Source organism: Cryptomeria japonica, chromosome 3 (assembly GCF_030272615.1).
Source record: "Cryptomeria japonica chromosome 3, Sugi_1.0, whole genome shotgun sequence".
Classification (NCBI taxonomy): Eukaryota; Viridiplantae; Streptophyta; class Pinopsida; order Cupressales; family Cupressaceae; genus Cryptomeria; species Cryptomeria japonica.
Window position 1 is genome coordinate 443,282 of NC_081407.1, and position 72,089 is coordinate 515,370.

General features: G+C 37.7%; 1 protein-coding gene across 1 annotated transcript; it reads left to right on the forward strand.

The window, feature by feature from the left end:
• Nucleotides 1-14,850: 14,850 nt before the first annotated feature.
• On the forward strand, nt 14,851-47,076 carry LOC131042966 (protein BOBBER 1). Its single transcript, XM_057976314.2, has 6 exons — nt 14,851-15,423; nt 43,639-43,811; nt 43,962-44,010; nt 44,121-44,287; nt 46,558-46,641; nt 46,759-47,076. The coding sequence occupies exons 1-6, from the start codon at nt 14,991-14,993 to the stop codon at nt 46,795-46,797; spliced, it is 945 nt and encodes a 314-aa protein (XP_057832297.1). The 5' UTR covers nt 14,851-14,990; the 3' UTR covers nt 46,798-47,076.
• Nucleotides 47,077-72,089: the final 25,013 nt, after the last annotated feature.

Below are 72,089 nucleotides of genomic sequence, written 5' to 3' on the forward strand. Positions count from 1 at the left end.
TTCATAGTAAAGCAAACAAGTGTTCTTTTTAACTCTTCAAAGCAATGATTTGTTAAAATCTATATGGAGATGTTGCTCCACAAGAACATGGTGTTTATTTTAATTCCTTCAAAGCAATAATTTTCTAATCTAGGAAAAGAACTTGGTCAACAAAGCAGAACTTCGATCTTGGTGGTCAACAAAAGAAATCGATAAAAGGGGAAGGTCTTCCCTCTTTAGTTGCAAAAAAAGACTTTTGAGACTTGGTGTGATTCTTTACTTTGCTAAAACCTAAAATGGATCCTTTTATACACCAAAGGATGGCGAAGTTCTTTTTTTAATCCATTTGTTTTTTTGCAAAACTTTGAAAAACAAAATTGATTTGTTCCTTTTAAAACCCAAATTGAAAAATTTTCTCTCCTAGAAAAGCAAGGAAAAATTCGTTTTGTGGTTCTTTTTAAAGCCCAAACAAAAATGAGTTTAGTTTTAAGAGGAATTAAAAGAAGTTCAAATTTTAACTAACTTAACTAAGTTAGTAAAAACTTTAAACTATCTTAATGGCCCTAAAATGGAGCTCCTGTCTACAAGAAATTTGTTAGAACCCTGCAAAATAACAAGGAAAATTGTTAGACAATCTGTGGACTTCAACAAGTCTAAATTTTTACATTCGGTTACAGTTTTTGGTTTTTCCTCTATTTGCGAAGCGCTATAGAACAAACTGTATGCACTACTATATAGTCAAAATGTGCTAAATGATCCACAAAATGTGCTAAGATTTTTTTTTCCAATGCGCTAACCTATTTTCCAGATGCGCTAAGCTATTATTCTTCCATGCCAAGACCTATAGGAAAAGCTTAAATAGGATGATGTGCTAAAGGGTGATCTTCATGCACTGGGAAATGAGTCCCATGCGCCAAACAGTGAGCTCGATGCGCTAAAAGGTCAACCAGATGCGCTAAGGGATGTGCCCCACACGTTGATTCCTATTTCTCGTGTACCTGCAAAAGTGTTTATTTTTGAAAACCGATTTGATTAATGGGGTAGTGCCCCATAGTGGGTGCTAGAAATGTATGCGGGAAAAGCGGGGCTATGAAACTCAAAATGTGAAAAATGAAGCTCCAAGAGGCTTATCCACACACCCACAAGACTTCTTGGTGCAAGTTATGGAGTCATGAAGAATGACTCAACTTCCCAAGGATGGTTCCATGGTTCTCTATCTCACAAAGTCCCTCAAGCCAATGTCTTTTCTCTTAGATCACTGAGCAAAGTGGCTTAGGGATGACAAATGCAAGAACGAGGGATGCTTTTGATTGATTTTAACATGTGAATGCATCCTATCTATGCATGATCCTACAAATGCAATAAATTAGATTATAAGATGACAAGATTAGTAGTAATACTATCCTAACATGATATACTAGTTATATGATTTAAGCTAATGATAAAAGGAAGTAGTCCAAAATGTTTAAAAGAGAGACTAGATGTGCTAAAATTGAGCATAAATGAGATACTAAAGCTTGCATGGATTTTAGATAATAGATTTCTTAGATTCATGGATCCTCAAAATGGAGGAAAGAGAGCTCTATTTATAGCAAAAATAGGGCAATGGATGGTCAGGATTGAAAGAGTTAATCAAGGGCCAAGATTGAAAGTTGTCAATCCATGTTTACCATTCTCACCAATGAAATGGTGACAATTGTCAACATAAGGTTGGTTGAGAAGAGATGTAAGAAGCATTAAATGCTTGAGAAGACCTCATGGTTACCCTAGGGGGTAAAGGTTAAGGTTAGGTTAAGGTTATCCATTGGATAAAGCTTTTACCCAAAGGATAAACTCTTGTGCAAGGGTTAAAGGAATAACCATGGTCAAAGCAATAAATGCTTGATGAAACCCTTGGGTTAGATAGAGGTTAAGTTAGGCAAAAAGTCTCTAACCATGCCACTAAGGGTTAGTTAACCATTAATGGTTTGAAGACTTTGGGGACAAATTTGTAAGAGTCCTTCCAAATTTGGGGGCATTCAACAAGTTATCTTGTTGAATAGATAAAGGCTTTAATGCATTTTGAAGACTTTACTCCAAATTTGAGAAGTGACCTCCTCAATTTTAGGGAAAGAGGATAATTGATGGGTTAGGGTTAATTGATTAGGATTAGATGGATTCTAGAAGAATTTAGGAATAGGGTTTAGGATGCAAGTGGGAGATGTAGGAAAATGCAAGTGGGTGAGGGAAAATATAATTAATTAAAATAAATTGCTTTATTTCAATTTGGTTGCAAGTTGGGGATTTTAAATAAATTAGATTTATTTAATTGGGGTAAACTATTTAATTAAATGTGAATTTAATTAAAAAGTAGAGAGAAGGGTTTTAATTAAATAAAATGATTTATTCAATTAATGATGCAAAAAGGGCTTAAGTGAATTTAACTAAATAAATTGAATATTTTACTTAATTAAATAGAGGAATGTGGGCGATTTAATTAAATTGGATTTAATTAAGTAGAGGAACGAACATAAAATATTCATTTAGGAATATGGTCATTTTTATACGTCTACAATTGGTACACGACATTGAGGGTTTCATTTCAATGATCTTTCTCTGTTTATAATGCCCCTGTATTATAGTGTGAACTTGACTCATTATAATGCCCATGTTCTCTTTGTTTTCTTTAAAACCCCTTCATTATTTATCATTTCATTAATATGTATGCATAATAGTATTATTTACTGTGAGTATACACAGGCTACACACACACACACACACACACACACACACACACACACACACACACACACACACAGATATATATATATATATATATATATATGTATGTATATATATATATGTATGTATATATATGTATGTATATATATATATATGTATGTATGTATATATATATATATATATATGTATGTATGTATATATATATATATGTATGTATGTATGTATATATATATATATATATATATATATATATATATATATATATATATGTATGTATGTATGTATGTATGTATGTATGTATGTATGTATGTGTGTACATACATATGTGTGTGTGTGTATGTATGTATGGCATTGAGGGTTTCATTTCAATGACCTCTCTCTCTCTCTATTTATCGTATGTTTGTAGGTTAGGTGAACAACATGACATGAGGTAGAAAGGGAAACAAATTCGTTAGTGTGTTGCCCCTATTTTCAGTTACCCAAATTTTGAACTTTTCTTTTAAATCCAATAACTGGCTAATCAACTATGTGCATCTTGTAAGAACGTTTTCAACATTCATAACCATGAAGTTTCAATCAATAGCCTCATTTTGAGTCTTGTGATGAGTTTGTTTAAATTACCTATCTCTTATCTTTGAAAGCTACTACAGTTCTTAGTCATAAGATACTCACATGATTGAAACATCAAAAGGAAAAAGGAGAAAAAGGTTTTGATGAGTTTAGGTACACATGGATAAATGGAAGAACTGCAATTAGAAGTCGAATGTTATCATTAAATTTTCAAATCCAAAACATCATATGCCAAGATAAAAAGGAAAGAATCAACAACATGGGAGTCTAATAAAGTTTTCGGCAATAAGGACTTTATCGGTATGTTGTGGCATTTTCATAAATCACAGATGAAGTGAAGATGCACTTTGATTCATTATCCATTCAAATTTTGGCAACTTGTGGCACTTTCAAAAGTTGTCGATGAGATAAAGATTAGATTGAGAAGCTAGGTCACTCCATCATCCACAATTATTGCGCAATTCGACTTGTTCTTTCTCATTGACGAGTTGTGGCATTTGGCCAAGTCACAAAAATATATCGAATGTCTCTTATCGCCAAGTTGTGGCACTTTAGAAAAACACCGATGGGATAAAGATGCAAAGGATACATAAAGTGGTATCGACAAGCTCACCAACTTTGCAAAGTAGAACAAAATTCGGATGCATTCTCATTCATCAAACAATTAGTTATTATAACTTATATGTTGGGGGACTTTCTCAAGTTTCAAAAGTTGCAAAAAGTTCAATTCATTTACATCATAGGCAAGTTGGTTTATTTTCCAAAGAAGCCAATATACTTACATGCGACATGTTCTCAAAGTTTCACGTATCCATCGGTGAATTTTGTCTAGTTTCCAAAGTTACCAAAATTTCAATTCATTAACACCATCGGGAAGTTGTTTCAGTTTCAAAAGATGTCGATAACATCAAAGAGGAAAGAAAGAAAGTTTTTATAACTAACATAAAATTAGTTATAAATTTTGGCAAAATAGACTTCCTTAAGCCGACATTTAAAACTATCAAGCAAATGCAATTAACGAGTGAAAAGTCGATTCCATGACCTTTGCTAACATCTTCCTTGGTTGGGAATTTCATCAAGTTGTGTAAATGGTTCAAGTGGCCAAAAGTTAAAATGAGCAAGTTAGTTATTGTAACCACCTAGGAAGTTACTACATTGGTGGCCTGTTTTATCAAGATTGAATCGCAAGATCTACACATAATAGATTTGTTGAAAAAGCTTTGGAAGCTTTCTTCAAGCAAAATGCACTTGGCAGGTGTAACGGTTCTACAACTGTTTCCATCAATATCCCTTCTTGCGCAACAATAGAATCAAACGGACATTCATCAAAGCATAACAGCTAGAGGGATGAGAGAAGAGGCTGCAACCACCATGCAGTAGATACCTCTAATGTTGATGTTAATTATTGCAATTTTGAAAAGGTAATGGACGTCCATCAAAGAACAATAGAAGAGATTTTTGTTGGATTTTATAGCTGGAAATGTTGAAAAAGGCATGCACACAAAATGTGGAATTGTAAAGACAATACACATGAATTGTTTGATGAGTGCCTTTAGAGATGTCATCTCACAAAATTTAATGATTGTAACTCATGCTCAAAACAATACCATCGAAGATGCCTTGGAGACCATCAGACCATGCAATTGACAGATCAAAGAACCAAACAGTTTTGTTTCATCCTAGTTTGGTAGATATGAATGCAATATATGGAAGCATCGACAAGGCACAAACTATTTGACAAAATGCCCAATGTGATGTCATCTCATGGCATGTCATGACGACAAGATTCACAGAAAATGAATTTGTTGACAAGTATTTAGAAACTCTCGAGGAAATGTAATTGGCAACGATAAAAATAAATTCACCATGTTTGCCAACATCCTCGTTGCCACTCACGTAAGGAGAGTTTTGTGAGTTTTCATAGTTGGAGATGCTTTTGTCAACATGCTTATAAAATATGTAATCATAAACAAGGCATGAATAGTATTTGACATATTCCTTCAAATAGACACCAACTCGTGAATAGATGATTGCAGGAGATGTTCAAATTAAGATGTAATTGGATGCGGTGTATGTGTGGATGTGCCCTCTTAGTGCATTTAGATTTTACATGAATATGAACGGATGATGTTGAAAAAGCCTTAAAGACCTTCATGGAAGCAAATTTGTTAAGCGTAAAAGCTCATTCTACAACCTATGTCAACATCCTTGGAGCTCATGCTAAAGTGGAGTATTGATATCCATCAAAACATGAAAGCATGCCTACAAGATAGATTTGATGAAAGAAGATCCAAAATATTTCATACAAATGTGCAGATAATGAGTTTAAAGCTATGTTGTCTAACATTTTCCAGCATGTAGCTACACTCCGCGGTGTAAGCAGAGAGTTGATGATGAAATAGTTACAAAGACAAAAGATGTAGATGAAGACATGGAGGCCACCTCGACAAAATCAAGATCGAGTTCTTTCTTCAATGTGATGGGTTTCAAATTGCCTTTTGAAAAGGTGACTTATGTCACTTTTTGTAATTAAAGTTAGAATTTGGGATTTTCTTTTGTGAAAGTTAGGTTAATCCTAACTTGTCTTTGTAAAGGGTAGTTATTCTAAGTGTTTATTTAGGTAGTTATCCTAAGTGGTTAGACTAAGTAGTTGTGAGGTAGTTATTTTAAGTGCTAAAGTTGGGTAGTTACTCTAAGTAACTATTTTCCTAAAAAGAAAGTTAGTTGTTTCAAGTTGGTGCACTTAAAGAGTCAGATATTCTAAGTAGTTATAAAAGTGGTTACTATCATCACTTATATATACTTCTTTATAATTCAATCAGGGATACGATGACAGAGGGGAAGACTATGGAGAAATTATCAAAGAAATAGATTGATGACTTTTGTGTTTACACTTTGTACAAAAGAGTTCTTGAAATTGTATAATTTCATGGAAATAACATAGGATGTGCATTTAGTTCGTATGTTCTATATGTTCTTCATGAGTTATTGTTAATAATTTTTCATATATCAAATTAGTGATATCTTTGTCTATGTGCAAATCATTTGTCATCTTTCAGAATGCTTATAATTCATGTAATTGATGTAATGGAACACAATCAAGCTTTGGTACCTTGGTTTGGATGTGCTAGAGTTACCCATCTCTTCTTATGTTGAGATATGTCACCCTTATTTCATCATCATTGGAAGTTAAAACTTGTTTTGTGCTTAAACCCCTTTGTAATGGTAATTAATTGTGGAATCTTAGTGTGTATTCGTGTGTCTGCCATTGGGGATTATGTTATCTACTTTCTTTAGTTTTGTGTTTTCCTTCCTTTTGTACCTTCAGGACAAAAGTACACAAAAATCCCCCAAAAACCCCATCATACAAGGGAGTTGCCCCTCTCAAATGCAAAGGAAGATTGCAGTTTGATTGCTATCTCTCCAAATGTTGGAATGATTATCATTGCTCTTCGGGTGAACATGGTCAATTTTGAAGGAGAATTCACAATGACAAATTTGTTTACCAACAACGTGGAATAATCAAAGTCACTCGTGGGGTGTACTTCACTCACAAAGATAGTATGACCAAAAATGAAGACACAGTGACTCCTGATTTGCCCAATGCAACAAACAATGCAACTGATGTCAAACCTACTATTGTAGATGAGCCTTCAAGTGCAGGTTGCAATCCTATTCCTGAAACACCGAATGTGCTACCCTCAAAGGTGCCAATAAAAAAGGAGCATATCTGACATGAAAACAACAATAGCATGTATAGAAGACAAACATATGTCTTTTAGAAAAACATCAATGAAGTATGGTATCCCCATTACCTTTGTGAGGGCATGTCTGATGGGAGTTACAAGAACGGCTGTGAGGGGTCCACACACCATTTTATCAAAAGAGGAGGAGGTTGAAGTTGTCCAATGGTGCAAGGAAATGGCTGAAATTGGCCACGGTCTACAAATCATTCAACTACAATCAACCATTGCCCAAATTAGTGGGAATAAGTCTAATCCATTCATAAATGGGATGCCAGGGAGGTCATGGTGGATGATTTTAGACAGAGGCACCCAAATTTGACAATGAGAACAACAAAAGGAGTGGATTTCGATAGAGCCATTATGATTCGACCTTGTATTGTTGCTTCTTTCTATGACAAATTGGAGAAGATGTACAACTTGAATCATTATGGATCTAGTCAAATTTGGAATTGTGATGAGACTGGTGTGCAAGCTGGGAGGAATTGTGGAATGAGAGTGACCACGCCTTATTTCAAAAAGTAGAGAGTGGAATACTGTTTTGGCATTTGTTAGTGCATGTGGGTTTAGTATTCCCAGTTTTTACTTGTTCAAATCCAAGAGGCATATGCGAAACTACATTGCAAACTGTGAGTTAGGAGCATGCATGACAGTCTAAGAACATGCATGGATGACAAAGGAGTTATTCCTCAATTGGTTGGAACATTTTGCATGTTCAATCCCTAGTGGGGTTTCACCCTCTAATAGGGCCCTTCTGATCTTTGACTATCATGACAACCATGTGGCATTCAATACAATTGAGGAAGCAAGGCAGATAAGTATAGACTTGGTAACCCTGCCTACTCATACGAGCCACAAACTGCAACCACTTGATGTCTCTGTATTTTCTCCATTCAAGAATTATTTAAAACAATAAAGGACTATATGGATGTCAAAGCATCCACAAATTAAAACTGGAAGGGAAGAGTTGGCAACTCTTGCGATCAAGGCCTTTACCCAAGCATTAACACCAACTAATATAATGAGTGGCTTCCGTAGGACTGGAATTTGGCCACTTAATTGGGCTGCATTGCAGAATGATATGAGGCGAAGTGAGGCATTTGATGTTGAAGGGGATATACAACAAACTGGTGGAACAAAACATGCTACCACTACAATGGAAGAAGAACTAGAGCACATTGGAACAGAGGCTTGCTTGCAGTTGTATGGTTATAGTGAGCAACATATTGAAGAATTTGTGTAACAATATTATGGAACACAAACAACAATTGATGGTATAAGTTTTCCACCACAAACCAACGAACCAAGTCTACCCCCACAAACCAATTAGCCAAATGAGGGTGTGGAAACATCAACATGCATGTCTTTGCCAACACAAGCTATCATACCATAGTGGATTGTAGAAGCAACCAACTTTGATGATGTAACCCTTTCCATGCCAACTTCGCCAAAAATTGATCCAACAGATGTGATCCATTACCTCACTAATGCAGCCAACTAGGAGCAACAAGATGGTGTTGATTGTGAAGAAGAACCTAAATTTGTGCCATGCACCCAAGAGGATGGGCAAAAAATGCTAAGGCAAATCACCAAATTCTTGAGACTTCCAATGTAGAGAATGAATCATTCTACATGGGGAGGTGGGAGAGGGGTGCTACGTCTTAGTAGGTAGTCACATATTTTGACATCTGATGAGTATATTCAAAAGGAAAAAGACAAAGAGACAGAAAGGAAAAGAGATGAGGAATTGGTAGAACGAAAAAAAGAACAGATGAAGCAAAGGAAGGTAGAACGTGAAGCAGATGCACTAGAAAGGGAGGCTATTAGGGTGACAAAAGCAACAAGAAAATTGCAGGAATCCCAAGAAAGGTTCACTTGAATACAAGAGAAGGCAAATAAAGATGAGGAAGCGAAGCTTGAGAAGGCGGGGAAGGTAGCTGAAAGAAAGATAAACAAGCAAAAAAAAGAAAAAATGTGGCCACAGTTGTAGATCCTCTACTCCCCAACACCCAATTCTAATTGATATGATGAACCTCTTGTCCCCAACCTTAGCAACTATTAGTAATATGCAAGTTGGGACTGCACCTGGATGCTCATACATCATGCAAAACCAGGGGTTGCTTGCTCGTATAGCAAGTTGCTTACAAGCCCCTCCAAACCAAGAAAACACCTCTGTTGGGCCACAACCTACTAGGATTGGATATGTGACACCTCCTCCATTTAATACCCATATGGATAATTGATCTAGTTTTCGATCAATTATATTTTTTGAGCACTCCGAAGAGAAAATTTTGAGTTTAGATATAACTGTGATATGATTATAAAATGACATACTGCCATATTTTGTAATGTTTTCAGAACTTCGTTGTTGTTTTTCAGATATCTCATATTCTCATATGATTATAACAATGAATTCATGATGTTTTTATAAATCTCATATGATTTTTTTCTGTCTTCAACTAAGTGTGTTGCTTGCAGTTATATACATATACATATACATATGTATATATATTTCAGATATATACATATATGCATTGATGGTGTTGTTATAAAATTTCAACTATAAATCATATATTATTTTTGTCTAATGTTAACTAACTGTGTTGTTCCGTTGTTTTTTTGAAATCTCATATGATTGTACCAATAAATTGATGTTGTTGTTATAAATCTCATTTGATTTATTTCTAATGTCAACTAAGTGTGTTGCTTGTAACCATATGATTTTTATCTAATGATTATACCAATGAATCTCATATGATATTTTTGTAATGTCAACTAAGTGCATTCCTCGCTATCAATAGGCCACAAAAGTGTTGAAATTAACAAGACATGACATAATAAGAACATAAGAATATAAGAAGAACAAAAAAACAAGTTCTGTATAAAAGTGTTGAAATTGCTCACTATAAAAAAGGCCACATCAGTGGCATCTGATTATCTGATATGCCCTCTTTTGTAAATGTTGAAATTGCATGCATTATATATAAACAATCCACAAAGATAAGATTGAAACATAAAAAATAAAAGAAGACATGTTCAATTCACAAATTATAGTGTCTACTAGGTTTGCTAGGTCATTGCATCAAAATGATAAAAGGAAATGCCCTATTTGTAAAAAGGAAACATACAAAGAACTATTTCCTAGTGCCTTACAAGATATTTTGTTAGCTGCCAAATTTTGGTTGTTGGCAGTATCTAACAAAATGTCTAGTAAGACACTAGAAATAATGTATGTAAGTGTTGAAATTGTAGGCATTATAAATATTCAATCCAAAAAGAGAAGATTCAAACATAAACATATCACAAATTACAATGTCTACTAGGTCATTGTCAAAGTAAAGTCATAAAGACTTTACCTGAGAGGAAGGCTTGTTGTCTTCTATACAACACCTTATCGCATCTCTAGATGCCTGCCAAAACAATCACAACAAAATGCAATACATATTAAAGTGTGTTAAGAAACACATTTAAGCAAAAATGCATAATCATCTGAGATATCTACACAAATTAATAAAAAAAGTAAGCCTATAAGGCATAATCTCCCACATAATTAAAGTGATATAATGATCTTCGACGAGCACGGTTCTTTCCTCGATGCTTTAGCATGCCTACAAAAAATTGTAAAAATTGGGGGTAGTAACCCTGTCACAACAAATCATCCATACAAATGTTATTGCATGTACAACAACTATTTGACTGTCTTCAATATTTCACAACATGCATACAATCCTTACACACATTCATACATACATATTCAAACGCATAAGTACATACATATACATATCCATCTACATACATATGCACATATACATAGAATTGCACATATGCACATATACATACATATGCATGTGCATATATATAAAATACATACAAAATGCATATAAATAGTTACATAAGGAATGTGTAGAGGGAATTTGCAGAGCTCAAGAATATGCAGTGAATTGGATTGTAATGAAAGTGACATGAGAAATTTCGTCTTATAAAATAATTCGAATGTAGAATATGAATGAATTCATTTGTTGTATTTGATTTTCAAATTTGAATTGTTGTGAAAACAATCGGTCATCTCATATTTAATATGCATTCCTTCAATGCAAGCAAGGTCTGTTTTCTATGTTGCCTTCAATGAAGCAAAGAAACTTGAGTGAACATCACAGTATAATGAGTCAAGTTCACACTATAATATACAATAATTATAAACAGAGAAAAATAATTGAAATGAAACCCTCAATGCCATTGAGAGAACTGATGAAAAAACAAATGAATTTCTTTAGGTACTAATGAGTACAAATTCATCATTGAAAACCTTTGAACAAAATAAAATGCTATCGTGTGTGTGTGTGTGTGTGTGGACAATAACCATATATCCACATTAAACTGTAAGAGGGCATTCATTTCTCATATGATTAACTACTGAATTATGTTGTTGTATTTGTCATATGAAATTTATTGAAAGTAATAAATATAAAATATTAAAGTTATCTGAAAACAATATAATATGTATGCCTGATAATATTATTAAGTTGTCTGAAATCAGTATAATATGTATGCCTGATAATATTTTAAAGTTGTATGAAATTAGTATAATATGCATGCTTGATAATATTATTTACAGTGAGTATATATAGTCACTGTAACTAATATTATCAATCATACATAAACTTGAAATAAAAATATTAACAAACTATAACTAATTTCCCAAATTTTTTAGGGCAAAGTAGTTGGCAGTAATTCGTGCCAAGCAAGCCCATAACATGTATGCGGGAAGGCAGTAATATCATAACCATAAAATGAAATGATAAATAATGAACCAAAGAAACTGGAGTCAAGTTCACACTATAATGAATCAAGTTCACACTATTATAATATAGGATCATTATAAACAGAGAAGAATTATTGAAATGAAACCCTCAATGCCATTGAGAGAACTGATGAAAAACAAATGAATTTATGTAAGTACCAATGAGTACAAATCCATCATTGAAAACCTTTGAACAAAATAAAATACTATCGTGTGTGTGTGTGTGTGGACAATAACCATATAGCCACATTAAACTATAACATATTGAAATGAAATCGTAAACCACATACAAAGAAATCATCAATATACAAAACATAATGCAACTATGAAGGATCATAAACCATCATATGACATCCAATATGCTTGTTAATATTGTTTACAGTGACTATATTGAATGAAAAACTTGGAATGAAATACAATTTTGAGATATTGAAAGAAATATATGCAAGAAATGCTGGTTTACAGAAAATAGTATAATTTAAATTGAAAGATTTATAACATCAAACATTGACTACAGAGGGAATTTAGTTATTTTGTATGTACCAACCTGAATGAGCACCCTTCAATAAGGAATTTCGTATTTCTGTTGTTGACTGCAACAAGTATATACTCACAATAAATAATATTATCAGACATACATTATATTGAAATAAAAAATATTAATAATTTGTTAAGTTATGTGGCTATATGGTTATTGTCCATATACATATACATATATATTCTATTAGATAATAACCATATAGCCACAAAAATTGAAACATCCATCATTGAACATCTTTGAACAAAATAAAATGCTATTGTGCGTGTAACTGTGATGTGATTAAAAACTGGATATTGTTGATATTCTATTAGATGCAGATTCATTTATCATATGATTAATTACTGAATGAAGTTATTGTATTTGCCATATGAAATTTATTGGAAGTAATAAATAGAAAAGATTAAAGTTCTATGAAAACAGTATAATATGTATGCTTGATAATATTATTAAGTTGTTTGAAATCGGTACAATATGTACTTCAGGAGAACAAGGTTTTTTTTGTAGAGAAAACAATGAAAATGCCCCCAAAAAATCTTCATTTCCCAAAGTTTTTAGGGCAATGTAGTTGGCGGTAATTCGTGCCAAGTGGGCCCATAACATGTACGCGAGAAGGCTGTTATAACCATATAGCCAGTATATACTCACTATAAATAATACTATCAAGCATACATATTAATGAAATGATAAATAATGAAGGGCTTTCGAATAATTATGAACAATAGTCAATTTTTTTTGCATTCACTGTAATGATTTTGACATTATAAACAGAGAGACACTATTTAACAGTGCACCCATAAAATGAAACGATAAATAATTAAGGGGTTTCAATTTTTTTTGCATTCACTATAATGATTTTGACATTATAAACATAGAGACACCATTTAACAATGCACCCATGAAATGATAAATAATGAAGGGGTTTTGAATATCAATTTTTTTTGCATCCACTGTAATGATTTTGGAATTATAAACAATGAGACACCATTTAACAATGCACCCATAAAATGAAATGATAAATAATGAAGGGGTTTCGAATAATTATGAACAATAATAATTTTTTTTTGCACTCACTGTAATGATTTTGACATTATAAACAGAGAGACACCATTTAACAACACACCCATAAAATGAAATGATAAATACGGAAGGGGTTTCGAATAATTATGAACAATAATAATTTTTTTTTGCACTCACTCCAATGATTTTGACATAATAAACAGAGAGACACCATTTAACAACGCACCCATAAAATGAAATGATAAATAATGAAGGGGTTTCAAACAATTATGAACAATAGTCAATTTTTTTTGCATTCAGTGTAATGATTTTGACATTATAAACAGAGAGACCATTTAACAGTGCAACCATAAAATGAAATGATAAATAATGAAGGGGTTTCGAACAATTATGAACAATAATCAATTTTTTTTGCATTCACTGTAATGATTTTGACATTATAAACATAGAGAGACCATTTAACAGTGCAACCATAAAATGAAATGATAATTAATGAAGGGGTTTCGAACAATTATGAACAATAATCAATTTTTTTTGCATTCACTGTAATGATTTTGACATTATAAACATAGAGACACCATTTAGCTCCGCACGCATAAAATGAAATGATAAATAATGAAGGGGTTTCGAACAATTATGAGCAATAATCAATTTTTTTTGTATTCACTGTAATGATTTTGACATTATAAACAGAGAGACCATTTAACAATGTACCCATAAAATGAAATGAAAAATAATGAAGGGGTTTCGAAGAAAACAAAGAGATAATCAGTTGTTTTGCCATTCTATGTGAGGATTTCAACATTATAAACAAAGAAACACCATTTAACAACACACCCATAAAATGAAATGAAAAATAATGAAAGGGTTTCAAAGAAAACAAAGAGATAATCATTTGTTTTGCCATTCTCTGTGAGGATTTTGACATTATTAAACTGTAACAGAGCAGTGAAATAAAACCCTAAACCGCATACAAAAAAATCATCAATAGACAAAGCATAATGCAACTACGAATGAAGTAAACCATCATTGGACATCCAAAATGCAAGGAGGAAGAGTGCGACCGTTACCTGGGAGTGCCCCTGAGCTTGGTCGAGTGAAAGAGAAATGACAAAGGCTGAAGTTTTTTGCAGACCAAACAACGAAAATGCCCCAAAAAATCTTCATTTCCCTAAGTTTTTAGAGCAACATAGATGACGGTTTTTCAGACCACATGAGCCCATAACGTGGGAAGGCGGTTATGCGCTGTCAATGTTTTTTTTGGACCACCCATTTTAACTTTATAACATGAAATATGTATCTAATAATATTTGTAATATAAAATATTTAAGTTAATTTTAATTTATAAAAAATGGAAAACATATTACCTTTAAATGCATAACATCCGTAGAAATCAGAAATACCGTTTAGAATCTATAGATACGCGAAATTAACTATGACGGCTATACAAGTTACGCCGGATATAACAGAACAGATAACTACATAAATAAAACGGAAACAAATGGGAAGTTGGAGAAAGTAGAAGACCCTAGAATACAAATTGTTCACGCATAAATAAATTGACTGTAGTGTGGTACATCGCGGCAACTGCAAATCTGTCTGCTCACAATTTTTATTGATGGCGATCATTTCAGATTACGTCGAAGAAGAAGAAAAATCTACCCTAAACGCGGAAGCAGATTCGTCAGCAGCAAATGGGCCTTACGATGATGTTCTGGAGAAACTTGTACAGCAGAAAGCACCTCTTGATCTTGTTGAAAATGTGATAGATTTCTTGCGGAGGAAGCACGATTTGTTCAAAGACGATGCAGCCGAGCGAAAAATTTCAGAGATGGTCTCCCTGGCCAAGAGGAAGGATACCGAAGAAAAGAAGCGCAAATCAGACCGTCAAAAGGTTGAAAAGACTGAACAGAACAAACGCATGAAGGAAGAACAAGTCCTGAATCCGAGCCAAAACCCTAGCCCTAGCTCTAGCTCCAACCTGAGCCCGAGCCCGAGCCCGAGCCCCGAGCCTAAACCCAGCGCATCAAATACCAAAGAGAATGAACTCGGTTAGTATATTTTCACATTACTTCGTGTGCAATGTTAACTTATGTTTTCCAGGCTTTGTTTGAATTTGATGATTAGGCAATGGGACCGGGGAATCATGCTTTGTTTGAATTTGATCCATTTTGCTTTGGAATTGAGAAAAATCAAACGATACATTAGTTGCTATTTGTCCAACTTCTAGCTCTCCTCTTGACCATTCGATTAAGGGTTTCTGTTAGAAAGGTTACCGCTCCTCATTTGTTAGCAATCTTCTTGTTTCTATCTGTTCTTGTTAAACATTTCAAAACTTTGCATCTTAACGCTATTGAGGACTGTAAGCTCCCCTCTGTGGGACGACATTTTAAAGGTTTGATATATTAGCTAACGATCACAATTTTTTCTAAATTTTTTTGCCTCATATCGGTATCTAGTCATAATGTAGCTGGGAGCTTAAGAGAAAATGAGTGTATCTTCTATGTTAGTGGACATATGGAGGGGGCATCCACTATTTATACAGTAGCTGTTACTGAGAGATTTTGAAAGTATTGCAGGAAAAGGTCACGTGTTAATTTAAGTTTACTGCCTTTCTATGGAAGATATCTGGAAAGTAATTCAGGGGAAATGGTCGCATGGCAATTTAAGATTACTGTCTTTCTATAGATGCTTTAGAATACATGTGGAAGTGTCAAAACTAAAGGTGAATAACTTTTGAGATAGTAGACAAAATCTTAAAATTTTTTGAGTTGCCTTTTTTCATTAGATCTCCTTATGCTGTCTAGGTAAGGGAGTCTAACACACACATAGCCAATGGAAGCAAAACAATATACTTGCATTAATCTAAGAGAATGTGGTTGTTTAATGCTTACAGCATTCTTGAAGAACCTCTTGAATACACTACTAAATGCTGAGCTATATGACTGTTTTGTTCTCGATGCCTTTTCCCTCATGTCTAGTCGGCCTCAAAACTTGACTTCACTTTCCTTCGTCCTGTCTGTTCTTCTCCTTTCTCCTCTTTGCTCGCTCTTCCAAGAATGGCAAATCACATTTTTTACCAAGGTGATCACCCTGCCATATCTTGATGAATGTTGGTTGGTTTTCTTCCAAAGACAATGGCTGCTCTAAAAATGAACTGCCAATATTCTGACCGCCAATTTAAATGATATGCTTGGCCTGTGCAACAAATAAAGAAGTCCAAAAGACCAAGATAACACCTTGCCATGCGGAGGAATAGGAAATAACCACCAAATGCAAAAAATGAATAACGCACAGCCATTATGGAATTGAAATCAACCACCAAGAAGGAAACATAGTGACTCTGCCAAAGAATAGAATGACTATTGGCACATCAGCAAATGCGCAAACTCAGCCAAGGAAAGATTATTAAACCAAACCATAAAAAGTAAGCTGCTACCATTCAAACTTCAGTTCCAAATTACTTGTGATTATTCAAAGCAAAGATAATCATTTGAACATAACGCTTCCGGTATAATGCTTATCACCAAAGGCCTGTGTCATGTTATCCTTTAGCAGTTTCTAATAGCCCTTGTAGGGGCGACCAGTAGGCTTGCAGCGACATCCTATATGCTTGTTTCGACCTGGAGATGACCTGTAGCACAGCTATTGGTAGGTCTGTGTCCCAAGGTAAACTTGGAGATGACCTGTAGCACAAGTATAGGTAAAGTTGTGGCTGTAGAGAATACTCATACACAACTTGTAACCGATTTGAAGCAATCTTCTGAGAATGCATGCTTGGCAAAATCTTTAAAATAACAACTGAAACAAATGAAAGTTGGCAAATTATTTAAAACAAAATCCTATTAGTGTTTTTGGTGACATAGGATTGCTCATGTTCTCAGATGCTCTTGCATCATGCATGCTGGGTAACTTTAAATGTACCATGAGCTTCTGCCCGTGAACACTGTGAAATTTGGGACTGATTTTTCAGCCGAGTTGTTTCTACAGCTGCTTTATTCCTCGAATTCACCAAATATTCATTGTTATCTACCTCATTCTTACTCTTCTCAGGCAATCGGTGCACTTAATCATTCACTGGCAAACTTGCATTTATAGTTTTGTTTGCATTTAGTTGACCATCATAATAAAGATACAACTTTGCAATATTGAACAATGGCAAGATGGTTCTTTAGGGAGCTCTATCTCAGGCATTTGCTGCAAATTTCCTTAAGGTGCTACATTGTCCGATCATTTTTTAGTATAAGTTGTTATAAGTTCCCCTTGGGAACTCTCCTTACATGGACACTGAGAAATCAGCATTTGCTTTTAGCCTAAGTTGCCAATTTTGGTATGGATTCTGTTTCGGATTTGTGGATCCAGTTGGTGGATTCAGCTAAATTTTTTTTTGGGGTTGGGTTTGTAGTTTGTACATACAAAAGACATGTAAAAATCATGTGTGTGCATGCGTGTGTGTGCAGCCTAGCATGAATTAAGATTAGAATATCACACAGAATCATATAAACACAAAACCATCATAAACTTGAATGTCATTTAAACTTGCACGATAAATATTCATTGTACAAACCTCAAGTTCAATATTAAAATAATAATATCAAGTTCAACAATTATTTTTTACTTTTAAACTGTTAATCATAAAATGGATTTCCTAAATCATCAATTACATCATCATCATTGACATTAGATGTAGGAACATTAGATGAGCCACAAGCAGTGCTAGTGCCACTTGCACTAAAAGCGTGCTAGCTTTCAGACATCTCAAATGCAATATGTTGGGAAGTGGAAGCATCCAAGTCAATATGTTTTAGCACTATATCCCACAACTTTGTCTTCCCTTCCTTGTAGTGTTGTTTGTGTGAACGGAGATACAAGTTGGAATGCACATATATTAAGTTCTCCGCTCTTTTTGGGTGCAATTTGTTGCACGCTATTCCGTGGATGAAAGAATATGTGCTCCAATTCCTCTCAGATGCAGATGAACTAGCAACTAGCAACCTACGAAAACAAAGTAAATAGTTAACATTATACATTATAAAAATAATTAAAAAAAAAAAACTCTAAATGAAACTTTAAAAACTAAAAACTAAAAATCCATTAAACTCACTTATGATAAAATTTGATTGCAAGGGTTTGCAAATGTTTGAAGAATTGGCCATGGAATTACCACCAACAATGAGCATATATTAAGAACCTATTACGAAGAGCTTCAATACTTTGACCATTTGAGTACGCAAAATTAATGAACTCACTTGAGAGTTGAGACTATATCTCACAATTTTAGAGAAGAGTCCCTGGAATGTTGCCTTGTACCCTTCACCCACTTCGAAATCTTTATATGGGGGAAGCCTTCCTAGCAGACAAAATTTGAGTACTGTAGTATTTTGGAGACAATACAAAGGCAAGAAGATGTAATAAGGTGGTCATTTTGTTCAATCATTGAGTCGATGTTGTCATATATCTCTCCAATGCAATGCTTGTCCATGTAAGTATAACAAATCATGCTTAAAATGAGCTCGGTAAAACTAAGGAGATAATCAACACCATCCTACCATGAGTTAGTTTTGTTTTGTCTCAATATAGACCAATTTTCATTAATGACCTTGTTAGAAAGCGACTTTTTAAATTTCAGAAGTTGTCTCAACGCAGTTGTGTTATAAGGCAAAATAGGTCTCTGCAACTTATTAAAAAGTAAAAATAAAATAAAATTTAAAAACAAATTTTAAAGAAAAATAAAAATGCAAAATCAAATTATGAAAATGTAAAACATTACACTATTTCACTTACCTTCAATAACTCCGATTTTGAAAATGATCTAAAAATGCCCTAAGACATGTGATGGTTGGTGATGAACATTTGGATATCCTCACTCATTGCATACAACTCTTTGATCCAGTCAATTTTATTCCTATTCTTTTGTAGCATAAGATTGGGTCAGTGGACTATACAAGGTGTCCAAAAGATATGTGAATCTTTGTGATGTCCCTTCTCGCCTAGCCTAGCAATAAATGAAAATAAATAATTATGCTAGCCTATTTTATCCCCATAGGCTAAAGCATAGAGTGAATAAAGGGATAAAGAAATAAATGTTCATGGTGGGACAACGAGCTTCCTAAAGTCGCAAGGAAAATAAGGGAAAATCAAATAGAGGAGAAAAAAGCTTAAGTGCCAATTCATTTTTATTTAATGGGGCCATAATGACTTAAATAATACCTAGTCCACTTTAATGATGCTTGGGGGTGCTTAAGTTACTTAGGCAAATTTAATTAATACGAGGCAAATAATATTCTAAGCCTAAGTTCACCAAAAATCAAAGGGAAAGCAAAAGCGTTGCTCGTCTTCTTGAAACATTTAAGAAGTTTGATAGGAAATATTTAGCATTCATGGCTATTCTCTTTGTTATGTTTTTCTCTCTCCAAACGTATCTTGGAGTTCAGGTCGAAACCCCTGAAGTCTCCTGCTTTGGACACAATTGTTAGTAGCAGCAAAGAAGGAAGACTGAGAGGGGGGGGGAGGAGGGGGGAGTGAATCAGTCTTCATCGGATTAACAAACTCAATCACAAAAACAGATTTGATAAACTACAGTAATAATAAAGATAAGCAAATTAACAACACAACACACAACACCAAGATTTGACGTGGAAAACCCGGTTAAGGGAAAAACCACAGTGGGAACCTACCCACAGTAAGATGATACTCTACAGTAGTATGTGAAAATATTACAATGGGAAATGCACAGGCATTCAAGCACACTGCCTACAGCTCACTGCTCAAATATAATGGCCCGAAAGGTTACAACCCTCAAGGAAGTGTCACTGACTTACAATAAGATTCCGATTACAATTTGGAAGGGATGAACTGAAAGAATAGCATCTCCAATGCCTTATTATAGTTCCGGTTAAGCATAGATGTCTGCCCTGCAACACCAATCTCTCTTCAACACAACACCGAAAGATAAATCTCTTGTTTGCACATACACACATACACCACTCTTTGATAATGCAAACACAACAACGACACCTAAATTACATGAAATATCACCTATATATACTATTCATCAACTTTGACAACAAGGTCAGCTAAACCCTCAACCCTCAATTACAAAATTATATCACACAATACAAAGATCAACCACCAAACCAATATAATGATTTACATGACATAACATGGACCTAATTCAAATTTCCAAACACACAACTCCACACTGGAAATCACGACAAGATCAACCGCAACACTGTTAATTTTGTGGATCAAAATTAAAATTTATCTTTTTCTATGTATTATCTATCACTGAATTGTTGTATAAATCTGATTGTCTTCTTTTATGTTGCAAGAGAGGAGGAGGATTTTTATTTCAATGTCCATTCTCACACATTTCATTTGGTATATGTTGTGGGCTGGGTACGGTCAAGCGATGCCTTGACCGGCCATGTCTTTTGGACATGGCCGATCAAGACATCACTTGATCGTGCCCCCTCACGATAATAAATGTTTGAATGAGAGACTTCATTTATCTCTCATTCAATCATTTATCTTACCGAGGCTATCATGCATTAACACTCCCTCTTAGCTAGGTAAGATAAATGTAAAAGGTATTGGGAGCAATATTCAATACGATGCTTATCTTGGGACCATAGTTTCAAGATGTGAATTGCCTCTGTCGTCGATTCTATTCACAAACTCTTGTGTGGATTGCCTCAGTCGACGATTCTATCCACAAGCTCTTGTGTGGATTGCCTCAGTCAGCGATTCTATCCATGAGCTCTCACATGGATTGCTTCAGTCAGCGATTCTATCCATGAGCTCTCACGTGGATTGCCTCAATCACCGATTCTATCCATGAGCTTTCACGTGAATTGCCTCATTCGGCGATTCTATCCACAAGCTCTTACTTGGATTGCCTCAGTCGACGATTCTATCCATGAGCTCTTACGTGGATTGCCTCAGTCGGCGATTCTATCCACAAGCTCTTACGTGGATTGCCTCAGTATACGATTCTATTCATGAGCTCTTACGTGGATTGCCTCAGTCGGCGATTCTATCCATGAGCTCTTGTGTGGATTGCCTTAGTTGGCGATTCTATCCATGAGCTCTTACGTGGATTGCCTCAGTCGGCGATTCTATCCATGAGCTCTTGTGTGGATTGCCTCTGTCGGCGATTCTATCCACAAGCTTTTACGTGGATTGCCTCAGTCGCCGATTCTATCCACAATCTTGAGTTATTGTAAGATCGTCACCTTCCAATAACCTCAAAAATACAAGTGGAAATCATTTGGAAGTTGTCACTTCCTTATGATTTACACAGGGCCCATAAAATAATTATTAGTATTAATAATAGTAATTAATATTTACAATTTTTACCTCAGAAGTGCTCAATCTTGATTAGTAAGCTCCCTCTCAATCACAAGGTATCTTGAGTTTCTTCTAGAGAACATATTTTTCTGAACATACGTCTGAATTTCTGACTTCAGCAAGGGACGCTTGTAGTTTAAGTTTGAGAGGACAAGTTCTTACAATGTGGCCATATTCGAGACTTTCAAGGAGATATCAATCTGATCTTAATCGGATCTTCCTTCAGGCGGTTAGGCTTTATAGAAGGAAACATGGCTCTGATACCATGTTAATTTTGTGGATCAGAATTAAAATTTATCTTCTTCTATGTATTATCTATCACTGAATTGTTGTATAAATCTGATTGTCTTATTTTATGTTGCAGGAGAAGAGGAGGATTTTTATTTCAATATCCATTCTCACACATTTCATTTGGTATATGTAGTGGGCTGTGTTATCGCTGTTTTTAAAATTGGGTTCTTTCCCCATATTTGGCTATGGTTTTTTGAAAAAAATTGTATAAGATGTGGCCCCAAATGCTTCAACTTTATTCTAAACCTAGAGGGTTTAAGGCTTTGCTAAGTTTTGCGCTTTATCTTTTGTTTTAAATCCCCTGGTTTCTATTCCGTCGTTACTTTATTTCACTTAAGTCATGGGTCGCGGGGTCGTAAGAAGTGTCCCCCCCTTGCTATTTACCTAGGCGGTCATGTTAATTATTTGAAAAATTTTCACCTTTTATTATTTCCTTCTAAAGTGCCGGGCCCAGTAAACATTGATCACCTTGGGGAAGGATCCGACGGTTGGCACTATTTCGCAAAGGCTAAGTGCTTGCCCTTTAAGGCTGCGAAATAGCGAGGATTAATATCAGCCGTCCATGTGTCATGCGGAGGAAGTGAAGGTTGCGGCTGTCAAGAAGGTGGGGCCCCCTCTACGTGGTCTTCTCTGGCGTATTAGAGGGCAGCACGTGGCACAGGCCGCCACAGTTAGCATGTTGAGATCAAGGTTCAAAAGTGGGCCCCAAAGATGAGTCAGCTCACAGGTGGAGGTGACCTGGCCGGGGCAGCTCTTACAATTCATTGAAACCCCGTGGCTCTCTTTGACAAATGAAAAGTCGACAGGTTAGCTTCGAAGGTGACAAGGTGCCAGGTGTCTATGGCGTGTCTGTGGACCCACCATCTCTGAGGGTTTCTAACAAGGTTTAAATGCTGCGCAAGTTGAGAAAGGATCCGACGGTCGGCGCTATTTCGCGAGGGTTAAGTGCTCACCTTTTAAGGCTGCGAAATAGCGAGAATGAATATCAGCCGTCCATGTGTCACGACCGGGTAAGTGGAAGGCATAGCTGTCAGAGATAGCTGGAGTCCCGTGGCTTTCTTCTGGCATATTATAAGGTAACACGTGGCACAGGCCGCCACAGTCAGCGTGACAAGGCGCCAGGTGTCCGTGGGCCCACCTCTTCTGAAAGCTCCTAACAGGGTTTAAATGCCGAGCAAGTTGAGATAAGATCTAACGGCTCGCGCTATTTCGCGAGAGTAAGATGCTCACCCTTTAAGGCTGCGAAATAGCGAAAGTTAACCTGGACCGTCCACGTGTCTTGATGACACGCGGTCTAAAAGGCAGCTGTGGGCCCCTATAGTGTATGCTTGACAAATGAAAAGTCGACAGTCAGCGTGACAAGGCGCCAGGTGTCCATGGCGTGTCCGTGGGCCCACCATTTCTGAGGTAGACCTGTCGAGACTGAAGTGGGGCCCCCATGGTTCTTCTTCCGGCAAGTGATAGAGCGACAAATCAGCACAGTGGATGACTAGATGCCAGATGTCACTGACGACACAGCGGGCCCACCATTCCTGAGGACTTTTTCGAAGGAGTAAAAGGTGACCAACTTGAAAGATGATCCAACGGTCCGCGCTATTTCGCAGGGGTAAGCTGCTCACTTTTTAAGGCCGCGAAATAGTGAGAGTTAATGAGAGCCGTCCATGTGTCATGATGATGACAAGGCAAAAAGGGAAAAACATGGGCCCGCCACAATATAAAGGGATACATTCGGCCAGTATCAAAATAGAATGTGAGGGGATTTTCTAAACCAATGATCAGATGCCGCGTGGTATTATGTAGCCAATAGAAGGATGGGACCCAGACTAAAGACAAAGCCGTCAAAATGCAATTCACAGTGAGACACTTGCAGGAAGGCTGTGACCCGTTGGAGTTAAGATATGAATTCTCGTATGAATTCGATTTTGAAGGGACGGCCGAAGCATGCGGAATCAATGTTACAGTTAAGGCCCAGAGTACAAGCATTTGATTTCCTAACAACCAAGTATAGAGACCTTTTAAAAGGATTTTTGTAGAGGAAGCAAACGCAGAGTTATCTTTTATAAAAACATAGAAGGCGAATTGGTTGCAGAGCGAATTTCTTCGAGCAAGCATCAGGTTTTTTCTTATTTTGCAGCCATTCTTGTGTTGTAATAAGTGAAATTGTTCTCGTATAACAGAAGTATTTTCAGAAGTAATATTTATCTGGTTGTATTGCAAATGGCTCCTAAAAGGGAATTTTCTGGTAAAGTTGATTATCTTGAAAGAAGTGTGTGTGATGACTTCTTAGAGCAGTTGACGCTATCAACCAACCAGGCCTCTAAGGCCAAAGAATTAGTACCCAGGGCTCCCCGACTGAGAATTGGAGAAGGATTATATGATAAGGGTAATTGGTTAAGAGACCCACAGGTTGGGCTGTCTGGGTTGGGGTTATTTAAAATCGGTTTTGGAATGAGGAATTCTCCTGCTCCTCAAAATAGCATTTGGGAATTAGATGTTGGGAGATTGGTAGTCCCAGGGGTGTTCATGGATACAGATTTGTTAACCCAAATGGCATTGAATTATGATTCAGTTACCAGGTGTATCCGGGATGTGAATGGAAAAACCCTCGTGGAGATAAATGCAGAAGAGCTGAGAAAAGCGTTTGGGCTTAGTGAGTTTACCAATTTCTTGGAGCCTATAAACTTCACACAATTAGCTCAGGTATACAGGGCACAGAGGACTCATCTCAGGAATGGGCCTCTCAAAGAACTTTTTCTGAAAGTAGGGGGGTTAGCAGTTGTAGGGCCCAATACACAAGAGCCTTTTTCATTAAGTATGTTTACCTTAAGGGCAAAAGGGATGTACTGGGCACTTTGCCAAGTTCTAGGAGAGGATGCTGAATCTAATATGCCAAATCATTATCTGTTAATGATTGTTCAAATTCTGAATCCTTCTCTTGCTATTACATTTGATTATGCCTCCTATATTGCTGATGCTATCCATGGAGGATTGATGGGGATAAAGAATGGGAAGGTGGATAGGCCATTTGGGTGGTATTCACTATTGATGCACCTCTTCCTCTTCAAAGGTGGAGATTATTTTGCCAGTGGAATGGACCTGGTAAAAGAAAAGGAGGGAGAAAAGATGCCGGTACAATTATGGAGTACCGTATTGTCATGGGATAGAGAGGATGCAAGTTTTCTAAAGTTTGATAAATACTTTGCATCCAAGATAAGGACTCTTCTTTGCTCTGACAATCCACGAGTCCCCAAGGTTCTTCTGGAATTCTTAAGACCAAAAGAATTCGCAGAGAATGTCAAGATTGTTCATAACTGGGGTGATATGTATTTGTATCCAGTGTCCACAGTGTTTAGGGTCTTTGGTTTCAGAGGCACCCCATTTTTGTTACCATACCAGGTCCCCCTCAAAGTGGGAATAGCTGAGATTCTCAGACAAATTGGTGACTTGCAAGAGGCAGAGTTAACAGGCCGAGGTAAAGGGACTATTTTCCCTACAGCTACAGTAGCCCACCAATTTGTGATCACCAAGGGAGGCTGGAAATGTTTTGAGGATTTCCTTAAACCCTACCATTTGTCCACTGCAGTGTCTAGATGTGCTGACCCGGAGGATTTCTACAATGGTGTATTCCGGAAGAAAGTAGCATGCAGAGGTAGGCCCCATCAATTCCACTTTCCTGAAGACCTCATCAGGAATGAATTTGATTTAGATGAACAGGAGTTGAGGAAGGAAAAATGGGTGGCTTACAGGAAGGCCTTGGATTTTGTGCATCAATTTGATGCTAGCTATGACCCATTGTCTAGCTTCTTCCCATTGGAAGAAAAGATAAAATTTTTGATTATTTGTTTTGAGGATGTGATGCAGACAATAAAGGAGAAAAGGGAAGCTGTAATTAAAAACAACCCTGAGAAAGCAAGAATAATTTTGGGGAAATCAGCTCCCACTAAAGCCATCCCTCCTGGTGATTACACCCTGCATAAGAAAGTAGGTTACAGTGTGTTGGTGTCCGCAAGAGGGGAACCCTCTTCATCCAAAGGGAAGAGGAAAACACATGAAGTCATTCACATACAAGACAGCCCTAAGAGGCAGAGGGTAGGGAAGGAAGTGCAATCAGATACACCCTTATATTCCCCATCCCAATCCCCTCTCCACATTGGAGATGAACAAGCAGCAACTGAATACCTCTCTCAGTTGGGCAGCTTGGGGGAGATTGCGTATACATATGATGAAGTGGAAGAAGGGATGCCAGAAGAACCCACTGAAGCACAAATGGACATCACCTTGACTGAACTCAAAGGCCAGGAGTGGGATCCTGAGATAAAGAAGGCCACTAGTGCTTTTCTAGCAGATGATAGTTTTGTAACATCTGAAGCATTCATGCAATTCATATGGAAACAACATATAGATAAATATAATGCTAGATGCGAAACAAGAAAGGCAGAACAACCAAATAAAGATCCAGCCTCGGTGGAGGAAGAAATAAAACAGGAGATGATGGAAGAATTCAAAACCATCAAAACCATTACTCCTGAACAGGGGAGAGATTTAGTAGCACAAGCTGGAGTGCTCATTTTGCCAGAATGGAATATTGCTGATGCTCTGGTGCTGGATGCAGTGAGGAAAGAAACCAAACCCATGGAAGGGGTTACATTCAGTAAAGACAATGCTGCTCTAGTCATGTGTTCCCTTGAGAGAAATGAGGACAAGAAGGGTAAAGACACCACAGGGACAAGTCACATTGGCGGATTGATGGTCAAGAGAGTAGAAAGTACAGGGGTAGTAGAGGCTGCTAGCACAGTGTTGGAGACTGCCAAATTTAGTGTTGCAGTAGCTGAGAAGGATGCTAAAGAAAAGGAGGCTCTCCAGCTCAAATTGGAAACAGTCTTGAAAGCTTATGACAGTGCCAAGGAGGAAATAAGAGGCAAGGAGAGTATCATTGCCAAATTGCAGAGCCAGTTAGCAGGACAACGTCAACAAGGTGAGTCTTCAACATTAATGATCACCTCTTCTCCTGCAAGACCTCCACCTACTAGCCCCATTATTGAGCTCCCACCATCCCCTGCACCCTCCAGCTCTCATATGATAGAAATAACTCCCCAAGAATTGGAGAGTCTTAAGCAAACTCAGGCCTATTATGCAGGGAAATATGAAGAAAAGATCAAGGCTACAGTCTCCAGTTTTGCAGACACTATAAATGCTTCACTCCTTCACAATAGTGTAGGAAAAGTCATGGAGATATGGACTGAGTTGAGAAGAGATAAGGCCATCTTGACACCCATTTTTAACCGATGGAGGCCTAGGGAGCAGGATTTGGAGTTCATGTGTGTTTCCTGTGATGAAGCAAGGGCCAATCCCATTATAAAGGCTACTTCTGATGTTGCTAAAGTTTTAATGCAATTAGCTGCAGATGTAGACAATATGGACAGGAAGGTCAATTTGTGCAAAAAGGAATACAATGATCAAGTTTTTGAGTTGCTTCCAGGAATTTTTGCTAATCCAGACCAGCTGAAAGACAAACAGGTATGGCTCAATGAGATAGATGCAAAGTTGTCAGCAAGGGTCAAAGGAATCATGGATCTCGATGACACCTCATTCTTTGTTCTAACCATACAGGAAATAGAAAGAATTAAATCACACTACAGTTTTCTTAACTCAGAAGTCAACAAACTAAGGAATTCTTGGAAAGGGTTGACTAAGGTTAAAAGTGATGTGATTAATTTTGTATGGCCGACCGAGGAGACGTATAGTGAGTGGGGAGTTAAATATTCCACTCGAGATCCGGAGCAGTTAGAGAACGTCCCTGAAGAGCCAGAGGAGGTTGCAACTGAACAACCCGTCCAACAGACTGCTGAAGAAGCTGAAAAGAGCGCTTAACTGAAATTGTAACTTCTTCAATTTTTGAAGTAATTGTAACAAACTTTCCTCGAGAAGTCCGAAGCTTTGTGCATCCATATTGTTATAAATGGATACCAGGACTAGAGAGAAAGGGGAATCACAAAATTTTTGTAAGAAAACGCTGCAGAAATATTATCTGCGCTTTTCCAAAGATTAATGGAGAATCAGACTTTTGTAGAATTTTTTTGTAAATGAATATCAATATACAGGCCATCAATTTTGAGTAAAGCTTTGTGTCGTCTTCAAACTTGTCCTTAAGTTTATTTACTTTGTTTCATTCAGAATAGTCTAGGATTTTTCTGTTTGAATGGAATTGTAAGGCAATCTCAGTATGGGTGTTTCTAGCTTTTCTCTTTAGGAGGGAAATTAAATATGCACAACCACTCTACCAGTAAATACTTTAGGAGAAATTTTGAATTTGAGGACCATAGTTTATTTTGAAGTGATTAGATCCTTGTTGATGTTAGGCATTTACAGGGATAAATGGAAGCCGAGTTGATGGGAGGTATAGAGATACCTCATTTCAGGAGTTTTATTTGAGTTTGAGTGACTCTGTAGCCTTGGATAAAGCACTGGTATTAATCTGAGGCCTTTATTGCATTCTTTGTCGATCAAATATGGTGAAATTGAGTATTGTTTCCCCCATTGTTTTCAATGGTTTTTCAAGGTGAATAAATCCACTGGTTTTCTGGACTGGTTTGCTGTGGATTTGTTGCTTAAGAGTGTGGAGTTAATTCACAGAAGGTATACCCACCTGGGCTCAAAGAAAGGTCCGAAGTGTAGAAGGTCTAACCAAACCTTGTCATATGTTGTCTCTAGAATCCCTTTCTCCATGATGTCTCTTCGGCAGTCATTTTAGGTTGTATTATTTTGAGGGCATTGAAGAGGAATCAGATTTTGAGAACAACAGGCTGGGTACAGTCAAGTGATGCCTTGACCGGCCATGTCTTTTGGACATGGCCGATCAAGACATCACTTGATCGTGCCCCCTCACGATAATAAATGTTTGAATGAGAGACTTCATTTATCTCTCATTCAATCATTTATCTTACCGAGGCTATCATGCATTAACACACTCTACATCACCAAGAAAACCGCACAACGCGAAAATCATCACCGGTTGATAGAAACCACCAAAAACTCGCACAACGATCAATGCGGATCACTAGAACAAATATGACACGACTAGGAAACACCAACAAGCACGTTAGAATCATCAATAACAGCTACGCCAACACCACTTATCAAATCTTCATCGATCAACATCTGAAACTCAGGAATACAACTAATCAGCAACTGTTACGAAGAAAGATAACTTGCGGAGCACTAAATCACGATCCATCTGAAATGAAGATACACAAGACCATCTCAAGCAATATCCCAAAATCTCAGCACAGGATCTAATCATTCCGGAATATTCCGGAGGAAATACTAAACTCTGTAAAACAGTGATTAGCAAAACAACACAGCAAACCGAATCATAAGATCTTCCCAATCTGCAATCACTGGAGCAAATCACAGGAATATGTTGACATAAATGACAACAACATATCCTAGCAGCAGCAATGGCTAACTATATCCAACAACAACCCTAGGCAAAGCAAAGGCAATTCCCATCACCAAATCTTGCTGAGTCAAGTCTTCAGTTCCAGCGCTCAAGAAGGTGGTTCAATTTGCACACAAAGACCAAATTTCAGCTGTTAGTAAGGGTTGGAGGAAGGTGTGGCCTGCTCCAGCCCAGTCTTTGGTTCTTTTCCCATATTCTGCACCAATATTGACATAGTGGCTAGCAATTGGGAAAGGCGGCTCACTAAGAGTTGAATTGCTGTTTGTTTGCTCATCATTTCAGCTTGCGTAGAGATCCAGGCAGTGCATTTTGACATTGCTGTTACTGATTTTGAGGAATCACTGTCAAAATTTTCAATAATCTTTCATTTACAGCATGGGTACGAGCTGTTTAACATTTTTTCGGAATTATCAATTCATGTTGGCTGAGTAGAATCTTCAATAAGGGTCAAATTCAATATACATATTTCTGCTAGCTATATACTGTTAGAAAAATACGGCTATCCTTCTAGCTTAGTATCGATTTGTGAATGGAATGAATTGTTTTCAAATCATTCATGTGTTGGTTTGAAAATTTGTTTTAACAACAATACCACAAAAACCCCATATTATTGCAAAAATTATCCAAACTAGAAAGAAAAATATTTCAATATCATTCCTCAACCAACAACCCAACAACTCTACAGTTTTTTGTGTTGTCCATTATGACTTGAACAATGTTACGTGGTACAACTTCCTCAATGACTGTGATGAGAATATTAGCAATAAATTCTCCATCTTTCCTCTGCCCCTCACAATCTACAACTTTCAAAAACATCGGCCCTTTAGGGGACACCGCTATGACATTGACAAGGGCTGATTTTTGCATCCTTCCACTTATCTGAAACAATGGACACACCTGTCTCAACCCATGAATCCTTTATGGGCTTCAATGAATCTTCAACCATCTTGACCTTTTGTTCCACTAAGGTGCCACACATCTTCTCATAACCTTGTACCCTCTTGGAGCTTTATTAATTTTTTTTAACATCTCTTTCCAATATAGTGAGTGAACAACATTGAAAGCCAACCCATTTGCATAAATACATCTTGCTATTGTTGGTTGGCAATGTCTCGATTCTCATTTTGAAATGCAGTTTCCAAAGACCCCTTTGGTTTTTTGTTTGAGTTGTTCACTTTGAAGATGAGGAGTGGCCCAAAATGGGTGGTTTCTACCACAATACTAAGATTAGATGGGGGTTGCATTGCCTTTGATTCCCCAATTAAGCCCACTGTGCTGTTAATCCAGTTCAGTAGTTCATTAATTAATAACTCAAGTTTATTTTACATATCACTGAAACAGTAACAGTAATAACAGATTCAAGTTGTATTGTATATCTATGTCTCATAGTCGTGTATCTAAATTAACTGAAAAATAGATATGTCACAGATTGTTATGGTAATTGCAATTTAAGGGCCTATAAACCCTGAAGAATTTACTAAAAAATAACTTAATCAAAGTAGAAGAGATAAAGAAATACCTGATATGCTGAGGTGGAATCCAACAGACAAGTTAGGATATATAGATTTATAAGATATGTGATTATGACACATTCTAAAATCCTATTATTTGTACGACATGAACCTATTCTCAAGAACCTAAACATAGGAACAGGTTGTGGAGTAGGATAGGTAAGTGTGGTGCCCAAGAAGCCCTCCACCCTAGGCTCAAGGGTGGTTTAACCCCCTTGACCTTAAGTGGCCCATGCCATCAATGAGGTGGCCTACCTAGTGTGGTGCCCTATCACCATTCTCCTCCACTTACCATACTATCCCACAATCCAGGTTACATATTTGTTCAACATGACAGAAGGTATGTGGACTGTTACAGCAAGGTGCCCAGGAAGCCTTTCCTTTATAGGCCCATATGCAGCACCCTCTGTGCCCCTTTGGCTTCATGGGACTCCCTGGTCTTAAACCATGAAGTGGTGTACCTAAAAGGTGACCCCAGCACCATTCTCCTCACTGTAACTATTATGACATATGAATTGAACGCATTAACTAACACAGAATTTCCAGATATCAATGATATTCACAGTACTGGATATGCAGAAACATATATGTATTTGAATGCAGTGATATTTTATATGTATTAATGTGCAGACATAGCTATGATATTGTTGTAGAATATACATGCATATGTACTGGATCTCATACCAATGTATTGTCTTTCAAACTGCCTGAAGTGCCTGTGTGTTTCTTTATTTTCTGATGTTTTTTCCTTTTCTTTATATCTCTCAATGTGAGGGATAGGTCACACCTCTTCATCATATATGCCCTTTGGCAAGAGACACACCCTTTCACCTTTAGCACCCTTTGGAATAGTGCAACTCTGCCCTTTGAAAGGGAGGCAACCTTTCACAATCAGATCTACACTTTTTAAATCAGATCTGCACTTCTGATTCCCAAATTCCCGCCCCCTTCAAATGAGTTCTCTTCTCCCTTTTATACTTCATATTTGAGGGAGTCACAACTTTTCATTCCATGTCTTTTGACGATTCATTAACTTTAATCAAATTTTAATCACAAATTATTGTATATTTTAATTTAATTTTAATTTTTGTTCTTTTGTATTTTAAATTTATTATTATTATTTATTTATTAAATCATATTTCAAAGTGGGGACTGCTGACATGTTTTTTAAGTCTACGTCTAACATAGAATAAAGTTTCCAATGGTCACTTCACTCTCTCGTTTAAAATCAGGCCGTATGCTAAGATTGCAAAGAAAGATCAAACGACTAATCTCAAGGTTCCTTTGGGTGTGGACGTGACTCAGTTAGTTGATGGGTTTTCTATTAACCCAAGGGGCCTTATGTATGCTCATAGAAGATTTTAACCAACTTGTGGGTTCAAGGATTTCTACACGAATGATTTGCAATGAAAGCTTTGTTTTTTGGATTTTTGGGTAAAGATATGCTAAAAAGTAAATAGGATAGGGTTGAGAGAACTACGCTAAGTCTAGTCTAGACCTAAGAACGAGGAGACGGGATCACTCATGCAAAGTCAAACCACGCTTTGTTTTGCCAGTAGAGCACAACTACGCGAAGGTGGTGCAATCTTCATAGGGCGTGTAGAGGTTTTTCAAATCACCAACAAAGACCATCAAGTCAACAATCTTCATTGATAATCAAAGTTAAGAGTACACATATAATAGGCTCAGGCTAACTTTGCAAAGTGTGCAACAATCAGCTGCACACAAAAAGTATGAGCTCGGACTTTGGAACAAATAATCTTATCAAATTGAGTTCTTCTAACAACATAAATAAAAATCTATTCTAACTGAAGAGAGTAAGACCATGCGGATTGCTAAAATAGAACAAGGATACACCATCAAAATTGAGCAATGTATTAAGCTGGCTACTTCAACAATCTTAAGCAACAATCTCTCCTCCCTTACAAATGAGGGGGGTCACCCCTTTATATAGGCCTTGGGCCATGAAAACATGCAAACCCTAATTAGGGTTTCAACCTAAAAGATTCTCCACTCTAGATGCAATAAGGTGGGAATCAATAATTAATGCCCACTAAGCCCATATACAATAAATTCAATAAGCCCAAAAATGGCATCCATTTATGCATTAAATGCACCCCATTACATCAAATTTGCAAAATACCATAAATATTCCTCATGCAGCCATAAATGCCCATCATTCTTCATGTGACGGCCGCTTGCAAAGGGAATCTGTCATAAAATCATTAATATGGTGGCTGCATGCAAAAAGATTCTTTATGCATTGACCAGGCCGCCACTAAGTCAAAATATTCCAGCAGTAAATCCGCCACCACTACTCAGTCAAAAGATTCTCGTCCAAGAATGAACGACCATTATCCCTCTCATTAATTGCATACACAACGAATTTACTGATGACGGCTTCTAGTTCTCCTACGGAGACACTTGGCACACTTTCAATGTCAAACTCCATCAAGGTGATTTCTTCCTCGCTCTTGGAAAAAAAGTTCTCCCACTCTATCATCATTTCCTATGTTTTCTTCATCGTGCTGGAGAATGAAGAAACATTTGCAAAATGTTCCTTGGAAAATGAACCTATGAAGAAGAATTTGTGCAGTGGGGATTTCAGGGAGTTCACCGTCACTCCATCATCACTCAGCCTCTTCGCGAACAGTGCTTCAATCCCGCTGACAATTTCTTCCTGCACCCTTCTTATTGAATCTTTTAAAGTTGAAGACTCCATGCTAAACTTTTCAAAGGTATTCTTTCCTGAGCAAATAGCGCAAAACCATTGGGAAAAGTCATAAATCTCATTCTCTTGAATTACTTTTCCATCAATCAGTGTTTGCTTCAGAATCTTCATTAGAGCCCTGAGTTGCAGAATAGTTAAGTCTTGATAAATGTGCACGTCTTCCCACAGACCTTTCGCTATCTCCAATCTGTTTAGAAAGGCCACAAATTGGTATAAAGCTGAGCCAAATCTTCAATAAATTTTCCAGCCGCAGTAAATATGTCTTCCACCAATTCCCTAGAACTCTGGGCCATCACTCTAATTACTTTTGTGTCATCAATGACTTCCTTAGGGAGAGAGTAAGGAGGAATGAATGAGGGATTTGCTTCTCTTAGCGGCCACTTGAGACTCCTAATGTATTCGCATAAGGCCCTATTTTCTTCCTTCAACATCTTACATTTTGCCTTAGTTTTCTGCATTTTTTCTTTTAGGGCCAAGAAAGATCCTTCAAAGTCTTCAATTACCTGCCTGGTAGAAGCGTGACCTAGATCAACTTGCCTGATTACATAATCTTCTGGCCTCATCTCATTCCTATCTTTATCTATCGTAGGCTCAACTATATGTAAGGTTCGGGATCCAGATTCATCCCTCACGACCTTGGAGAATTTCTTGGGAGTCTTCTTCTCTACCAGTTGATCCATTTTTTTTAACAACTCTTCTAATTCCTGTGCTGGATCAATTTCCTTTTTCGGCTCTTTCGTTAATCTATCCATCAACCAATCAGGAGTGGGGATGGAGTGACTATGAATTTCCATCTGCTCATGCTCCTGTGATATTTCTTCCATCTCCCCAAGGATGGCTTCCATGAAACTATCTTGGTGAGGTTCTTCCTGTTGAGGAGGATCTTTCTATCTCTGACCTCTTGGCTGATTGGGTCTATGTGAAACACAAACGTTGAGGATATCTTGTGCTGGAGCACTGTCTGGGATGTCGCTCGGAGGTGGATTTGTTGGATTTTCGTGTGAGAACATTTCTACCTCCCACACACTTGCATCCTTTCCACCCTTGCTCTTTTCTGTGGCGGTTCTTCCTGTTGAATCTCCTGCCGAACTTCTTGATGAACTTCCTATTGGGCTTCCAGCTGAGTATTCTTCTTTTTCTTCCTTCGTGGCCTTTTCGGAACATTTCTTTCTTTTCCAAGACCAACCTCCCTTTTTTGAACTTCTCCTTCTTCACCCTGGGCCTGTGAAGACCCTTTCCTAGCCTCACTATGGGAATCAAGGTTTCCCATCAATTGGAAAGTCATGCAGACATTTCCTTCTTTTAGTCTTTTTATATGCCCATCAATCCAATGTTTAGTAAATTTCAGATTTGGTCTAGCCAAAATATCTAGGTCATCAATTTTTGGCTCTGACCAATCTGGAAGCTGTATAGGTTGATCTTTCACTTTTTCGAATTCTGGTTGCACCAAGTTCGAATCTTCCTTCACCTGATTCGGCACTTGCATCACTTCACCTATTCTGATTGTTTGCAAGGGTAGCTTGGAAAACATCTTCCTTTTGACATCAAAATCGTCCCTTGCATCTTCCTAGTAGTCTTCTAGGTGAAACTTGTGTAAGAATTTCACTCCAACAACCTTCCTGATCTTGTGATATGGATCATAGTGAAACCTGGTGGTGTAATATGCTAAGCGATAAAATGCCAATTCTTCAGCTGCTGCCCAGTTCGGGCATACTTCCACAGTCTCTGAGGACGATTAGAAATTCAATAGACAACTTCTTTTTCTTCTTCCGAATTTGATCATAAGCTGTCAACTGCCTCATAAGTTCTAACATTATCGGCTTTTCAGATGGATATTGTGGCACTTTGTATCGCTGGAAAGCAAAGCCTTGTGTCTTGATATATGTGAATTGTGGAAATTGTAGGAATTTGGCTCTATATGAGTTGAGAAAATACAATAGCACAGGAGCCTGAAGATCTTCTGCAAGCCGAATAACCTGTTACAAGGAGAAGCAATGAAGCAAAATCTGAAGAACATACAAAACACAGAGAATATGCTCAAAAAGAGAGAGCTCAATATTCACAAAAATATGTAATGTGATTCTTACAATGAAAAGAAAGAACTCAACCTTTAATAGGTTAAGAAACCCTAAAAAGGGAAAACCTAGGTTTGCACATAATAATTAATTAAAATAATTAATTATATGCACCTAAAGTTAGCTTAAGTGTAAAAGAGATAAAGGGAACTTAAATAATTAAACAAAGAATGCTTAATTAATCAAGTAAATACCCGAATACTCTAACAACCCCCCTTAAGCTAGACTTAGGGAGAAGCTAAAACCTAGAACAACTACTGAAAGCATTAAAGATGGGTCCCGGCAACAAGGCCTGATCAGGTACCCAAAATACAATGAAATCTCTATGAACTGGAGAAATAGAGAAAACCTCATGGGAACAAAACTCTACTCCAAAAAGAGATGGAAAAAATATCACTGAAGCATGAAGACCCTGCAAACTCTGTCAAAGAATAAATGTTGATCTGAAGAACATCCACTGAACTAGAACATGACCAGGTAGAGAAGACTGTAATCTGCATGAGTGCCCTCAAATGACACTACTCGAATCAGGAGGCAAACAAGGCAAAAAACAACTGAAATCAAAGATGCAGATGGCATGAGAAACCAAAGCCTGAAGAGCTGATCAATCAAACCAGAGAAGCATTAGAACCAACAGGATAAACCTCCCCATAATGCGGAAGTGGGAGAGGGACAGGAACACTGAAAATGACAGCCAAAAACAATTGCATGACGAAGAACCAAGAACATCAAAGGTGCTGAGACACATCATCATGAGGCGAATGTCGTGGAAGGAAGACTCACTTGACAAAGGAAGATGGCAAACAAAGGCAAACATCAACCCCCTCATGGCACTTGATCAACAGTGCATGTACAACAAGACACAAGATATGCAAGATTCCAAGTAAACAATGCATGATGACACTTTATCTCAGTGCGTTTGCATAATTACAAGCTACAATGATAAGAAGACTGGAAATAGGAACGAGAATCAAAACAGAGACACCCTACTCAGAAAAGAGATCCCAGGACCTGAAACAACCACGATATCCACCAGAGTGTTGAAAAGCAAAAAACTGAATAAAATATGCATGGAGCAGAATCTGGAAATAAAACCCATTTTTCTGGAAAGTACATAGCACAAGCTTTTCAAAAATATAAAGTTTTTGAAAAACGGAGTTCGGATGCTCATTCTACGTCTCCCGGAGTGCAAAAAAGAGACCTCACTTTGACTGTAAAAAAAACACAGTCAAACAGCAAAATTGGAAAAAATTACCAACACCATGAGGTCGGTCTTGGAACCAGCTTTCCGACGCCTATTTGTTAGCGAAAAACGACTCCGTATGCCCAAGATAGGGCCAAAAAACCAAACCCCCCCCTAAAAAAGCCAAAAAAGGGGGTCTGGTAGCCTATGGGTGGTCCGGTGGCCAGGGAGCGGAGCTCTGGTGGCGGCCGGGTGGCAGAGCGGTGGCCGGCCAGAAAAAAAAAGAGGCGCCTAGGGAGCAGACTGTCGGCGGCCGGGAGCTGAGCGGCGGGGGCTAGGGTAGAGGGTCGTAGGCCGCGGCGGCGGGCACAGGGAGTAGCGGCGGTAGGGTGGCGGTGGGCTGCAGTTGACGGTCCAGGTTGGTGGCGGTGGGCGATCCACGGCAGAGCAGCAGGCAGTGCAGTCAGGCGGCGATCGGGGAGCATGCAGTGACCGGCGGGAGCGGAGACCGAGATCTACATGGCCGGCGGGGCCCGGAGACCGGGCCGACGGGGGCCGGAGAAGGACAGAGGGGCCGCCGGCGGGGGCCGCAGGGGCTGGACTGACAGGTCTGACAGGCTTGTCAGTCTTATTGTCATTGTAGCTTGTAATTATGCAAACGCTCTGCAGTGGGCGGAGCTCCGGTGGCTCACCGGTGGCGCCCGGGTGGTAGGGCGGCGGCTCGGTGGCGGAGCAGTGGTCGGCGGGCAGGCGGAGATTTCCCAGCGGCAAGGAGGCCGGGATGGGCGGAGCTTGGTCGGGGAGAGGAGCTGCAAGTGGCGGCTGTCGAGCGGAGCTGCAGGCGAAGGGACATGCAGTGGCCGACGGGGAGCTGGTGGAGGGCCAGGGCGGAGCACGATTGGGGAAAGGAGTTGCGGGCAGTGGCCAGAGGAGCGGACAGCGGCCGACGGGGAGAAGCTGGAGGGAACGACCGGCAGGGGCTGGAGTTTGTAGCCGGCGGGGGTTGGGAGACCAACGGCACAGGGCTCGAGGTGACAGCGACAACTTGCAACAACACAGGTCAACGTTCGTGGCCATACTGACAGTGGCAGGGGCCCCATGGTACGGAACCCCCTCGAAAAAAACTTTTTGCCCCAAAAATTTTTTTTTTCTTAAAAAGAAACAAAAACCTTTTTTTTTGAAAGAATTTTTTTTTTAAAAGCAAATTTCGGCCTGCATGCCATAAAAAGGCAATTTTTTTATTTTTTTGAATTTTTTTTCTCGATCTGTGTGCCAAGGCTGTACGACTTGGATTTGAGAAAAAAAATTGCTCCCAGAGGCTTAGGAACTAAAATAGGTCAAATTTTATATGACCATAGGGGTTTTCGGGCCTTTTGAGCACGATGGTGAGGTCCGTTTAGGCCCAAAGTGCTTAGAAAAAAAGCTCAAACCCTAGGTACATAAAAAAATTCCTGAAACCCCAAATCTGCTTCTAAAACCAAAAATTCTCAAAACAAGAACAGGCAGCTGCAGATCAAGCTCTAATACCATATAGGGGTTGAGAAAATACAACACCACAGGAGCCTGAAGATCTTTTGCAAGCCGAATAACCTGTTACAAGGAGAAGCAATGAAGCAAAATCTGAAGAACATACAAAACACAGAGAATATGCTCAAAAAGAGAACTCAATATTCACAAAAATATGTAATGTGATTCTTACAATGAAAAGAAAGAACTCAACCTTTAATAGGTCAAGAAACCCTAAAAAGGGAAAACCTAGGTTTGCACATAATAATTAATTAAAATAATTAATTATATGCACCTAAAGTTAGCTTAAGTGTAAAAGAGATAAAGGGAACTTAAATAATTAAACAAAGAATGTTTAATTAATCAAGTAAATGCCCGAATACTCTAAGAGGCTCTGAATAGCTGAACCAATGCCCTAGCCTGTGGTGACACTCTCGCATGGAGCTCATTCTGCATGAGTCTGGTCAAGTACATGGTGAAAGTGTCATTCGCCAGCTGGAAAGAATCGGTATTGTGGAGGTGCAGCTGAGGATAATTCTCATGAACTTTCAGTTGTACTGGTCCGCAGCCCATAACCCTTTTTCCAGGCAGACCATCAAAGCCTCCCATCCTTGCAAGCATGTAAATTACATAGGAGCTCATGTAGAAGGACTTGGACTTCTTTTCTTTCAAATTTTTTAGCTGTTCATGCATGTAGTTGCTGATTAGTCTGGCCCAATCTATTAACCCATTGGAATTCATAACCTCGTTGATGTAAAAGAACATCCATGGCTCAAAGTTCATGGTATGTGAACATCCCATTATCCTGCTTAGCATCATTATCAGGTCCACATATTCCTGTTTGAATTCGAAGATGGTGAGTGTCTTTGGCATTTTGGAGATGTGCAGTCTAGGCTTTAGCAACCAACGCTTGTTGATGGTCTCTGCACATCTGTCAGGACATGCATCATATATTGCCCTAGCTCCATTCATGGTCTGGTAAGTCATTGAATGATGTGAAGGAATTTTAAAGGCCTCATCAATTGATTTCGGAGTCAAAGTGGCTAACAACTTGCCACTTGATGTCGAAATTGTCCTCCGCTCCGGATTGTAGTGTTTTGCATATTCGAGAATCAAGTCGGGACACCAGATAGCAGGAGGAAAACCAGCTGCCGCAACAATTCCATTTCTGACGATCTTGGCAGTTGTAGGAGATGGATTGTGTCTTTCTGTTCCGAACATTCTACTCTTGAAAGTCACCAAGTTAAATGTTCCCAAATTTGTTCGTTGATCTCCTTCCATCTGGACACCATCTTCGATTTCGAAAGGAATCCCTTCAACTCTGCCTTTATTTGTGCTTGCTTGGTGACGGTAGTCGCCTTGCTTGCTTCTGCCATCCTGGAAAAGCTTCTTGAAAACGATGAAAATTTCTCTAAGTATGACACTCCTCTCCAATTCTTCCTTCTTAAATCTTGCACGTGAGAAATGAAATGCATCCTCACACTTATATAGAATTTCTCCAATCCTGCTGCTAAGTTGGGAGGAGTCTAATTTGGCAATTGCATTCATTATGCATCATACTTTCCCATTCATCATGCCATGCAAATGCAGTTTCCCTTGTTGAGTTCAAATTTGGAAATTCTTATTAAGTCATTAAGTCATGTGTCATACTTAGAATATTCCTTGCCAACTCACCAATTTCCATTTCAAATTTTGTAGGGAAATTGGAAGATTCTTTCAAGATTCTCCTTGTTTATCCGCTTGGCTTGACTTTTCTTGCCTAGATTCTTCCTTGGTTCCTTGTGTATGATTTTGACTTTTTTGAAGTTTTCCCTAGCTCTCTCAATTTGGCGCCCTTCCAAGACTTTGGGCGGATTTTTACCTTGGCCAAGGATTCATTGTATTTGTTATGAATTCCATGATGCATCAATTTTGGTGCTTCACTCCTCTATTGGGTGGAAATTTTATCAAGGCAAGGAAAGTTCATTTTTCATGTTCTCCATGACCTCTTAACTTTGGCACTCTTCCAACTCCTAGTGCGGAATTTTGCATTGAAGGAGGAATTTCAAACTTTGTTGGATTTTCCTTCATCCCCTGAATTTGGTGCCTATATTCTTCCTTGGGCATTGTTTGCACTTAGGGAGGGAATTTTGAAGGTTTCATGATTTCCAAGGCACCCTTATTTTGGTGCCTTCCTCCAACCTTGGGTGCATTTTGGCTTGTGTAATGTAATCTTGCACTTTCCACACTCTCCATGGAATGTCCCTTTTAGTGCCCTAGGCACATGTTGGGCGCAATTTCTTCATTAAGGAGGAATCTTGCAATTTTTTATTTTTCCAGGGCAATAGGGATTTGGTGCCCCATTCCAGGTATGGGTGCTATTTGCTTATTGATAAGGAATTCACACTTTTTTTTTTATTCTCCTTGTTGACCATGTTTTGGCATCTTGACTCCTCTATGGGCGCAATTTTGACTTGGAGAGGCAATTCAATGCCTTGCTCAGTTTCCAAGATGCTTTGGATTTGGTGCTAGTCCTCCATGTTGAGTGCTAGATTCATCCTGTGATGGAATTTCATTTTGCTTCTTCCGAACTTAGGTGAATTTTTTGAGCTTTCCATTCCAGGAATGGATGCCAACACTTCGCCATTTTCAATTGATCCTGTCTGCTAACCTTTTGGATTTGGACAAATTCTTCAGGAATGCTCAGTCTTCATTGCCTACTTGTGGGGACCTGTCACAAATAAACTTTCCAAAAATAGAAACTTTTCAAAATGTCAATGCTAGACCCCAAAATAGGACGTAGGATGGCTTACTATAAATAGAAACTTACTAAAAATAGAAATTACTAAAAATAGTAAGTTTGATTTTTGGCCAAATGAAGACATTCTTGGACAAAGTAAAAACCCTAAAAAATAGGAACTTTCTAAAATTAGAAAGTTGCTCCGATTTCGCTCAAATTTTATTGCGAGGTTGCTTGAAGGGTCTTAATTCTAGTTCTACACTTAGTTTTTCAAAAACCCTAACAAAACCCCCTAAAATTTAGGACTAAAGGCAAAAACCCTAAAATTGACAAAATGAACCCTAGACTTAACCAAATTCGCTCAAACGAAAAGTAGACTTGATCAATTTGACCCCAAACACTTGCAAAGCAGAGAGATTGACGAGATTGCCACCAAAAGACCTCGAAAACCAAAACCAAACGATTGAGATGGCCTAAAAAGTAGGGGGTCCCCATCTAGGATGGGGTGATGTGTGATTTAGGTCACAACAGGGACATTACACTCCATAATATATCCTATCACTGTCTCTGATGGCACAAGTACACCTTTCTATGTAGGGCAAGGTTTGATGCCTTTTCCAAGTACTCCACACAAATGGGCTTTCACACGACTATATGAACTAGAATATTGAACATCACATCCATTGCAATCCAAGTGTAACCCTCACCACCTGGAGTGGTTGTATCATTTGAACACATTTCCATAGAGAATAATTCAAATCTGTTTTGAATTTAGGTTGAGCTGTGGAGGTAGAACTAGTTGCCATTGTGATTCCTATGGCAAGAATTTTTGTAAACAACACATTTGAAACTAAAACAAAAACAAAAAATTCAACGCAAAAAATAGATATATAAAAGCTTTTGAATATTTGATACATGCATAAAAGAATGGAAAAAACATAGATAAACAAAGCAAAGAATTTGTTTCATGTTTGTAAAACAAAAATGGAGGAAAAACTATCCTCTTTGCAAAAATATCCTTTTATAATTTTCTCGGCAGCCAATGAATTCTTGCAAATACATAGGAATGACAATGCAATTGTTGTAGAATCTCAAAGATCAATCTTTAACTCCCTTTGTTGATCCAACAAGCAAAAATGAATGCTCAGCCTCGTAGAAAGATATTTGTTGTTTGCAAGAGAAATGAACTCAAATGTTTAAGTTGTTTTGGTGTTTCATGTGTTTTGTTTGATTTAATCTCAAATGGAATCTTTAAACCCAAACATGAACCAGAACTGGTAACTTATATACGATGTTATGTCATATTAGAAAGTTTCTATTTCCAGAGTCCATGCTATGCTGAAAATAGGACAGCAAGTATAGAGCATTTTGAATCACAATTATGGAGACCTTTGAACTCCCTCAGCTCAATCGAGCATGAATATTTTGAATTAAAGTTTCTTCAAGAAACTACAGTGGAAAGCATGCAAAACCCTCATCTCCATTTCTCCATTTTCATCTGGTTGCATTCTTTTCAAGAGAAAAAACCTGTCCGCCTCTCTAAGATTGAAAACCTGCAGAAATAAACTTTTCTATGATGCAACTATCTGCAAAGTTACTTGTCTTTTTAAGGAAAATTCAAAAACTTTGGATCTGTTTTATTCTCAACAGTATTCAACAAAACTGCCCCTAGAATTCAGTGGAGTGAGCTTGTACTCTAGTCAAGCTTTGTGGACCAGAAATGCTAATGCTTTGGGGATAAATTCTACATGAAATTTTCTAGTTGTCAGTTGAGCAACTCTATATTATTACTTCTCTCCGTTTTACATTGGTATCCTGATAGTAACTTGTAACTTCCAGCTACTTTTTGGTTTCCTTAAACTTGTTCTAGGAGGATTCACAGGTAAGGTAGTTGGTGATGGAAAAAATGGTTATAATTTATGATAACCAGGCAACTGTTAGCCTGGTCTAGGAACTTTCTTTAAATATGCTGGCCTACAATTTCTGAGAAGTTAATGATAGGAGATTTAAGATCATTTAAGATGTATGGTTTATCTAAATATTAAAATATATAGTCACATGGCTCTGATAGCATTGCTTCTTTATTCGGTTATGTCAAATTTCAAATTGTGAACATTATTATGAGTTCCTTTACAGTATCAGTTTGCTGCAACTACATGTATTCATTTTATATGGCCAGCTTATTCTTTCATTTAGAAGCTTGTGCATTATTCTATTTATATTAACTGCTTGTGGAGTATATAGAATTAGTAATGTTGAAGGGGCTGGTTAAAACTATGTACCTTGAGATGCATATGCTTCCATCTGAATATGACAATGCATTCAATCTTTTGATTTTCCTGGAAAATTTGGCTTATATATTTTTTCTGTATTTTCTATTGAACATATATGTTAAGGTGATATAGGCAGTGACCATGGTTTTGGATGCATCTGTTACATCAGATCCAAATAAAGGTAATGGAGCAGATCTTGAGAATTATTCCTGGACACAGACTTTATCTGAGGTCACAATTACCATACCTCTTACACCTGGCACTGTAAGAAGATTGATTATTTGTGAAATTAAAAAGAATAGTATAAAGGCAGGGCTGAAAGGGAAGCATCTTATCCTAAATGTAAGTCATGGCTCTCATTGTAACCCCTAATAGTTATATTGATATGTTTGTCACTCTTGACTGTTCTATATGATTGAATGGGCAGTTTATCCAGTTTGGGTTTTGTTTGGTTCACATTATGTTTGAGCTCATAATTGTATATATGGACAGGGTGAACTTTCTAAGCCGGTTAAAGCGGATGACTGCTTCTGGAGTATAGGTAATCATCAGATACTTTATACATATTTTACCCATGTCATTGTCATGCTTTTTTTTGGCTATATTTTGGGATAGTTACTCAACAAACAAAATTGTTTTTGTTGTGAGCAGAAGATGGAAAGGTACTCTCAATTTTATTGACAAAGCAGAATCAAATGGAGTGGTGGAACTGTGTTGTGAAGGGTGAACCTGCAATCAATACTCAGAAAGTAGAACCTGAGAATAGCAAGCTTTCTGACCTGGATGCAGAAACACGACAGACAGTGGAAAAAATGATGGTATTACAGATCCAACTTTTTACTAAATCTGTTTTTTGTGGTTTTTCTATTATTTCAAGTATAACCATATTATTTGAAAATAAGTCTAGATTTTCTGTTTGAGCATCCCTTGTTTTTCTTTCACATTTACACAAGTGCTGCTGCTGTCTTTTGGTAACCTGAACTTTGCATGGATTGGTTATGCTGTGATGAACATCACAAGTGGTTTTCATTTATGGCTTGATTTAAAGCCCTTGCACACAAACCTAAAATGCTTTTGATTTTGTGTGCCTCTTGCACACTGGCCTCCCCAAACATATTAGTATCTCATACAATTGTAGATTAGAGAGAGGGTTTACCCTAGGGGAAACAATGATTCCATTGATACAACCCAGTCTACCTTATATGCTTCCAAGAACCTTCTGGGTGCCTCAGTAATGAAGAGGTGGGGGGGAAAGGGATCCCCTTGATTAATTATTCTCAAGTTTTGAAAGGAGCCCATTGGTCTCCCTTTGAAATTTGATTAGAATTTGTTACAAAAAATATAACATAGAATGATTACCAAGACTTTCAACATAAAATTAGGAATGAAGTCTACTTAAATAAGATTACAAAACACTTTATCCAAATAGGATAAGAGTGACTAACAGGATAAGACTTACAACTAATAAAGCTAAAGAATATAGAATATTCTTGAAGACTGAAGTGTCCATTATATACTAAATATTACAATAATACTTTAATACCCTCCCTTGATGGTCAATCTATTAGCTACACCAAGCTTATCTTGAAATTTTACAAATTTGTTAGGACTTGGTAGGAATGTTTGTAGTTTGATCCTTCGAAGGATAATACTGCAATATCACCGATCGATCTTCTACAAGTTGCTTGATGAAATGACAATGAAGTTCCATATGTTTGGTATACTCGTGGAAGACTAGATTTTTGGTACGCTTTAGTACCCCTTGTTTTTCACAAAAGAAGAGTGAAGGCCTTGCTTGAAACATCTTTGTGTTTGAAAGCATCCTTCTAAGCCATACTATCTCACATGCTACTTTTATTGTTCCTTGATACTCTGCTTTTGTCAAGGAAAGATCTACTGCCTAAAACATCTTTCTAGTCCATGTGACTGGACAAGTGCCAAAACTGAAAACGTATCCAGAAGTAGATGTTTTGTCATCAACAAAACCTGCCCAATATAGCTAACTTTTATGATCCATTTGGGAGTACTAACCTATGTTCAAACTACATTGCATGCCATAGTTAAGGGATAGTTGCATTAATACATCAAACATGTCAAAATATTAATGGTCTATTTGTTAACATGCCTTGAAAAATAGCTATGCAATAGTTGTGGTTTCTAATTGTTTGCAATTTCTGTGCTTTAAACTGTCTACACCTTTTAACTTTGTTTTATAAATATGGGTGCAATATGAAATATCAATGATGTCCATTGGACTGTAGTGTAGCATTAAGGTGAACCGATTATTATCGTGATAACCTGGACTCATACCCAACAGCAAGCCTTGTTTCAATGCTGACAGAGTATTGACCGAAGCAAATCTGTCTGAAGAAAGTGTCATATTGTAAAAGGGAGGTTTCATGCCGTCTTCTGAAAGAAATTGTCAATAATTCACTATTAAAAATGTGAACAAAAAGTTGTTACTGGTTTATCTGCACTGAGCTCAAGATTGGATTGTCGAAATGTTGTTTTGTGTGTGGTCTATTGGTAAGGTTGTGTATTTATACCTTTGTTCTCAGGAAATAGCATTGAATTGTCATATATTAATTGGCCTGAAGGTATAAACATGAGTTCAAATCCAGTGGGCATACACTGTGCTAATGCCATTACAGTAATGGGTGTGGTAGAAACCTTCAAATAAACATGGGATTGTAATAAGTGAGGGCTTTATCTAATATCTCTGATGTAAGTGAATGTGCCTATCTTTTATAAGGAAAGAAAGTTGAAATTTAAAATTGTGATGACTAAATCTTGGACTTGGTAATCTGTACCGAGAGGAACAGTTAATCTGATGAAACACACCAGTGATGCATGGGGTAAAACGACTACCATTGGATAGTGATGATATGTGAATTGTAAATCAACCTTATGATGGTTCTCATTTCGCTAAACTAATTTTTGCCTGCACAGGGAAGTCATTTTTAAGATGTGCAGGCTGCATATGAGGCATGACCAATCTTTTTGGTGGGATGATGGTCTTTAATGTATGGCATATGGTGCAATTAAATTTTTATTTAAATGTTTAAATATTTCCATTTTGTGTTTTCAGTTTGATCAACGGCAAAAGGCCATGGGATTACCTACAAGTGAGGAACAACAAAAGCAAGAAATACTGAAGAAATTTATGGCTCAGGTTTGTCTTTTTATTTATTTGCCTGTGGAACATCATTAGATTCAATGCCTGTTTCATTGTTTTGGACTTTATCTTGTTTGGAAATGCATCTTATTATGGTTTTCTGAACTTTTGTAGCACCCAGAAATGGACTTCTCGAAGGCAAAAATATCATAGGAAGAACACGTTCAATGTTTGCAGAGGTTGCCTTTTGAGAATCAATATAATTTTTTTGGAAGGATATTAGTCTTTTGCCCTTTTAACATGCTACTCATTAGAACTGGTACTGCTGTCCAACATCAGACGCCTTGCTATTGTAACTTGCAGTAATTTTTGAAAATTTCAATCAACTATGCTCTTTAGTGGATGAGAATATTCTTTATTTCTTTCCTTCGTTGGATGCATTATGCTAGTTTGAACATCAATGTCTTACATAAATTTGGCTATAATTGCTTTTGTGGTTGGTAGACGTCAAGATGATTCATTTCGTTTTCTATTGTATACATGCTGTGCTGTTAGGCGATTGGTAGACATCAAGCTGATTTCTTTTATACATATGCTATGCTGTGAGGTGGCTGGTAGACATCAAGATTAGTCATTTTCTCCTCCCTATTCAGCATTTGTGCTTATACTAAGTGGTACTAACTGGATGTCGTAATAAAATGATTTCAGCTCTTTTTGGGATATACATGTAGTGGTTTGTATGAGGTTTCCTTATATTTAATTTATCGAATACTCTTGAAGTAACTTTAATGAGCTGATAATCTAATTGGCAACATAATCGAGCTTATAATATTCTAACAGTGGAGTTCACAACAAATGAGTTCATATTGTCAGTTTAATTACATGCTTATGCCTTCCTAATATAAGTGCTAGTTTCTTAAAGGAGCATACATTACCTAATGGGCAAAAAATAAAATTAATATTCAGCGTCAAACATTTGGGTATAGAAAAGATTGAGAAGCATATCTGAAATAACTGATTTGATTTGCGGTACTTAATAATATTCATTTTCCAAAAAATTTATAGAGGACTTGAGATGATTGACAGGTGTATCTAAACTAACTGATCTAATTTGAATATTGGACAGATTAAGAATGGCCTGCTTCTAGTTCTCTCTTGATTTGTTCCATAGGAATCTTAAGTTCCGAGTAATTAAGAGTATTTTACCATTTTCTTCTTGAAGAAGCGAACTGTGTGATGAGGACTTGTAGCTTAAGTTACTGGTTTGGGAATGGGTACGGCAATTTTTTTTCCCTTGGGCATGGGTATGGGTATGTCTATATGTGTGTGTTTTCGAACATCAAAATTATGATTATTACAATCCATACAATATAACTGTCTTATACTTAAATCCATAGTTGCCAATAAATATTCATAATATTGTTATATCATATTCATTATTTGCAAAAATGATTTCTCGTCTCAAAATGTCATGGCACAATGAAAATTTAAATTACAATTATGAGATTTAATCTTCATGTTCATGTTCATCAAAAGCATCAAACTCAAGGTCATCATTTGGTTTAGCTTCAACATCATTTGAACGACAACCCATTGGATTGATCCCCCACTAGCTACATCAAGTTTCAGAGCTGCCCCATCCATAGAGACTTGGGCAAGTTGTGCAACTGTAGCATCTAAATTAGCACACTCAAGGGTTAGATCCTAGTTCTTTGTTGCACCTGCATTATATTCAAGTTTCTTATGTGATAATAGATGAAGGTTGGAGTGCATGGTTTTTTTTGCACCTAAATGATTGCCTTGATTGAGTGGATGGAGTATGTATTCCAATGTCACTCAGTTGAAAAACTTGCAACTTGTTGAGTTTGCAAAACTTAAAATTAAAAAAGTTAAAACATATTTATAAACTATAAAATAAAAATATTTTAATATGATAGCATTGAAGGGAAACCAGTAAAAATAATATAAAAAGCTAAATTGCAAGAAAATGGAGCCTTGACCATGCATACCCCCAGTCATCAACTTCCATCCCTTATTTGGAATGAAGAGCTACATATTCTTCAATTTGCCAAACTCCCTCGAGACAATATTTTTAGTTTTATCATCTGAATATATTATTTTAAGTGCAGCCCTATAGTTAGCAACAACCTTTGCATCTCTATATGGTGGCACTCAAAGTATCTTTGCGCTATAAAACTTTGGTGTCAAAGCAAATGCTAAGAGACGTAAAGGGGTGGGCGTCTTGTTCCAATGGTTAACAATTTGTTGCATGATTTTGAATAGTTTTTTGGGGGGTCATGTTCCTTGGCCTCTATTATTGCTCTTATTTTCTTCACCATGCAATCCATGCCATCAGAAATTTCATCCAAACATGGGTGATCGGTATTAGCATTACTATATCATGCTCTCGTGGGCTTGGTGAAACTCACAACATATTCCACATGATCCCACCAATCATCAAGAAGGATCAATGCTCTTACTTTTTGGGCTCTTTTTGTGTTTGATTGTTTCCATACATTCCATAAGGTGTTGATGACCATAACACTCAAGGCCTCTTGCACCTTTACAAGTAATTTGAAGATGAGTATGCGAGATGCAAATCGTGTTTTGGTAACCCAAAATGGCATTAAAAAATACACGTCATATATGAACTATAAAAAAATAAAAACCTTAAAGTTAAATAAAAAATACACGTCATATATGAACTATCCTGAATGTAGCTTGTGACGTGATGATTAGTCACAAACATTTGAATCTCCTTGCCCTTCGTGTAAACTTGTTTGACCCAATCAATTTGTGTGCCAATCTTTTGCATAATTAAATTGAGTGGATCGTACATGATGTCCAGAAAAAGTGACTATATGTAGCCTCTACTACAATGGACACGCTTGTTTTGGGCCATATATCTTTGACGATTGTCTATTGTGTCTCTACAAAAGCTTTCTCCTTTGCCAATAAGGTGGTTCACACCTTTTCATACTCAAGACCAACATAAGTAGGAGGTGTATTGTAAAGGGTGTGCACCATCTCTAAAAAAGAAGGTGATCTAACAATGTTAAAAGGAATGCCATTGTCATAAATGCAACGAGCAATACACTAGTTTGCAATCTCTTTGCTTTCATTTTTGAAGGTGCTATCCAATGGGCTTCTTTTTTGTGTAACCACAACATCCTCTGGTATAGAAGGTGGCGGCATTGTCATGAAAAAATGTGGGCTAGACAATCCTGTGGAGCCATTAAGAGGCCTCTCCTATTGGCTTCCCCTTGTTTTGCATCATTAAATGAACAATACCTAAACAAACCTAAACAAGCTCCCCCTTAAGAGCAAGCATACAATCATACCTAAAAAAGCTTCATGAAATGAACAATACCTCTCATCCAAGATGGTGTATTGCAAGATGATTTTTATGACAATGCTTAGCGAAAGCCTACACAAACATTCTAGACACTAATAAAAATACTCATCTATGAAATGTCTTAGGTGGAGCTTTGCAGGTTGAATTTTAATTGGACATAGCTCACTATCCATGTGAAAGCCAAGATCTAGGTTGCTTCATGCTTTTATATTAACTCATTTAATACCCAAACTCAGTAGGAGGATTGTTCTACAAAATAGATCTTTTTTTAGCATTCTCTTGACTCTCTCTATTAAGTGGCATGCCTACTTCCTATTCCTTTCAACTTCAAAACACTTGTAACACAAATGCTTATAGATAACCTATATGCAATGCATGTATACATATTTTTAACTACCAACCATTGCATTGTGATTTGATATGCCACTAATCTGGCCATTATCTCTCCTAGCTATTATGCTTGGCTTTGAACTAGTGTTCCACATGGACATCCCTCCCCAAAAAACTCGTGTCCCTTGTAGGGGACTTTTTGAGACTTGGGGACTTGGAGACTTGGAGGAAATGTTCCCCCATAGCACCACCACCTCCGCCACGTTTTCCAGGGGATGTCATTGGGTCTCTTGCTATATGTCACATGTCATTACATATTGACTGCAAACTTTAACTTCGTGAAACTAGTTGGCTTTTCATGGGCACTTAGAGTGATGTTATTGTAGACGTCTAAAAATGGTCAACGCTTGCGGAGTCATACTTTAACATCTACGCATTGCCTTATTTTAGGGTTTTTGCGTTGCATTAACATTTCTTCTATGTTGCGCACTTGGTCTTTATCATTTGCGAGCATCGGGTCTTTCTTCTGCAGTCCTCATGTTTATCACTTTCGAAATTGGTCTTGTCGATAACAATCTTTAGTCATGATTTTGGTCGATCTTATCCTGTCGCATCAATGTGCGTGCTCATTTATCATCATTTTGGACATCGTCAATCCTAATCGATGATAGAATTAGGGTTTTGTCCTCTTGTCAATCTTGTCATCTTGCGATCGATTCGTCATCGATCCTCGCTCTTTTCAATCTTGTCATCTTGAGATCGATTCGTCATCGATCCTCATTCTTGTCAATCTTGTCATCTTGCGATTGATTCGTCATTGATCCTCGTTCTTGTCAATCTCGTCATTTTGCGATCGATTTGTCATCGATCCTTGTCCTTGTCAATCTCTTATCAACTTGTCAATCTTGTCATTTTGTGATCGATTCGTCATCGATCGTTGTCCTTTTCAATAGTGTCAATTTGGATCAATTAGTCATTGTTCCTCGTCAATTGGCGCCTATCAATTGGATCTCTTTGTCAATCTTGGTCAATTTGTCAACCAATCTCAATCGTTTATCAGCATTGGTCCTTTGTCAATCAAAATCATGATCGAATAGACATTAATTTCTTGTTGTCTTGACCTAATTCCTTGTCCTCTTATTTCTAGGGTTTTATGATTTGATCATCTAATCCTTTTCTTCTTCTTAGTGGGTTAAATAAATCTATTTATTTAGTCCTAGGTCTTTTTCATGAATTAATTAATGGATGAAAACCTATTAATTAATTCACCTAATTTCTATTTCATCTTTTTCCTCAATTTTCCAATTTACTAATTTCTCCTAATTCCTAATTTCTGTTTCTCCTATTTTCTTCAATTTTTCTAATATTTCCCCTAATTTCATGGGAATGGCATTTCAATCTTGTCATAATTTGTCATAATTCTTGTCAATCAATCTTGCATGTCAATTTTGTCATAATTTGTCATAATTCTTGTCAATCAATCTTGCATGTCAATTTTGTCATAATTTGTCATAATTTTGCCATTCATGATTTGAATTTCCATTCAAATCTCTTCATGCTAATCTTGTCCTCTCTCCAATTTGTCTATAAATTGGATGAATTTCTTCAAGCAAGAAGATCAATCACATTTTCAAAATCAATCAACCACGCTTCTAGTATCCTTATGCTGCCATTTTTCTAGTCATCTTGCTTTCATACTAGGCTTTTGCACTTGTAGGTGAGATCCACAAACACAATAATTTGAAGGAGAAAGAAGGACAATGGAGGAACAATGAAGGAGATACATGCTTTGGTTTGCATTTTATTTTAGTATTTCATCTTCATGCCTTTATTGAATGTTTTTAGGATTTCTTATCATTGCAATCTAGTTTTTGTGGTTGAGCTAGTTTAACATTGCTTTGATGCATTCCATTTTCCCATCTACATTTTTTGGTGAACCCGACGTGAATCTTAACCCCCTTAACCATTTTTTTGAGTGCTCTTGAGCTGATTTGCAGGTGAAAACTCAAGAAACAGGGCGACTCAAAGCTTTCTGGACACTCCTGCGCTTGTGTCAAGACATCCTGCGCCTGTGTTGATGGGATCTGCGCCTGTGTCAAGACATCCTGCACTTGTGTTGAGACATTCTATGCCTGTACAAGGCCAGAAACAGAGGTGAAACCAGAGTTTTTACTTGCAAATTACTTTGTTTTTCATTCTGTTTTTTTTTACATTTTGGTTTTTCCTTGGTACTAATTCTCTGTGCAGCATCTTGGCGTTACGTGTGATGAAGACTAAAAATACAACTACTAACAAATCTTATGCAGGACGTGGTCAAAGACTTTCACTAAAACATCGTGCTTGCGTTTTTTAAAGTAGTTGCACATTTAATTTCTTAAAGGTTAATGAACACCATGCATGCTTTGTTTGTTTTTAGCTTGATTGCATGTTTTAACCCTTAGAATTGGGCCTGCCTCCCGATTTACCTGGCACTTTGCATAGGCATTGGCGAGAGGGAACGACCCAAAGTGGTGATGAGCTAAAGCCAAGCTCTTCTGAACCACTCTAAATAACTATGGATGCAACGAAAGTTGTAGACAACGAGTGCTGGAATGGTATTGCGACGATTTATTCGCCGGATCAATACCCACCCGAACGGATGCCCTTACTAGAATCTCTTATTTTTAGAGGCCAAAATCCTTCTATCTGTTGGCTCAGGCATTGTGATACGCGCATGCCGAAGACACCTCTCATGTACTCCTTAGTTAGAGATAGCAAGTTCTTGGGAAGTGATGCCCCTTGAACTCGAAGCTTGGTATGCTCGAGAAGTGAGTGCACTGTAAGGGGGAGCCAGTGCTACCAAGCGTCTAGCTATCCGGCTAAGTGTTGTATTTTATGGTTAGAGGATTCAACAGATATTGTCCTTGCCAGCCATAGGATTTGTTGTGAATGTGCTTGATTGTCTTGAGTCAAAGTCAAACAAACATTTTGTCTTCCGTGATTGTCAAAGGTTAAATCAAAAACAAACTTTCAAAAGTGCTCATAATCAACTTGGGTTTTTCAAAATCAACAACCTTCAATTCAAAACAAAATCCAAACATTGTCCAAACAAGGTTTTAAAAAGAGAACATTCATCCAACAAAGTTCAAAACATGGCTTTCAAACACATTGAAAAACTTTGTCTCAACATTCATGTCACTTTAGGCTAGGTTTTGCATAGTCCAACTTAGGTCCTAGGGCATATTGTCATCTCCCTTCATTTTAGTCCTTTTCATTGCAAGCGTCCTCATTTTGCACTTAGGTTTAAAATCATTTCCCTACGTTTGCATTTCATTGTCATATCCAAGATAGATTTCCATTTAGGTTGCATAGGTTGCATTTTGCATATTCTAAGTCATTGGTCTTCACATATCCTTATCATTGTATTGTCATCTTGTCTTGGCTTCATCTTGTAATATCATATCCTTAGATCATTTTCGTCATATCCTAAGTCATTGTCATAATCATTGCTTTCTTGCATTTAGTCTCAAAAATTTGGTTTGTCAAACTTAAAAAAATCAAAACTTTGGATGATATGCGAAGAAATGAGTCCTAAAGAAAATCAAGATCAAGATCCTGAAACCTTATCATCCTCTTCCAAGATGAAATAGAAATTAGTAGAAATTAGTAAATTGGAAAATTGAGGAAAAAGATGAAATAGAAATTAGGTGAATTAATTAATAGGTTTTCATCCATTAATTAATTCATGAAAAAGACCTAGGACTAAATAAATAGATTTATTTAACCCACTAAGAAGAAGAAAAGGATTAAATGATCAAATCATAAAACCCTATAAATAAGAGGACAAGGAATTAGGTCAAGACAACAAGAAATTAATGTAGGTTCGATCATGATTCTGACTGACAAAGGACCAATGTTGATAAATGATTAAAATTGGTTGACAAATTGACCAAGATTGACAAAGAGATCCAATTGATAGGCGCCAATTGATGAGGAACAACGACTAATTGATCAAAATTGACACTATTGAAAAGGACAATGATCGATAACGAATCAATCGCAAAATGACAAGATTGACAAGCTGATAAGAGATTGACAAGGACAAGGATCGATGACAAATCAATCGCAAAATGACGAGATTGACAAGAACGAGGATCGATGACAAATCGATTGCAAGATGATAAGATTGACAAGAGGACAAAACCCTAATTCTATCATCGATTAGGATTGACGATGTCCAAAATGATGATAAATGAGCACGCACATTGATGCGATAGGATAAGATCGACCAAAATCATGACTTAAGATTGTTATCGACAAGACCAAATTCGAAAGTGATAAACATGAGGAATGCAGAAGAAAGACCCGATGCTCACAAATGATAAAGACCAAGTGCGCAACATAGAAGAAATGTTAATGCAACGCAAAAACCCTAAAATAAGGCAATGCACAGATGTTAAAGTATGACTCCGCAAGCATTGATCTTTTTTAGACGTCTACATTTTGCCCCTCTTTGAGACAATGCGATTCTAAGCGTTGTTTCAAAGAACAATAATGAAAATGCCCCAGACAATAACAATGACATATGCATGCCCCCTCGAGGAATTGGCTGGAAATATCCAGAAAAGAGGCCAATTGGTCAATAAGAATAATAGAAAATGATAGGTTTGAACATATCAAGAATTGAAGGTCAGATACACAAAGGAAAAGCAGTGGAAGGTGCAAAAGACCGCGACCAACATAAGATGGAAAGGATGCACGTCTATTTAGGTACTGACAAAGAGCTATAAATGAGACAAGGAGAAGGAAAAGAGCTCATTTGCACTGGCCAAAGTGGAGGAATTGTTGCTCTGGAAAAGGACCCTTGCATAGAGATGGTAAACATTCCAATGGCAGATCACCTCAGGGAACGTGTACGCACCTACAGACGACAGGACGACGCAGGATCAACGGTATGTATCTCAAAAATCCATATTGTCAATTTCATGAATTTTGCTTGATTGTGGGACATTGCGGGGCCCACAGGGAATGGAAAAATGGACATCTGCGCCTGTGTGGGCGCATTCTGTGCCTGTGTGAGGATGTTCTGCACCTGTGTAGGGTACACAGGTGCAACTTGATGCTGCACAGGCACAGGACAGGGTACATAGGCGCAGTTGTGCACTTAGGACCGTAATTTGACCGAAAACAGCGCACGAATGATCCCAAAAAGAGGGATAAGGGTAGGATAGGTCAAAATAGATAAGAAAAACCCTGATTGGTGCATGAAACAAGGAAATGCAGCCCTTAGGAGAAAACCCTAAAACTGACAAAGTGTGCCTCAATTGTGATGCAGAGTCGACAGTATCCATTGATTACACGGGAGAACAGACCCGATTGCTTCATGTTGCGACATAGACTCAGGAGCACGGACAGAGATACATTAGCAGGGCTTGGATTATACTATATTACATTCATGCTCGAGATTAGGGCATACACATGACTGCTTACCGCATTGGTAGAGCGATGGCATTCAGAGACGTCCTCTTTCCATCTGCCGACTGGAGAGGCGACTGTGACACTAGAGGACGTGTGGCGTATCCTCCACATTCCTATTCATGGGGAGATGGTGGTGTATGACCCAGCGACAAGGAGAGATGCTTTGTGTAGATTATTCGAGTGCGACGCAAATGATCTGGATATCGTAGAGAGGGAGATTGGCTGGGAGACCATGGCAGCAGAGTATGATCAGCGTTATGTGGTGATAGCAGTGGTTATAGCATGCCTATTAGCACGTGATAGACGAGGACATGGATTCCCTATTAGATGGGGAAGAGTGTTAGAGCAGATGGCGATAGAGGGGACTGTGTACGCATGGGGACCATGTGTGCTTGCTATGCTATATTTTCAACTGCATCAGATAGCATATTAGAGGGTTCAGACTTTGAGCTATGGGGTCACACTGTTACAGGTATGGGCATTTGAGCACATAGCCATATGTCGATAGATTGCAGAGAGACAGGTAGTACCACATCAACCATATGTGTACTGCTATGAGGGTACATTGAGACAGGGTCCGTTCGGATACATATTGTATTGGTGACATGAGCTAGACAGATTGAGAGAATTCAGATGGAGGCCATATCAGGATTGCCCTGGATGGTCAGATGGTAGTGATGAGCTACCGTATTGCAGATAGGAGAGATCCCTGATTGGGCGACCAGTGAATCACCAGAGAGTGATTGAGATGTATTTGCTAGAGAGAGTCAGATGACAGTTTGGAGAGAGGTAGGATGTACCAAGAGGGACTGCACACTTTGCTCGATCTCACAGAGAGACAAGTCAGTTGAGGAGGATGATTCAGCCACACATAGCATATACTGACTTCACACAGCTACAACAGAGACAATGGGATTGGAGATCAGATGTTGTGGATGCCAGGACGACAGAGGAGTATGAGCGATGGTTTGCACGATGATGGCCAATGCCATTGACAGATCCCGATATTCCGGTACCTAGGAGACAGGAGGACTTCCCACTCGCTGGAGAGGAGGAGGAAGATGATGAGGATAGAGATGAGGATGAGGGAGATGATGAGGATGAGGGGGATGACGAGGACAAAGGGGATGATGATGAGGAGGATGACGAGAATGGAGGGGATGATGAGGACGGAGATGAGGATGAGGAGGATGAGCCAGATCCAGCCGATCAGGAGTCATTGCAGGATATACCCATAGAGCCAGAGACAACTAGCATAGAGGAGATGGAGATATGTAGGGCCACCATAGAGAGTCAGCATGATCACATTGCGACATTAGAGAGACAGAATGCTATCTTGAGGACAGAGTAGTATCAATTCAAAGCAGAGATAGCCAGACTGACAACGGTTCGAGATACAATAATAGCCCAAGCACAGCAAGCAGAGTAGAGATTGACCGAGTATATTGGGTCGATTAGGGATGCCAGTGCACATGAGATGGCACAGATGTTGGTAGAGACTGGAGATAAGATACGCCATTGGAGGACACTATATGAGAGTGCAGTTCCACCAGAGCATAGAGCAGCGTCATATCGGGCACGGTCGAGGACAGAGAGCAGGCCACGTTCTCGGAGGTCAGCGAGCAGCATGGGGGTGAGTGGACCTAGGAGACCACCATAGCCAGGACTCGGGGCAGGAGGGACATCATCCTTGAGACATGGAAGGGATGAGGAGGACAGAGGGAGCACCCAGTGATAGAGGCACGTGCTCCTTATGATGGGACATATATAGTTTGACATTATGTTCTCAGCCTGCAGGCCATACGTAGGACAGACAGTCCAACTTTGTACTCCGATATTGTTTTGATATATGAGATGATATGCATCTATATGATGGAATGCAATGTGTTATGGCTGATGTGTACTTTCCATGTATGGATGGCTTATGCACTGTTTATGTACCATTGTGGAACATGTATGAATATTATTTTTATGTGTTTTTGATGCATTTATAATATGAAATGGATAAAATGCTTGATATAATGCAAATGTACTAACCAATGAATGCAGGATGCAACTTATGTTTTTTTTGTGGAGTTCGGAGAACTAGATCGAACTGACTGCCCAAACTGATGGAAGAAATGTTAGTAAGAAGAAATTAGACAGAGGACAATTAGAGATGAAGAAAAACTTGCTTTCACCAATGCAAAGAAGTAGGTGAGAACCTTTATTTAATGTAGCAAAGCGGATGCAAAGCATCATGGCATTGAAGGCCAGAGCTGAAACGCAACCCCTTTTGCAAAAGACAGACACATCGCACACAAGGAATGAGTGAATCATCCTAGGGCACATACATCAAGGGTTGAGGTATGTGCGACATTCACAAAGCGAACGTACTTATCACAAACACCCAATGATATAGTTGCCCCAGTTTGTAACAAACATTCCACAAACAGCAAACACAACAAAAAAAAGGAAAGGGACCATGAACCATCCCGGTCACTCTAAATCACTCAGTGACATCATCTAGCAACATAGGAACATGATCGAAGCCAAAGATAAACCAATAAAAAGATAAGACGCACAAATTTGACCAAGCCAAACAAATAGTCTGATCGTCATTGTCAAAAGTGGAAAATAGGAATGATCATGCTGTCTGGTTTCAGGGAATGCAGTACCCCGTCTAAGACATGACACAGTCTGGTTTCGAGTATACCATTTTCTTCTCAAGCAGGAAAGTTATCTCCTAGGCCTCCAATGCCCTTATTTCCAAAGGCTCCTACCCAACAACCTGTTTTAGCACCAATACCAATGATGTCTTCAAGCCATTTTCTTATGCTTGCACCCCCAACAACTTCTGAAATCCAAGACCTCAGGGTTGCTATGGATGCCTCAATGCAAAAAATGAGCCAACAACTGCAAGGGTATGGAAACGATCTGGTCTCTGTCAAGAGACAATTACCATAGGCTAACAATAGGCCTTATCAAGCATCAAATTAGAACTATCAGCAACAAAGGCCTAATTTTCAAGGGCAAAACCAATGGAGCAATGCTAGGCCCTTGAACAGTTTGAATCCCACAACTGCAAGCACCTCAAAGGCTATAGTGCCAATTCAGAACAATCTTTCTCAAGAACAAGATTGGTGTGTCTCATCCAATCAGCCACACAATTAGACCTCATGTCAGAATGATGAGTTTTCTCAAGCCCTAGTAGCACAAGAGGAGAGAACAACATTAGGGCAACAACAATTTGCTGATTGTCCCAGTCATCCACAAGGAGATACAACTTTTATGAATTGGCAGAAGGTTGATTTTTGTGAAATGAATCAGACAAGTGGGGACAATATGGCCAACAATACAAGGTCAAAAAGGAGGGTGATAGAACCTAATGTTTCTTCTACCACAACAACTCAAGCTCCATAGGGTGCCATGAAGACTACAATGCCAAAGACCCCTAATAAGGTGGCTTCAAATAAGGAGCAGGATGTGACTTACAAGGTCATGCAAGGAGAGCCAGCTAAGGTTCCTATAATATCAAAACCGGACCTCATTGTTGCAAAGGTCCCTACTAAGGTTGTTCTCTTTAATATTGTAAAATAGATGAAGAGGGCCAACCTCAATGTATCTATTTGGGATGCTCTTGCTATCCCATCTCAAAGAGACCTACTTCAAGAAGGCCTAAAGGGGATGGATGTTGCAGAGGATACCAGTCAAAGCAACAAATCTTCCATTCCTACAAGCTTAATGCAACTAATGGAAGCAGAGAATCCAAAGAAAATCAGTAAGCCTCCCCCTTTTTATCTATCATTAATCATAGGAAATAATATTGTTCATAATTGCATGATAGATAGTGGGGCTAGTAGTTCGGTTATGCTTAAGGGGATAGCTGACCGCCTAGGTAGTAAGTATGAACCTAGCGCAAGAGGAGTTGTGCAACTTGATGGCACATCATTTCAGACTGTTGGGGTCATTAAAGATTTAAATTTGACCTTGCATGCCTGCCCAGGTTGTAGTGTGTTGCAAGACATCTCAGTGATTGACCTCCCTGCTTATTTTGCCATTTGTTTATCTAGGGAATTCACTGCTAAGATAGGTGGCTACCTATCTTCTGATTGGTCACACATGTTGTTTAGGACAAGATATGGTACCAAAGTCACCATTAGGTCTGAGGCTATTGCCAATGATCATATAGAGCCCTACACCCCAAGTCCTATCACTATGAATTGTACCCTCCATGATGAGAAAGAATAAATTTCAGTAAGAGAGCCTGCAAATCAATTAGAGGAAGTTCCTAATTGCCTACTTCATGAGTGGGCAAATGCATTTCAGTTTGATTTCATTGATGAGATCAAAGACATGAGCCTAGGTACCTATTGCATACATGAGAAGGATGCCCCTATCCCCAATCTCTCAAAGGAAGACAATGACATGCATGGACTGTGGGATATGTTCTTTGATAGGCCAACGAACAAAAATGGTGTAGGGGCCGGTGTGCTACTTATTTCTCCTAAATGGGAAAGATACTACTTTTCTTTCAGACTTCATTTTGGCTACACTAATAATGTAGCTAAGTATGAAGCTTTGATTTTGGGTCTCCAAACGACACAAAAGAGAGAGATCACATCCTTAAAAGTACATGGAGATAGTGAGTTGGTTGTTAATCAAATTAAAGCTCATAGCACCACCAAGAACAACCTTCTCAAGTCCTACAAGCATAGAGAATTGGACCTAATTAAAGGATTTGAGGCCTTCAATATTTCTAGTGTCCCTAGAAATCAGAATAAACATGTTGACCGATTAGCAACAATTGGTGCTCAACATGACATTCCATCTCATGTTGCAATAGAGAAAGAATAATAGATTAGACTTGTGGTGAGACCAACAATGCCTGATGACCAAGTGAATTGGAAAGTCTTTGAATGAAATCAACAAATTGTGAGCTTCCTGCAAGATGAAGCAGAGTTCTCACATAAGAAGCAGGGCATGCTGCAGGACTAGAATGGGGATCAGATCATGAAACTAAGATCAAACAAGATTCCCAAGGGATTAATCACCTTGAAGGGGATATTCAACACTGATGATAAGATGAAAGGAAGAGAAATGAACCTGGCCGCAAAGAAAGGAGACTACAGATCAGTCTCCATATTCGATGGTAGAGCTATCAACTTGGGTAAGGTATGTTCCCAAAGTAATCAGGGTACTTTTGTCAATCTTTGTCAAGAGTATAATGATATTTTTGCTTTTACATATGAGGACCTAAAAAGATTTGACCCTAGCATAGCTCAACATACCATAGAATTAGATCCTAATACAAAGCCATTTAGACAAAAGCAAAGACCCATAAACCCCAAAATTGAGCCTTTGATGAGAAAGGAGTTATCCAAGCTTATAGAATCTAGTATTGTTTTTCCAATCAAGCATTCTTTTTGGGTAGCCAATCTTGTTCCAGTTAGGAAGAAGAATGGGGAAATCAAATTGTGTGTGGACTTTAGGGACTTGAATAGAGCCTCCCTCAAAGATCATTACCCCCTCCCTTCTATGGAACAAATTTTAGCTAAAGTTAGTGGCTCAGAAAGATTTTCATTCTTGGATGGATACTCAGGGAATAATCAGATCCTAGTCCAAGAATCCGACCAATTTAAGACTACATTACTACTAAGTGGGACACCTATGCCTATTGTAAAATGTCATTTGGAATAACAAATACAGGTACAACTTTTCAGAAAGCCATGGATATGGCCTTTAAGGGAACATTAACAGAGTTTGTACTGGTATATCTTGATGATATTACTGTATACTCCAGGCATGCAACATACCACTTTTCTCACCTTGAGAAAGTATTAAAAAAGTGTAGAGAATATGGTGTATCCTTGAACCCCTACAAGTGTGTATTTGCCACTAATCAGGGCAAACTACTTGGACATGTTGTATCTAAGGATGGTCTAGCCATAGACCCAGAGAGAGTAGAAGCCATTGTGTCTCTTCCACTTTCACATCACAAGAAAGGACTTCCAAGATTCTTTGGAAGAATCAAATTTGTCAGAAGGATTATCCCAAACCTTGTAGATTTGGTTAAGCCCCTCACAAGCATGCTGAAGAAGGATTTGCCCTACAAATGGACCAAGGAAGGAAAAGAAGGTTTTGATCAGATTAAGCAGGCTATTGCTCAAGCTCCTACCTTAGTAAATCCAAACTATGAGAAGGATTTCATCCTTTATACATTGGGAGGAGATGCAAGTATATCTGTTGTCCTAACATAGTTAAAGCAGGAAGGATTGGATCAACCCATAGCTTTTTTTTAGTGAAGGCCTAAAGGACTATGAACTCAGGTATAGCTAGGTGGAGAGACAGGTCATCATAGTCGTGAGAGAATTACAAAAGTTTAGATACATTCTCTCAAACAATTGAGTTCAACTCTTAGTCCCACATGCAAGTGTGAAAGATTTCCTTCTCAACAAGGACATAAGTGAGAAAACAGATGGATGGATCACTAAGGTCATGGAATATGACCTTGACATAAAGATTACCGAGTTAGGAGGGGAAGAGGACTCTGTGAGCAGTTTAATTCATCTTTTCAAAAAAAACTCAGAAGTCTCCCTCTTGCTACAAGAAGAATATTAGGTTAAAAACCAAGGAAATATGCAAACTGATTGGTTCTAGAATATGACCAGCCTTCTTAAAGGATGGCAGTTATCCTCCCTACTTTGATAAAACCAAGAGGAGACATCTTAGGTTGTAGTCCATCCCCCATGCCTTGGTGGATGGGGTTTTGTTCAAAAGGGACCTAAATGGTGTCCTTCTAAGGTGCATCCAGAGAGATTAGACCAATAGGCTACTAGAGGAATTTCATAATGGGCCCTCAGGTGGCCATTTTTTAGCAAGGACCACAACCATGAAAATCATAAGGGTAGACTATTATTGGCTCTCTATTTGGTGATGCTCACAAGTGGGTCATGAGGTGCAAGGAGTGTGCACTCTTTGTAGGCAAACAAAGATAAGCAACCCTGCCCCTTCATCCCATCTCTCCTAATCAACCTTTTGCACAATGGGGGCTTGATTTTATCGGCCCTATCAATCTAGTATCAAGTGCAGGCCACAAGTGGATTTTGGCAACCACAAACTATTTCACAAGGTGGACATAGGCAGTGGCTTTGAAAGATGCAACTAGAAATTCAGTGGTTCAATTCCTTGAAGGGATCGTAACCAGATTTGAAGCCCCTTCCACAATTATATTAGATAATGCTAAGGCCTTTGTGGGATCTCAGATCAGTCTATGGGTAGTCCAACATGATGTGTTTCTAAAAGCATTATCAAATTATTATCCCTAGGGCAATGGCTTAGTTGAGTCCTCTAACAAAAATCTCACTAAAATCATCAAGAGGACTCTTGAAGACAATCAGAGGTCATGGTACCTCAAGTTGGGAACAACCCTGTGGGGTGATAGAATTACTCCCAAGAGAGCTCTTGAGGGTGGATTCTTCCCCACCCTTGCACTATGATATTGAAGATGTTTGGATACTGACTAGGCTCAAGGTTTCTATTGCTAAGGTTCGTAATCAGGTTTCATGTTCGTTCTTTAGTGATAAACTCCCTCGAGAGGCTTCCCAACCTTTAGAACAAAGACTTTACATATCGTAAAGATACTGGGGGAAGTCTAATCACTGAGAAAAACCATTGAAGGGACTTCCGCCAACCTCCACTTTTGATTATAGCGGGTTGGAATTCTTGGCAATAAAGTTGTTTCCCACATAGGTCGGTGAGAGTGCGCTCTAAGAGAAACCCAGGAGGGAAGGTTTGCTAAAGGAATTAAGTACTTGAAATGAATAAAGCATAAGAGTGGTTTGGCTTTTTGATCACCCAGTTAAGTGGAGAGCATATACCTTCCACTTTTGAGGCAAAGCAAACAAGATTCTTTTTATCCCTCAAGGCAATGATTTTCTAACTTCTACTTGGAGATTTTGCTCCAACAAGCATGGTGTTCTTTTTAATTCCCCATAGCAAAAGTGTGTATTTCCAAAATAAATTCTTGAATCAAACCTGGTCAACAAAGGAAATTGTGATTTGGTCAACAAAAGTAAATTCGAATAGGGGAAAGATTTCCCTCTTTTGCTTTGCCTAGAATTTAAAATTGAGTTTCTTTTACCTTTGCAAAATAAAGTGGATCCTTTTAACACCAAAGGATGGTGAAGTTTGTTTTAAACTTTTGCAAGAAATTAAATTTTGTCTTCTTCTTTTTAGAGCCCAAAATGAAGTGTGTTCTCCCTAAGAAAGCAAAAAAAATGACTTCTGTTGTTCTTTTTAAATAGCACCGAAGGAAAATGAGGTTGTTCTCTTTACTAACAAGGAAATGAAATATTTTTAATAATTAACTTAGAAAAAGTTAGAAACAAAAAATAATCAAATGTTAAAACAATTGAAATCCTCCAACCTGCAAAACAGAGAGTAGTAACCTGCAACAAAATACCAGTTAGTGAAAGATTTTGAATTTAACGTGAGCTTACACAAGCCTAACTTTTTGCCTTGGTTACAAACTATGTTTTTCTCTTTGTTACAGATATGCGCTAAACTGCAGAACCTACGTGCTACAGAAAAGAACCTATGTGCTAACAAACGGCCCCGATGCACTAAATTGTTACTTGGATGCGATGAACTGATGTTTCAATGCGTTGAGATTTATCAGTTACCAGAGGAAGTGTTATGTGCTAGTCTGACTATTGGATGTGCTAAGGTTTAGGTCTGATGTGCTAAGCAGTAAGCAAGATGCACTGACAAACGACCCAGATGTGCTAAAAGAAGGTACCAATGCCCTAACTCAGCTTTTTCGCGTACCTGCAATATTTGTCCTGTATAAAAAATGATTTTATTTATGGGCTACTGCCCCACAATGGACACCAAAAATGTGTGCGGGAAAAGTGGAGAAATGAAATGGATATTTCAGTTTCTGGACAATTCCACACACCAATGGGACTTTCGGTGCAAGTTATGGAGTTATATTGAATAACGCAACTTCCCAAGGGATGGTCCATTTTTTCTCTATCTCACAGGACCCCTCAAGCCAATGCCTTTTCTCTCAGATCACTGAGCAAAGTGACTTAGGGATTACAACCATGAGAACGAGGGATATTGATCAATCTAGTATGAATGCATTACTAATTATGCATGATACTAAATCTAACACGATTTAAACTAGCATGGATATGATGATAAGATAAAATTATTAGTAAAAACTATCCTATCATGCTATACTAGTCTAATATAATAATGCTATGATAATTAGAAATGCTTCTAAAAATGCTTATTTAGATGATTTCTATTCAAAGAGAGGCTAAATGCTTGATTAAAATGATTTATATTAGATGCTTAGTAAAATGTCTATAAGTTTGATACTAAAGACTTGGATATGAAAATGAGAGAATGAGGGCTCTATTTATAGGAAAAATAGGGCAATGAATGGTCAAGATTGGATAATCTTACCAAGGGCCAAGATTGAAAGCTATCAATCCATGTTTACAATTCTCACCAATGAAATGGTGACAATTGTCAACATAAGACTGCTTGAGATGTAAGAAGCATTAAATGCTTGAGAAGACCTCATGGTTACCTTAGGAGGTAAGGGTTAAGGATAGGTTAAGGTTATCCATTGGATAAAGCTTTTACCCAAAGGATAAACTCTTGTGCAAGGGTTAAAGGGATAACCAAGGTTAAAGCCATCAATGCTTGATGAGACCCTTGGGCTAGATGAAGGTTGAGTTAGAGAGAAAGTCTCTAATCATGCAAGAGGGTTGAGTTAACCATTAATCGTTTGGAAGACTTTCAAGGTTAACTTGTTGAAGACATAAAGCCTTTAATGGTTTTCAAAGACTTTGAGGGTTTGAGAAATGACTTCCCTTTGCTTAGGGATGTGACAATATTTAGGAGATGGGTTAGGCTAATTTGGAAGTGATTAGAAGAATCTAGAAGGGGGTTTAGAAAGGCAAGTGGGATATGTAGGAGAATGCAAGTGGATGGAGGGTAATTTTAATTAAAATAAATTACTTTTCTTTCAACTAAATAGATGCAACTTGCATAAATACAAGTGGGAGGATTTAAATAAATAAATTAGATTTATTTATTTGTAATGAACAATTTAATTAAATGTAAATTTAATTAAAAGGGAGAAAGGGAAATTAATTAAATAAAGTGATTTATTTAATTAAAGACTATGTAAGGCTTAGGTGAACTTAATTAAATAAATTGAGTAATTCATTTAATCAAATAGATGAATGTGAATAATTTAATTAAATAGAATTTAATCAAATAGAGGAATGGGGTTAAAATGAATATTAAATATTCACTTAGGAAAGTGGTCATTTTTATACGTCTACATTATGTTTGCAAAGTTTGATGAGGACAAGCAAAGTAACCTTTTGACTTAAATTTGGAAAATATGTATGAGGGCAATGCAAGTGAAGGAAAATGATTGACTGTGTGTGACCAAGACAAGTTGACTGAAAAATGAAGCTCTATAGGAAGCAACTTTAGAAGCTCTTTAGATCTAAAAAACTTAAGTCCTTATTGTTCTCAAGAGTTTTCTATAATCTTTCAACTCTGAACACAGACATAGTTTTAATCAACCTAGACATGACTTATGATCACAAATGCAATTTTAGTAGACACAGACGTGGTTCCCTAATGAAAATTACAATTTTATCCCAAAAATAAATATGCAATTATGTTCTGCACAGGCATGGTTTCTCAACATAGACGTGATTTCAACTGACAGAGACACAATTTCTGATGAATATGACAACCTCCTGTTGACAATTTGTTGTAGGACACAGACGCATTCCTGAACTGCATAGATGTGTTTTCCTGACACATACATGATTTAAACTGACACACACATTTTCTGGTTCTTTGTTTAATTCTGTCCAATTTTGAAGTTGTTTAATGTGACCAAGTCTCAACGTTTTGACTCTCTTTGTGGCAAGAGGACATAATAATAGTGAAGACTTAATGTTTGAAATTATTTTGTCCAAAGGATAAAAAATGTTCCCAAATGTGAAGTGTGATGTAAAATATTTTGCATACACTTGAAAACACGACAGACACAATGTTTCTTTGTTTTGTTTGAAAATGTTTGAGTGTTTTGATCATGCAAGCACAAATCCTAAGGCTGCCCAAGACAATAGTCATTGAATCTCACTTGGGAGGTTATCTCAAGGCTACACAATTCAGAGCGGATACTTAGGTTCTTGACCCCACTAGCTTCCCTCCATGACACTCACTTCTCCGAGGCAACCAAGCACTAGTCCCCACGAAAAGTCCCCATGGCGAACTTTGTATCTCTACTAAGAAATTTAAGAATGTGAGCCGCTTTAGAGGTCCGACATCCTGCGCCAACAACTAAAAGGTTTTTGGCTTCTAACACAAAATGGTGTTTAGTAAGGGCATATGTTTGGGTGGCTATAATCAACAACATGTTACTCTCTATTAAATAGAAGGCCTCCTAGCCTATAGAGGTTTCGCTCTATAGGGTTTATGGGGAGTCATAACGTTGTTATAGCAGCATGTAACACCCTTTGCTTGCAACTTTCATCACAAACACTTTTATTTTATAGTGGCTTGGAAGAGATTGGCTTTAGCCCATTACCACTTGGGCCATTCCCTCTCACTTGGCCCTATGGGCTACTTGGGAGGCAAACCCTCTAAAAGGTAAAACAAAAAGAGCCTATTTCTCAAGACACAAAAGACACTTGTTAATTTTAGAGAACCAATTGAAATGTTTTTCTAGACTAAAGAAGACAAAGCAAGTAATTTCAAAATCAAATCTTTGCCAAAGGTCCTACATCAAACTTGTTTGTAGTTGTGAAATAATACCCCTCCTGCAAGCACATAGGTTAAGTAAATTTTAGATCCAAAAGGCTTTGTGAAATAGGGGGCCTTCGACAAGGTGTTTTCTCCCTTTTAAATAGTTGCACCACTTCGTTAGTCAGATCAAAAGAGGTTAGTCCTAAAAACCAAATCTGAAAACCCTAATCAAAAGCAAAAATTGAAAACTGAAAACACAGACGCGACTATACCAAACAGATGCAAAAACATATCACAAATGTAGAATAATAAGACAGACACAATTTCCCAGATCTGAGACCTGCAAAATAGAGAATAGAACGCATACATGATAGAAACCTGCATAAACGCAAGATCTAAGCACAGATGTGACAAAACAACTCACAAATGCGATTTCAGAAACTTGCAACTGCAAAATTGAGCAAAACCCCTACAAAAAAAACAAAAAATGCAACTTTATGTAACACAAACGTGATTTTAGGACAAAAACATGATAAGAAGCTGCACAGACGTGATTTCAGGGTAACAAATCTACAAAACAGTAAAAATCAGAAATGCAGAAATAAAAGTCGCAGACGCAAAAATAGAACGTAGAAACAAAAAAACACAGAATCGTCGCAATGTCGAACCTACAACTTTGAAAAACACAAAATCTGCAAACAGGATGTTAAAATAAGGGGACAAGAGTCCCACCGAGTGTGCCAAAATGTATATGGTGAAAAGTGGATAGTGAAAAACAACAATATTGAAAAACTAAGAAGGATTCAACCACAAAACCCTAGCCTAACAATGAAAGCAATCCACCATACACAAATGAAGATACCTAAGGCCATGTAAATCCATAAAAATAAACCAAATATACCATTCACATGTATCTCCATATCTTCCTATCTCCATTGATCTTGTTTGATATATTTGCTCTCAGATTTTATGTGTGCACAAGAGCTCAACAAAGAATGAAAATGTGGTTAATAGCTTGGTTGCAAGAAGGCTTGATTGCATCGTTTGGGTTGATAATGAAGAAAGCATCCTCCTATATAGAAGACACTATAGGAAATGAAGGGATAAGAATGAGAGGTGTAAAGACAAATGGTCGGCTAGGATTAAAGGGTAGGTAGAGGAAATAATTAAATGATAAAGGGGGTAAGTAGTGTAAGAATTAAGAGATGAATGACATGTGTCATAGGTAGAAAAGACTAATGAATTAATTAAATAAATAAAGATATATTTAATTAATAGAGGAAGTGGGATCAATTAAATAAATAAAATATTTATCTAATTTAGGAAAAAGACAATTTAAATAAATAAAAATATTTATTTAAATGAGGAAAGACTTACAAGAGGATTAATTAATTAATTAATTAATTAAATATTTATTTAATTAATAGAAGACAGGATAAAATAATTAAATAAATAAAAATATCTATTTAATTAGACAAGACAATTTTAGGTGTCTACGGGTATTTGTTGGTGTTAAGATGGACGAAGAGGAGAAATGTCAGATCTTGCTTTGTTCTTTGCCTGATTCGTGGGATTCTCTTCTTATGGCTATTGGTAGTACTTTTGTTGTTTTGAAGTTTGAAGATGTGGTGGGTGCCCTACTTGGTGAAGAGATGCAGAGGAAGGTATCCATCAGTTTGAAGGAAGCCCTAACTGTTCGTGGAAGATCTAAGTAAAAAGGCAAGAAGAATGAGAAGTGCAATAAGTCCAAATCCAAAGGGAGATCGAAATCTCCTGAATAGTCCAAAGTCATTTTTTGGAATTGCGGTAATTTAGGTCAAATCTGAAAGGACTACAAAGAAGAAAAATAAGAAGTTTGATTCTAATTTTGAGCCTAAGAAGGAAGATGGTCATGCATTCATTGCAACTTTGGCTACTCATGCATGTAATATTGCATGGTTAATTGACTCAGGTGCATCTTTTCACATGACTTCCAATAGAGATTGGTTTTCTGAATATGAAGAATTTAATAGAGGTAAAGTGTATTTAGGTGATGATTCGCATTTAGACATTGTTGGTCGAGGTAAAGTTAGAATCAGGTCTCTTGATGGTAGAATAAAAAGGATTAGCGGTGTGTTGCATATCCCTATTTTAAAATGAAATTTATTATCTGTGAGCAAACTGATAGATGTGGGTGTGCAGGTACTCTTTTTTGATTAAGGATGTAAGATGATTAAGGGTGCTATGGTGATTGCTACATGTGTTAGGTTTGACACTTGGTATAAGGTAGAGACATACACTGTTGAGTGTAATAACACTTCTGTAAAAAATAAATCTATGGATACTCCATGGGAAGATTTGAGGGTTTCACCTTAAACATATGGACATGGATTTTGGGTACCTAAGGATGCTCTTTCTTTTGAAGCTAAGTTACCTGCAAAGAAGACTATGTTATGGCACCGGAGGATTGGCCACGTTGGAGAAAAAAGGTCTATGGACCTTGAAAAATAAAAAAAACCTTGTTAAAGGTTTGAATGATTGTAGTCTTGACTTTGATTTTTGTGAGCATTGCATTTATGGAAAATAAAATGATGAATACTAAGAGGGAGGGGGGTGAATTAGTATACCAATAAATACTGAATTCAAACACTTAAACAGTTTAGCAGTAAACCGGTATAATAGTTTTACTAACAAATTGGTTAAGACACATGCAAACCAAACAGCAAATAAGGCATTCACCCACAGAAGTACAATCACCATAACACAAGAGATTTTGATGTGGAAACCCAAATAGGAAAAACCACGGTGAGATGAAACTCACAAGTAACTATCTGTAGAATAGTAACTAGACCGGTTAAGGTCATACAATGTTCTTCACCAGAACAGATCCTGTTAGGAATCTCAATCTCTGTTAGGAGATAAGTCCGATTAAGGACTACCTTGTGAGAGGATTTTAGATCCACAGTTGTGAACCACCTTGTTAGAGGATTTACAAAGGCTTTGCTAGGCCTACCCGGTTAAGGGTTTCAGACTTGTCAAAGATGTGAGTAATCAACAAGTGAGTGATCTAGATACTAGCATAATATGCTTGGTTAGATCCTTGATAGCTCATTGTTAATGCATTTCAGCATTACTCCAGTCTTCAAAATCTCCACACTCTGTTTCTTCACATAGACCTAAACTTCTTCTGTGATTGCACATGCAAAAACCTCATCAACCACCTAAAACCCTAACAACTTCTAAAACCCTAGACATGATGTCCTTATAAAGGAATCTGATTTCATGTTGGTCCAATAGGATTACATTGCAAGTTCCTAGGTTTAGTGCATCTGGACACATTTGGTAACATGACACAGAATCATGGCCAAAGTGTCGGTGGATGATAACATCACAAAAATAATACCGGTTGGTAACTCATCACAAAGTAATACCAGTTCATACATTTACCTATTACCGGTTCACATATTTTACTGATTACCAGTTTGTCAAAATGAAGACTAGGAAAAATGATAACAACCGCTTTGTTCCTTTGTACCACTTTGGGATCCTTGAACTGCTTGAGTCTTCATACCACTTGAGATTGGTAAACACTTTTTGCAAAACACCGATAGTCTAAAGACTATAATTCATAATACCGGTTGGAACAAATGCCGGTTGAGCATAACTCATATATACAAAAAGTGATCTCAAAGCAAATGTGTGTCCATCAATGACAATCACAATATCATCATCAAAACTGCCAACATAAAATTGCGTTTAGTTTTACTTGAGTTCTCATACATCTTGTGGTGTTTTGGATCGTATTCATTATGATGTGTTTGGTCCTGTAGATTTTCCTTTGATTGGAAAATCCACATATTATGTTACATTTATTGATGATTTTAGTAGAAGGACATGGGTATACTTTCTAAAGAGTAAATTTGAAGTTTTTAGTTGTTTTAAATAATTTATAGCAATGGTTGAGTTGCAAAATGGAAATAAAATTAAATGCTTAAGGACTGATAATGGTGGTGAATTTTTCTCTAATGATTTTGATAGATTTTGTAAAGACTCTGGCATTAACAGACAGAAGACAATTTTTGTATTCTCCACAACATAATTGAGTTGTAGAAAGAATGAACAAGACACTGATGGAGAAGGCTAGGAGTATGCTAAGTGGTGTTGGTTTAGAACAAAATTTTTGGGCTGAAGCTTTTTCCATTGCTTGCTACCTAATTAACAGGTCTCCTACATCAGTTCTTGATGATAAAATGCCTATGGAATTTGTTAAGTGTATAGCTTCCATCAGATTGAATAAAATCAATATATATACATTGATATATAAATATGTTGAGACATGGACTAGCTAGGACTCGAACCTAGGACCTTCCATATGTTACTGGAGTGCTCTACCACTGAGCTATTTGCCCCTCTTGCACTAGTCCATCATCGGTCTAGGTGTGGCTTATTTCCAACACCAACACCCCCCTTATGTCACACCTCTCGTGTGCTTGGGGCTCTTAGCCTGGACCTGACTTTGATTCCATGTTGAGACATGGACCAGCTAGGACTCGAACCTAGGACCTTCCATATGCTACTGGAGTGCTCTACCACTGAGCTGCTGGCTCCTCTTGGA

Excerpts from the sequence above, each read along its gene's own strand:
- LOC131042966 (XM_057976314.2), top strand. The coding sequence starts at position 14,991 with ATGGCGATCATTTCAGATTACGTCGAAGAAGAAGAAAAATCTACCCTA. Across the intron at positions 44,288-46,557 it reads AGACAGTGGAAAAAATGATG|TTTGATCAACGGCAAAAGGC; the intron begins GTATTACAGATC and ends TTGTGTTTTCAG. Across the intron at positions 46,642-46,758 it reads TGAAGAAATTTATGGCTCAG|CACCCAGAAATGGACTTCTC; the intron begins GTTTGTCTTTTT and ends GAACTTTTGTAG.